We start from the raw sequence: 71,598 nt of genomic DNA, 5'->3' as shown, positions 1-71,598 counted from the left end.
CTGTCTGTCAAATAAATAAATAAAATCTTTAAAAAGAAAGAAAGAAAGAAAAGAAAAGTCCTACAGCCACTTCCAGTCACTAAGTATCATCTCAGATCAGTGCTGCCAGAGCACCACATCTCCACACTGGGCTGGAAGCAGGGCCTTCTCCCTGCAGTCCCCATGCCCAGCTTGGCTGTGTGGAAGGTCTGGTGAAGCCTGTAATCAAGAAGGAAGCATATTTGGCTTCTCACTTTATCTCCTGCTGAGTGCATCTCCTGTTCCTGCACAGTTTGGTGAGCTTGATTGCCAGGGCTAGAACCGTGGAGGGAAGGAGCGGCTACCTGGGGTGGTAGCCGCATGTGGGGGCGCTCTGGACCTGGTGGGCATCCGTAGTCTCCCGCAGGGGGCCGTTGGCCAGCTCACTCTGCCCTCCCTGATGCTCTTCACCTGCAGGTCCTTCGCCAGGTGTAGATAGCTCTGCACCTGGAGGTGGCTTTCTCCTTCCTCAGCCCCTCAGTGTCCAACAGGCCCTCCAGCTCCTCTGGGCATGCCCTCCGGGAACCCCCTTCAGACAGACCCCGAGATAAGCTTCCTGGCCCTCTCTCTAGCTGTCCCATGTGAGTGCACCAAACTGCACAGCCCTTGCTCCTGTCAGCTCTGAGGGAACGCTACCCGGTGAGCCTCGGCTCCTCTGATCCATTGTTGAAGCCACTGTCCCCCTCAGAGGTGGCCCAGGCAGTAGGACGGGCAGAGTGGTCCAGCCGCAGGTGTTGTGTCCCTGAAATGGAGGAGGCATATTTTAAGCTCTAGGAGTACCATCCTCCTAATGGGAGATGAAGAGAGAGAAACTCCCCATCACTTTTTTGGGAGCAGGAGGGACTCACGGAACACCAACATCTCTACAAAACCACCTCTCCCATCCTCAACTTCTTCCAGTCCTTTAACACCGCCCTCGGGGAGGGGTGGAGAACAGCCAGCTCTTGTCTACCATGATCTAGTACCTTCCTCTGGAATGTGGCATCTGTTACACATTGGCCTCTTGCTGCCACTTCCATTTTAATGTCACATTTCACTTATAATTGTAGCCACCATTAATCTGATGCTTTCTAAAGGCAGGCTCAGGGCTGACCATTTGTAGTGAATATCTGCTTCCCATCCCCCACCCCCAGCTTTGTGTATCCTGTTCTCCTTCTTCCGCACACAGCGCCCTGATCTCTTTTCAGGTAATGGCCTCTCCCTCACTTTGTGTGGGCTATTGGGACGTTCAGTAATGCTCTGGGTGCCCTGCCCAGACTCCTTTCCGGGAGGCACATGCTGGATGCTAACGGCTCTCAGCTGCCCCTTCTCTGGACCATCACCCCCAGGTAAATCACCTGGAGCTACCTGACAGGGTGTGCTTCTCCCCTGCGGGTGGCCTCTGGTCCCTGACTGACTCATGGGGGATAAATCTAGCCCCTGGGCCTCAGGTGTGGACGGACTGTGGTACAAACCGGGCTCCAGCCTGACCGTGGGATCAGACCGGGACCAGACGGCTCCTGAAGCCGCATCTCCAACCGGCTTCTTCCCTCCCCAGGCCTACGGCCTACCGGCTCTTCCGCCCGAACCCTCTCAGCAAACAAATCACACAGGAGTCCTCGTTCTGAGCTCTCCCTCCAGGGAGCCTGATGTAGCCCAGGTAGGAAGCTTTCTGTACCCGTGGCGGGTCCTTGGCAGGGCTGTCCTTTATTCCTGCTCTGCAGCTAGGTCGCCATCCAAACTCCGCCGCTTGCTAATGGCATTAATTGGGCAAATTACCTGAGCCTCGGTTTCTTCATCAGGTCACTGGCAGAGTCGACAATGTCTAGATGAGCTTGTTGCGTCAAAGGAGGTCCCGAGAGCTCGGTTCTCAGCACATAGTGAGCGCTCAATAAATAGTAGCTGTTACGGTCATGGTGCCGTGGCTTCCAGCATACAGGGCTGACCGGACGTATTTCAGCCAATGCAGGGCCGAAGGAGGCCCCTGACAAGGACTGTTTCTCAGGATCCCAGTGTCCTTCTGGGTGTTGTGTTCTTACCCCAGGCGCTCCTGTGAGGGCTCCCTCCACGGGCCTGTACTGTGTTCCAGGCTGGCAGAGACCAGGCAGGAAACACCCCTGAGCTGCGCAGACCAAGTGGAGTGGTGCTGGGGGGCAGTGCCCCATCCTCTGGGGCCGCAGGGCTCAGTGCCACGGGGCTGTGGCCATTTGGCAGCTTGGGCCCAGCGAGACCAGATCCTGGAACTTTCGAGAAAAGCAGGGATCTAGGCTATTACATGAAATTTCCCATCTTTTAAATGTTTTGACTTAAAACGCATCTTTTTTTTTTTTTAACATGTTGTATTAGAGAGAGAGAGCAGGTATGGAGAGAGGGGCAAAGAGAGAAGCAGGCTCCCCACTGAGCAGGGAGCCCGACACGGTGCTCGATGTGGGACCTGGGGATCATGACCTGAGCCCAACGCAGATGCCTCACCGACTGAGCCCCCCAGGCGCCCTTAAAACACGTTTTTAATGCTGATTGGGCCAAACTAAACCCATCTGCAGCTAGATGTGGCCTTAGTTTGCAACTCCGGGTTAAAGGTTTGGGTGGATGGTTTTGTGAAAGCAAGAGCTGCTCTCCTCGTAAACCAGCAGATTCCATTTCCAGAGCCTGAGGATCCAGCTGGGTCTGGGGCTCCTTCTGGCTTTGGCTGTTACTGGTTTTTAATGCTAATTTAGAAGGGGGTCTGGCTTCCCAGGGTGAGTCCAGCTCAAGACCCATTTCCTGCTATCAAAAGGGTGAGATTTCATGTTCACCAACATACCAGGAGAGGAAAGAAGGTGTGTGTGTGTGCACCCACGTGTGTATCCGTGTATGTGCACACACCTGTGTGTGCATACATGGGCAGCTCTGTGTGTTGAAGGGGGATGGGTATGCCATGGTCCAGCTCTAAGCTCAAAATTGGAACCCTGAAGTTTTAGATGTAGCTTTTATTTTCATTTATTTCTGTTTGTAGAGGCAGAAAGAAAATTAAATATTTATTGAACAAATCTAAAAAGAAATGAAATAGAGTTAGTTTTCTTTTCCAGGGATGCCTGTGATCTATCTCAAGAGAGAAAAATAAATAGCAAGGGGATATACAAGATGATCTCATTTCAGTAAAGGCAACAACAAATCCCTAATGGACCATACGTGAGGATGTCAGTCTCTCTGTGAGCGAGAGGAACAGTGTAGAAGGATCCCCAATGGGCTGTTAACACTGGTTACCTCAGGGGTAGGGGCAGGGAGGGTTTGGACCACAACCTGTCCTGTGTACACACTTGTGTCCTGTTGTTTTACTTGTTTTAGTAAGCCAACACTGCTGTGGTAACCTGAAAGTCACGCAGTTAAGAAAAAAATTAAAATACAATTACGTGCGCACCTACCAAAAAGACTAACCATCCAAACTGTAGAGTCATTTCATTTTCTCCCATAATTATTTTCATCAGTCACACAGTAAAAAATCAGTGAGGAAAAAAAGGGGGAAAGAGAAATCACGATTCATATATCATTCATGAGCCTTCTGGTGCAAACACTTTAGACTTTGAACTCTCAGGCAGAGCTCACACTGCCCGTGAGTCAGACCCTGTGCTGGCACTTGAGGACCACAGTGCCAGTTCTCACCCCATGCTGTAGGGCCTGTCAAGTTACACTCAGGATGTGGTAGACTCACAGGTCTCTTCCCCAGGAGACTTTGGGTCAGTGGAGCGGACAGAACAGGCAATCTAAATTAAATAGGTTCCCTGGGGAATCCTGATGTGGGTGCCTTTTGGACCAGCCATAGTCCAACCTCGCATTTCCCGATGACAAGACTGAGGCCGTGGTGACTCGCCCAGGGTCACCAGTCCTCATGGCAGAACTCCAACTTCAGCACTCGCCACCCCGCCCCACACGCACACACCTCTTTCGGAGCCCTCCTCACTGGGCTCCCGTAACTTTCCTCATGCAGACAGATGTTATTGTTTGCTTATGCCTCCAATTAAACAAAAAATCCTGTCAAGGGGCAACAGGCTTAATGCACAGAGGCATTAACCAGACTCGCAACCCGACCCGGGTCCTGTTCCTGTGGGTAAAGCACATCTCTCCACAGGTCTCCCCTGCAGGCTCTCTCCTGATAAAGGGCCCCACCCAGGCACCACGGGCCTGTATGGTGGCTCCTGCAACCCCTGCGGAGGCCTCTGGGAGCAGGAGCCTCCAGCCGTCCCTGCTGTAGCCTTTAGGCCCACAGAGATAGCTTGGGCACCAGGAAGGTCAGAGCTGGGGAAACTGAGGCCCAGAGTGGTGAAGGGCCTACCTGAAGTTACCCATGGGGTAGAGCCAAAATCTCCCACTGGCTTTGCTTCAGTTAAGGGCTACTAAGAAAAGGGGGAAAGGATTGACAACCCTGGCGAACTGCTCCCCAGGAGCAAGACCTGCAGGAAATGGGACCATTGCTGGAGCCCTTCCTGCCTCTCTGTCTCCCTTCCCAGGCACAGAGACACTGGGAGACTGGGGGGCAACTGCGGCCTCCCCAGTCCTCCTGTCACCCACCTTCCAGAATCCTGTGTGGATCCAGGACCCTGAGGGGGAGGGTGGACTTGGAGCTCAGGCCTGGGAAACTCTTAGCAAATTCCAACTCCTTTGGATTATAGATAGAGAAGCTGAGGCCCAGAGAGGGGGAGGTACCCATCCAAGTTCACACAGACTCAAACCTTGTCCTCTGAGTCCCTAACAAGTGTTCTTTCCACAAGGAAACCTGTTCCCAGCTAAACTCCAGCGTGGGGAGCCATTTCCCCAGCACTGCCCAGCAGGTCCTGCAGACCGAGTCCGAACCTGGGTGCCAGGCTCCACACCGGCCTCTACAGCCCCGGCTGTGCTGCTCAGAGGTGAGCAGATGCATTTTCAAGAGCTGCCTTCAGCTGCTTGGTAGATAGGCCCTTGAGGGAGGGGCAGGCTTGTCCTGGGAGGGCCCTCAGGTCTCAAGGTTGTGGCCTCACATGCAGAAGTAGATTCTGTCATTCTGGCCCAGGAAGCCCTTGTGACGCACCTCACTGCATACACCAGCCCTCCCCACCGCACTCCAGCTCTGCTCTCTGGGCTCCGCAAACACACCATGCTAATCCCCACTTCATGGCCTTTGCACTTGCTGTTCCCTCTGCCTGGAATGTTTTTCCCAGCTCCAATCTGGTTTTCTCTTGTCATTTGCATTTCAGCTAGAATAGAACCTCCTCAGTGAGGCCTTCCTAGCCCAATCCATCTAAAGGCACTACCCGGTCCTTCTGTCACATTGCTCTATTTTCATTCTGCCTAGAATTTACCACTGCCTTTAAAAAAATTGTTTATTTTTTTTAAAATATTTTATTTATTTATTTTACAGAGACAGAGATCACCAGTAGGCAGAGAGGCAGGCAGAGAGAGAAGAGGAAGCAGGCTCCCCACTGAGCAGAGAGCCCAATGTGGGCCTCGATCCCAGGACCCTGAGATCATGACCTGAGCTGAAGGCAGAGGCTTTACCCCACCGAGCCATCCAGGAGCCCCTAAAAAATTATTTAAATTTAAGTAATTAACATGTAGTATATCAGTTTCAGAGGTAGAGGTTCAGTGATTCAGTGATTATATAATACCCAGTGCTCAATTACATCACGTACCCTCCTTAATCCCCACCACCCTATTACGCCGTCCCCCCCCACAACAACCCTCAGTTTGTTCCCTATAATTAAGAGTCTCTTATGGTTTGTCTCCCTCTCTGATTTCATCTTGTTTTATTCCCCCCTTCCCCTGTGCTCCTCTCTTTTGTTTCTTAAATTCTGCATATGAGTGAGATAATATAATTGCTTTCTCTGATTGACTTATTTCACTCAGCATAATACCCTCTAGTTCCATCCACATGGTTGCAAATGACAAGATTTCATTTTTAATGGCTACATAGTATTCCATTATATATATGAACCACATCTTCTTTATACATTCATCTGTCGATGGATATCTGGGCTCTTGCCATAGTTTGGCTACTGTGGGCCATTACTGCTATAAACATTCAGGTGCAGGTGCTGCTTTGGATTTTTACTTTTTTTTTTTTTTTAAAGATTTTATTTATTTATTTGACAGACAGAGAACACAAGTAGACAGAGGCAGGCAGATAGAGAGGAAGGGAAGCAGGCCCCCTGCTGAGCAGAGAGCCCGATATGGGACTCGATCCCAGGACCCTGAGATCATGACCTGAGCTGAAGGCAGCGGCTTAACCCACTGAGCCACCCAGGTGCCCTGGATTTTTACTTTTTAGTGGCCTCTGTTTGTTCCTGCTTTCTAGAATGTAAGGTCCATGAAGACAGATATCTCTAAGCCCCAATGACACAGTATGAACACATAGCAGTGCTCAGTAAATATTCATTAACTTAATAAATAAATGAAAGAATGACCTGGTGTGTGGTGAGCTTCTTACAACAGCAGGAAGCAAGTGGAGGCTGGATATTTATCTCTGGGCGATGTTATAGAGGAGGCATGCCTTAGTCATGAAGAGAAATTAAGAATCTCTTCCTTGGTACTTGCTTGCTGTGTGACCCAGAGGAAGTTACTACACCTCTCTGAACTTCACTTACTCCATATATTAAATGACAGCAGCAGTAGACCCAATGCATAAGGCAATTGTGATGATTATGTGAGATGCTGTGGTAGAGAATTCAGTCGGAGCCTGGCAGACCATGCATGCTCCACAGTGAGTCATCAATAAAATTCCATCATTGGGGGGGTCAGGTGTGACAAAGGGCTCGAAGATCCATTCTAACTGTGAGTCCTTTTGACTTTTTGACACCTGGACTCTTGGGTGACACGTGCACTTGCTTGAGCATCCTCTGCTGTGTCTCCCAACCTCCACTGAGCACCTTCTCTGCCTCCTCCCTGAGCCCTGAGTCTCTGGGGCTAGGGACAGACACATCACTTCCCTCGTGCTGCTAGCAGTGAAGGAGGAGACAGAGCACGGCTAAGCCTGGTTCTCGGGGGTATGTCACCCGAGTGCCCAGGGAAGGCTTCTCTGAGGAGATGGGACAGAACTGCACCTGCTCAGTGGGCAGGACTGAAAAAGAGGGAAAGGAGGAAGGGGTAAAGGCCTGGAAGAAGGGGTGTATTGATTCATTCACCCCTTTGTTGCTTGGAATATTGAAGGATTGCCTAATGTGCAGCTGGCCCTGGCTGGACCCTGAGGAGGGCAAGACCCCCAGCCCACCCCCAGCCCCATCATAAGGAGACCTCAGCCTCATAGGAAGACAGACAAGCAGAGAAAGCAGTATAAAAAGAGAAACAAGAGTCACAGGACCTCCAGTCCCTTAGGGGTTAGGGGAAGTTTCCTGGAGGAAGCAACAACTGAAGTCAAACAGGGGCAAGATAAATGTTCCTGGCAGAGAACAGACGGTACAAGGACTAGCAGCAAGAGAAAGGGCTCTGAGACCTGAAAGGCGTTGTGCAGCTGGAGCCCCAGAGAGGAGGGTGAGCTTGTACGAGGAAAGGGTGGTGGGGGGTGGGAGTGGGAAGGGCTCTAGCCTTTATCCTACAGCAGTGGGGAGTCCCTGACGAGTTTAAAGCAGGGGCTGTGTGTGGATCAGACCTCGCTGCATTTGTCAAAAGGTCACCGTGCCGTGTGGAGAGGACCATGCTGGCTGTGGAGGAGGCAGGAGGGAGACAGGTTAGGTGGGATGCTGTCAGGATGAGTGACTCAGACAGCGGGAAGAAGGAAAGTGTCACCTTCCTTCCTGAGACTAGGCTCCACAGGGGTCTGGGGGCAGTGGGCAGGAAAGAGAGGGAGGGAGGCAGATGGATTACCAACAGGGAGTCACTCTAAAATTGTGGCTTGGATTAAAAGGCATCATTTCTCAGGATCCGCAGGTGGGATACACCTAGTGGGGAGCCATATAGATGCCTGGGCTGGGTAAGGAGTTCCAGAACCATTTCCGAGTGCCTACTGTGTATCAAGCATTGTTCTTGGGCGCTGTGGGTACGGTGGTGAGCAAGAAAGAGGAGGTCCCTGCTTACATCTTGATGGAAAAGAGGGACGATAAACAAAAGCACAGTTCACATGGCTCGTGGTGAAAAGTGTTTCAGACAACAGTAAAGCAGAGTAAGGCTCAGTGGGAGGCGCAGAGAGGGTTTTGCTGTTTCCTTGAGTCAGAGAAAGCCTCATTCATAAGGACACTTTTTTTTCCTATTTCACTTTAAAAAATAGCATTATAGGGATAGAATTTGCATATCATACAATTCACCCTTTTAAAGTATGCAATTCAGTGGCTTTCGGTATATTCACAGGGTAGTGTAACCATCACCACCATGTAATTGCAGCACATTTACGTCATTCCAAAAAGAAACCCCGCCCCCAGCCACATCCTGTTCCTCTTTACCCCCAGCACCTGGCAATCACTGATCTACTTTCTGTCTCTGTGGACTTGCCTATTCTGGTCGTTTCTTATAAGTGGAATCATGCAATATGTGGTCTTTTGCGACTGGCTTCCTTCACTTAGCATGATAACTTATTAAATAATGAATAAGGCAACTTTGGGGCACAAACCTTTAGGACGTGAACGAGTTGGTGCAGATGTCAAGGTGGCACTCGGGGCAGAGAAGACCAGGGTCAGGGAATCCCAAGTTGTCCAATGACCGGAGCACACAGGATTTTCTCCAGCCCAGAAGCCCTGGGCCCTTGTGGGAAAGGAGGTTTGCTGGGCTGGCGGTGAGGACCAGCAAGTCAGGCAGCTGAGCTTGGGGGCACCTAGAAAGCCTGTTACATACCTGGCCTATGCCTAGCCTAGCCCGGGTAGGTGGGCTGTAGAGATGGCCTCTGATACCCCAGGAGACTTGAAAGGCTCCCTCTGGCCTCAGTATCTTCATCTGTTTAACTGGGGGAATCATTTGGCTCCTCCAATCATATGGAACTGGAATGACATTCCAAAGGACAGATATGAGCCTGTGTGGATCAAAAGCCTGGAGGTGGGAGGAGCTGGTGTTACTGTGATGGTTTGAGGCACTGGGGGAATAGAGGGTGACCGGAAGCACAGCTGGGCCTGTCCTTAAGCACCAGCTCTCTGTCACTATCTTTTCCTGGGGGTGTCCTGGGTCTGTAACAGGCCCTTGGGGATCTGGATGGCCTTTTATGGGATTTTTGCATAGCCAGAGGATGAAGGCCGGAAGAGATTTCTTTGTACTCCCTGGTGATTCTGGATTTTTTGAGGCTGGGTCAGAGATGGGGCCCAGGAAGGCATACTGATGCCCAAACCAAAGCTGTAGCCTCCTGCTCACAGCAATATGGAGGGATGAAAAAAGGAGTCTTGGGGGGGATGTCTCGACATATAGGGACCTTTGGCAAGTTCCTTTTCTCCCATGATCCACAGACTCCCCAAATGAGGACATGGACAGCATAGTGCAGAGTATCCCTCAACCATGACACTCCAGGATGCCAAACCTCTAGGATCACTGGGGAGAAGTGCCTCAGGACCCTGAGACTCAAGATAGGACACATGGTTGACACATGGTCTGACCACAGAGTACAATTTTTCTCTTAAAATGAATTACTTCTTTTCATTGGTAAATATTTTAGTCTATACCTCTGAAATGTAGGGCTTTTCTTTTCTTTTTTAAAGCAAACTATAATAGCATTATAACATCTATCAGCCAACTCTCGCCACAATAGTGCTGAGTAACAAAACACCCAGACTTCGTGCTGTAAAAGACCAGTTTGTGGTTGTTTCTGGAAAGTCTCTGGAGCAGCTGGGTTTGGACAAGGTAGGTGGGGTTGGCCCCAGGCCGCCGCTGGGCTCAGATCTGTTCTACGTGTCTTTTGCTCACATGGGGCCAGAGGGTCAGGCTGGGACGTGTTCTTCCTCCCAGGGCAGGAACTCAGGAGCCAGCCCGTCCATGCAAGACATTTCAGCTTGCTGTTTGGTCACGTTCACCAGCGAAAGCAAATCCTGGGGCCTCTCCTGGATTCGAAGAGGGCAGGGGATACACTCTGCCTCCTAATGGGAGGAGCTGCAGAATTCCCCAGAGTTTCAGGGAAGGAAGGGTAAGGAATTGGTTCTATTTTGGTGATCAGCCAATCCCAGCATCCACCACAAGAAACGAATGAGGTATGGATGGATGGATGCTTCTTTATGAACTCTAGATTCATTGCAGGTATGTACGATACTAATATTCCTTTTTCTCCTCCCATCTGCAGCCAGTGAGAACCTCTGCATTCCACATGACCCCATAAGACTCTGAGAGCCCCCTTGCTCTTTAATATTGATTTTAAGATGTTCCCAGCTCATCTTGCACATTTCCTGCCCCAGGTCTGGAATCAGCCTATTATTTTTATTTATTTATTTATTTATTTATTTATTTATTCTAAAGATTTTATTTATTTATTTGACAGAGAGAAATTACAAGTACACTGAGAGGCAGGCAGAGAGAGAGAGAGAAGGAAGCAGGCTCCCTGCAGAGCAGAGAGCCCGACGCGGGACTCGATCCCAGGACCCCGAGATCATGACCTGAGCCGAAGGCAGCGGCTTAACCCACTGAGCCACCCAGGCGCCCTCAGCCTATTATTTTTAAAAGCTATCCATTTATAAGGTTTAAAAGTCAAGCCACTTTTTTCGAGCGCAGGATGTATGGCAAACTCCCTACCCCCAACCTCCCAGGCTTTTGACTCCCTTGCGGGCAGGCAGCCACAACTCCCAATGCCCGTTAACCTTTCTGGAGATATTCTATGCCTAAATAAGTACATGGGGTAGGTATCTTATTTTTTGAACACTAGAAATAAGTTCATGTTTTATTTCACGTTTTACAGTATGCAATAACTTCATTTCACAGCATATCATAATAGGTTGCCATTAGTATCGCATTTACCATGTACTAGGAGAGCCAACGTCAAGATGAAAATCTGCTCAAATCAGAAGGTTTTAATCACGCCCACCACCTCCATGTTCAGGGGCCCAGACGCACCTACTGTACAGTGATCGTGTTTGATAGCATTTCCAAGCATGGTAATGATTTTGCATCATAGTACAAAGTGATTTGTACTATGTACTATTATTTTAATTGTTATGAACCAATTCGAATATATAAGAGAAAACCCAGGATAACAAGGAACTCCACAGCACCCCCGATTCCTTAATGGAAGCCGTTCTTCCATTACTGAAACCATGTTCATTTGGGCCTAGCTCCTGGCTTTTTCTGAGTGGAGGAAACTCTCATTTCGAATCTGGCCCCCACTACTCCCTTTCCAGTTCCCACTATCCTTCTGCATCTCTGCCTTGACCTCCACTTCAAAGATCCAGTCTCTGGGCAGGGGGAAGAAGGGGCAGTTCTGAAACTCTGATTAGAGTCAACACATCCTGAGCATCATGGGCTCTCGGGTGCCATCTACGCCAAGCCCTCCCTTGTAGAGAGAGGGATGCTGAGCTCTGAGTCCAGGGGTTACACATGGTGAGTTACACAGCATAGCCATCTTTATTTCACATCAAACTGTGCCAGAAATGGAGGGTTCCCGAGGGGCAGAGAGCAGCCACTGTCCTCTGACCCCTTGGGAAAGAGGGAAGGTATTTTCCTTCTGAACTCAATCAGAATCAAGGGATTAGGGCAGCTTCATAGACAAAAAAATAAAAATGCATGCTCAAACAGTACAAAACAACGAAGTAAAAAGTCAGTCTCCCTCCTGCCCCTCCCTGCTGGTTTCTTGGTTTCTTGAGTATCTTTCCAGAGGTAGAAGAGTGTGCGTGTGTCCTTAAAAAAAAGATGTGCTGAGAGTTTCGGTTCAGGATGATGAGAAGCTTCCACAGGACAGTGTGATGGTTTCCCAGCAATGTGAATATCCTTCATACCACTGAACTGTATGCTTAAAAATTGTAAAATGGTAAGCTTTTTGTGTATTTTATCACAATTTAAAAAATAAAGATGTGTGTATTGCCTGCATTTTCCTCCATCTTTTTTTTTAAGATTTTAAAAAATTTTTTATTTGTTTGAGAGACAAAGAATGAGCAGGGGGAGGAGCAGGCAGAGGGAGAGGGAGCCCGACATGGGGCTCGATCCCAGGACCCCGGGATCATGACCTGAGCCAAAGGCAGACGATTAATCGACTGAGCCACCCAAGCACCCCATCCTCCATCTTTTTCAATTAACCATATATTTATTTAGGAAGATCATTCCATCATCACCCCATGAAGTGACTTGTTCTTGGACATCTTGGTTGAGCTGGGAGCTGTTTCCCTAAACACCCCTCCCTGTTAGGGTTTCTGGTTGGGGTTGCCCAAAGGAAGAATTCGTAGAGATATGGGAGGTGGAAATGAAGCAGCAGGCATTCCTCTCCCAAGGTCGAATGCCAAATGATGGCCCCACAGACCAGCAGGGGCTGGGACCCCCCACCTGGACAACGAAGGGAAGGTGCTCTGTAGAGACACAGTCCCCAAAGCACCTTCCAAAGCCTTCCAGGGGCTGTCCTCAGATCCACCAATGCCCCTCCTGCATTCTCATCCCCCAATCATGCCAGGTTGTGATTCCCGTAATAAAGCCTTTTTTTCCAGAAATCATAGTGGTTTTGTCTCCCTTAGGGAACACTGACTATTTCACTATGTTCTGCCCCACATATTTTTTTAATTGTGGTAAAATAAAAATGACATAAAATTTACCATCTTAATCTTTTTTTTTTTTAAAGAGGATTTAATTTATTTATTTGACAGAGAGAGATCACAAGTAGGCAGAGAGGCAGATGGCGGGGGTTGGGGGGGAGGCAGGCTCCCCACTGAGCAGAGAGCCTGACATGAGACTCGATCCCAGGACCCTGAGATCATGACCCGAGCCAAAGGCAGCGGCTCAACCCACCGAGCCACCCAGGCGCCCTAAGATTTACTTATTTTAGAGCGAGTGAGTGTGGGGCCAAAGGAGAGAGAGAAGCTGACTTTGCACTGAGCAGGGAGCCCAAATGCGGGGCTCGATCCCGGAACCCTGAGATCAAGACAACTGAAGCCAAGAGTCAGGTTCTCAACTAACTGGGCCACCAGGTGCCTCAACATTTATTTTTTTTTTTTAAGTAGGCTCCACACCCAGGATGGAGTCCAATATGGGGCTTGAACTCATGACCCTGAGATGGACACCTGAGCTGAGATCCAGAGTCAGATGCAAAACTGACTGAGCCAGCCGGGCACCGCACATCTTAACCATTTTTAAGGGAACAGTTCAGTAGCATTAAGTACACTAGTCGCTCTGGAACCAGTCTCCCAAACCCTTTTTGTCTTGCAAAACTGAAACTGTGCCGCTTCCCTCCTCCCCCAAGCCCCTGGCAACCACCACCCCTTCTGTGTCTGTGAATTGGACTCTCTAGAAATCTGCTATGAGTGGAATCAAACAGCATGTGTCCTTTTGTGACTGGTGGGTCAGGTGCTCCTTGCTTTTCAAGGCTGAGCCATTCTCCACTGTGGCATAGCCCTCACTTTGCCTCAGTGTGTCCTGGCAGGTGTGTGGGGGTGGGGGCTGGCTCTTGGTGGTCCTTGTGCTGGGGCTGCTTTGGCCTCTTCCTGCCTGCTGTACAGGGCTCCCCAGGAGTCAGGGGGGCACTGGCTTTGAATCCCATCTCCTCCCAGGGACCATTTGGGGGACATTGGGCACCTCATCAGTGTTCAGGTAAAGAGAACCGCCCCCTCACGGTGGCCAACGGTGGGAGAGCCACAGCTCCCCTCTTGGGTCATCCAACCCTCAGCAGCCCTAGGGCACCCCACTATCTCCGGGGCCTGGCACATGGGTTACTTCACTCTGTCTCAGGCAGCCTTCCCACGTGTGCTGCTGCCACACAGCTCGTGGAACAGGCCTTCCTACCTCCTCTGGCCCTTGCCACAGACTGCTGCTCGGATGCATGTGCGGGGCCTGCCGAGGGCCCTGGGGGCCAGGTCACCCGCAGAGCACTTGTTTCCAGCTGCAAAAGCAGGAACGTTTTTCTCAGCCCACAGTTCTCGCATTTGCTTGTCAACATCGTGGGGTTCAGGGCACTGGACTGGGGGCCAACACACACAGCCATTCCTCTCACACGGTGCCAGCCCATGCTGTGAATTTAGATAAGCCCCTTCCTTCTGTGGCCTCTCTTTCCCCTCTGTAAATCTCAACCTTTAACTAGAGGGTCTCCAGTGCTGCTCTGAACATACAGGCTCTGATTTCCTCCAGTTCCTTCAGCCAGTGTCCATTTATCTGTCCATCCATCTGTCCATCCTGCAACGCTTCTCTTTAGTTTTTCATTTTACTGGTGTTTCATGTCCTCTCACCGAGTCATGCTTGCACACGGCCACATTTGCAGTGTAGGACTTGACAAGCACAGGTCCCTCCTGCTCCTGTCCTCTGGATCAGTGGTTTTCAGTGGGAAAGGGACCTGTGGAAATGTTGTCACAGCTTGGGTTGGGGAGGTGGCCCCCATTCCTGGCATCTGCTGACTGGAGGCCAGGACGCTGCTCCGCCTCCTTTGTGCACGGAACTGTCAGTCCCCATGGCGAAGACTTACACGCCCATGTCCCTAGTGCCAAGGTCGAAAAACTCTGCTGTGGATATTAATGCTGTTGATGTATTTTTTTAATAGGGCTTTAAATAACATTTTTTAAATTTTAAATTTTATTTTAATTAACATATCATGTACTATTTGTTTCAGGGGTACAGGTCTGTGATTCATCCGTCCTACACACTTCACATAATGCTGTTGATATTTGCAGGGATAGTTTCCCCAAAATGCCTATGAATATACAAACATAAATGTGCATACTTTCCAATCAAAATCAGTTCGAATCGCACTTTGCTTTGTTCCTTTAATAATGCTGGCAGTGATATTTAGTTAGGAGCCCAGTTAGAATGGGATTGTCAGTTGGTCAGGGTTAGGCTAGACCCAGGGCTCTCCAGCTTAGGCAGCACTTCTGACAAAAGTAAAAAAAAAAAAAAAAGAAAGAAAAAGAAAAGAAATGTTTGTTTGTTTGCTTGCTTGCTTGCTTGATTTATTCTGTTTTGTTTTGGTGGAGGTGGGGCAGGTTGAGAACAGGGGAAGCCATTAGCCCCGTGTGAAAGGGCTGCAGAAAAGAGTTCTGTCCAGGCCTCAGGGCTGGGATCCGGCATATCTGCCCCAGCTCCCTGAGCTCCCCATCTCTCTACCCCACCTCCACTGAGTTGGCCTGGCTCTCTACAAGGCTTCGAGCAGGCCCTGCCTTATCTCCAGACGCCTGTTATCTACACACCCATCTGGGGACAAATGGCCGGCCGGGCTGGCTCCTGGTCACCCCTGCCTGGAGGAGGCCCTCCTCTCAGGTCTGTGTCTGGCAATTTGGGCTGGAGCCCAAGGTGGGGGGTCTCACCATGGAGGAGGCGCCCAGCCCAGCCCCACCCCTGGGGTTTTCAACTCCAGAATGCTGGTGCTTGGAAATTCCATTCACAGGCCCGGAATCGGGGCCAGGAAGCTCATCTCGTCCCCCTGCCCCTTCAGTCACTTGGTTTTACAGCAGGCCTTATAATGTGGATAGGGGCTGGAACTGTCACTGCCATTGGACAGCTGGGGAAACCAAGGCTTAGAGAGGGGATGGAACTTGTCACAGGTCACACAACAAGGCAGCAGCACTGCTGGGAGTAGTACAAGTCTCTCTACCTCCTCTCTGTGGCCTCTGAAAAGGAGAGCCCACACACACCACACTCCTAGGCCAACTTTGCCGCAGAAGCCAGGGGGCTGAGACCCAGTTACTCCCTTTCTTTGGGCCTTGGTGTCTGCACTTGCAAACAGACAAAAGTAAAGGTCTGCTCCCAGCTCCCAGGAGGCAAGTGAGCCTAGGGAGAGGGAAGCATGGGCTCTGTGACCCCCCTGCCTGGGTTCAAGTCCCACTTTCCCCGCTTATGCTCAGCAGGACTTTGGAAAGTCAACTGATCCCCCTCTCTTTGCCTTGGCTTCCCCATAAGAAAAATGGGGAAATAGGAACTCTTACCTTACAGGGTCATTTTGAGGCCCAAGTGAGCTGATCTACATAGAGCATGTAGCATAGTGCTGGGCCTGGGATGAGGGCTCACAAGGAAATGTGAGTTACCGTTATTTGCATTAGCCATGAAGGAGAGCAGGAGAACACAGTATGGTGCTAGTCATAGCTGGGTTGACCGTGGGAACTTGGGCAACTGCCTTGACGCCTCAGCCCCAGAGGCCAGGGCAGCGCGGGGCACTGCCTGCAGCCCACAGGGAGGGGTGTCTGCAGGAAGACAGAGACAGCCCGTGGGCCTTTGTTTACAGAGTCCATCTCTCCTCTGATGGATGCAGCCTGCAGAGTCTGTTTGCAAGTTCCTCCTGGAAACATGAATCATGGTCTGTTTGGAGAATGCGCGTGCTCTTCTGCCAAACATTCCACCCGCGCTGGGGCTGCCGAGCCTCCGGAGCCAAGAGCAGAGTGGGTCCCAGACTGTACCCGGGGACGGGGATGTAGTCTAGGCTGAGACAAGGAGCCAGCCCGGGAGCGGGAGAGCCTGGGCTCCGTGAGCGGCACGGACAGGCACCCTGCCTGGCCTCAAGAAGCTCTCTAGAAAGCAAGATAAGACCTGGACTCAACCCCAACACAGGGAGGGCGAGATAAGGACCCATCTGCTTCTACTCTGCTTCCCTGTGATCTTCCACAGCAGCAGCTGGTGCCGGTGACCACTTCAAAATGTAAATCTCATCGGCGCAACCCTGCTCACAAGCCGCTAGTGGCTTCCCTGGCCATCGAGTAAAGATCGGGTTCCTTACAAATGGCCTCGGAGGCCCTGTGGGACTTCGCCTGCCTGCGGCTAGGACCTCTGCTCCCAGCACCACCTCCTCCAAGTCCTGCTTTCCCTCCAGCTCCTGGCCCTCACATCCTGGTGCACCTTGTGTCCCTGATGGTACCCGCTCCCCCAGGCCTCCCGACCATGCTGCTGGCCCCCCTCAGATGTGGGATCAGACGTGTATTTGCTGGCACGGTTGTGTCCATTTCCACGGGGGTAGGGACAGCGTCTGTTTTCTTCCTCAGCATGCCCCCAGCCCCTGGCAAGAGGCTGTTTGCTGCGGGGAAGGCTCCAAACAAATATTTCTCCAGTGAATGGATGCTTGGCCATGGAAAGGCTTGATCTCTGAAAATGGACAGTTGTAACCAGTTGTGGGATCTGAGAGGCTTCGGGGGAGATGGCGGCACAGCCAGGGCTTGCTGAGTAAGAAGACTGATGCCGGGGGTGGAGGGGGGGCATAGGGGGCAGATCAGAAAGGAGGAGGGGCAGGGTTGAGGCTCCTGGGCAGCGCTAAGCTGGCCCGCTTCCAGGAGGCAACTCCGGAAGGTGGGAGGGGGATTGGGGTTGCCAGTTCAGCTACTTGAACCCTCTGAATCTCAGTTCCTCCTCCTGAAAAATAGGGGCGATGATACCTAATACCTATCCAGAGACTGAGCATGTGAGGAGCAAGGGGGCGACGCATGGAAGCCCCCAGTCAGAGCTCAGTAGGTAGAAAACATCCCCGTGAGAGATTTTCAGTTCACCGCCATGCCCATCTGAAGAAGCAGGTGTCCCTGTCTGCATCATTTCCCTGGAATATATTAATTTCACATATTTTAAGTGCTACATATATTTTAAATGTTGGAGCACTCTCAGATCTACAGAAAAGTCCCAAGTACCATACAGGGAAGATTTTCCCCTGAGCCGGTTGAAAAAGAGTCGCTGATGTGATGTCCCGCCTCACCTGAATACTTCTGTGTAGATTTCTTTTTTTTCTTTTTGTGTATGTTTCCAACAAACATGGACCGTCTCCTGCCAACCATAATAGAGCCATCACTGTTGGGACATTAACCCTTTCCTACTGTAGAATCCCCAGATCCCACCAGAGATTCTCTGCACTGGTCTGGACTCACATGTGGCATGGAGTTGTCATGGCTCCTTGGTCCCCTTGTTGTTCTCCCCAAGGGATGAAGGTGCTGGGCTCCTGGCTTCCTCTAGATGGCACACAACTCTCTGAGGAAAGGAGGGAACCCCAGGCGAATTAAAGCCAAGGGAAGGAGGGGTGATTTTAGGTGGATTAAGCCCTGTCTGCACAGGTAGGGTCCCCCAAGGAGTCAACATTGCACCCCCAGCTCCCACTAGAGGAGGAACCAGCATTCATTCGTTCGTGTGTTGACAAGTATTTCTTGTGCCTCCTGCTGCTGATAGCTAAGTCTTGTGCCTTCTAAGGTCACAGTGCAAAGAAGGCAAGGTCTCTGGACTCAGAGCCCAAGTTTTGGTCCTGACTTGCTGGGAGACTTTGAGCATCTTTCTGGGTTCCAGCTGTTTAAAAAAAAAAAAATGCGGTTCTGCTTAGCTAGACCCCATCCTCCTCCATCTTGAACCTATCTCTAATTCCAGCAGACCCTGTGCTCCAGACTCCTGTTTCTCATAAGAAAGCAAGCAAGGCATGGGGTTAAAGTCTCTCACAGGCAGGTGAGAATATAGTTTGAAATGACCGAGGGTGTTAGCATGGTCAAACAAAACCTTTCTCTTGGGGAGCTGTAGCCACACTGTTGATTAAAGTGTTTTCATACACCTTTGCTCCTAAGAACAGGACAGAGGTAAGGGAGGTATGAGGGGTCTTAGAACCCTGACTCAAAGGAAGATTCTGTGGGGAGAGAGGACCCAAAAGGTGCTCATCACAGATCAGGAGCCCTGTGGTGCTTTCTGCATCACCTATGCTAATAAACCTCTAGCCACAGACAGCAAACTCCCTGTAATATTCAAAGCTCTGACATATCCATGACCTCCTGTGACTTTCATCTTCTCCCTTGATGGGTGGGGAAACTGAGGCTTGGGAAGGGAGATGTGACATCCAGCTTTTCCCCATACTACCTCTCTTCTTGCTGATGTTTTCCCTGGCTTCCCCCTCTTTCTCCCCCATCATCAGTTTCCTGATGACTTCCTGGTTCCACAGTAAGCACGGTGAGGTCAGGGATCGGGCGTCCCTGTCATTATCAGTTGGGGCTGCCATAACAAAGCACCATAGCCTGGATGGTTTATAAGCGTCAGAAATTTCTCAAACAGTTCTGGCGGCCAGAAGGCCGAGATCAGGGGCTAGCATGTTCGGTTGGGATGAGGACCCTCTTCCCAGCCTCAGGGTGCAGCCTGCCAACTTCTTGTCTCCTTATGGGAGAGGGCTGTCTGGAGTCTCCTTCATGAGGACCCCATCCTCATGACCTACTCACCTCCCCAAGGCCCCACCTTCTGAGATGATCACCTTGGGGGTTAGGATCTCAGCCTACGGGTTTTTGAGGACACAGTCATTCAGTTCATGACATCGGCTGCTGTCAGTCTAGCACACAGCACCACACCTTGCCCTGAGCACCGGTGGCATTTTACGGGCTGACGGCGTGCCAGTCCAGGCTGAGCTCTTCCTCTGCCTCTTCTGACTCCTCCCAACCCTCCAAGACAGAGGCCCTGATTCTCACCCCGCTCCTACCAACGACAGGACCACGTTCAGAAAAGGGAAGGAACGGGCCCAGCAGGGACAGGTCTAGGGTGAGGCAAGAGATGCACCCAGGGCGTATAGATTTAGGAGTGCTTGATCTCGAGGTGACACCTCCTTCAGTTTCATATCCTAGGTTCTCACTCACTTCACTCTAACCCTGCTGCCCAGGGTTGCACAGCTAGGAGGTGGTGATGCTGGGATTCGAACTCAGGCCTGCATAATTCTGAGTGTCTTTCAGCACAATGGGCTCAGCAACCATTGGCTCTTTATGGAGCATATGGTACCTGGGAACCCGGGCCACACTACATGCAGATGGCTGTCACATGACTGTCATCATTGCCTTCTGATTCTCAGTTCCTCCCTCTAACATCCGGCTGTAGGTCGCCCCCCGCCTATGTCCTAGCAAAACCAGCTTCTTAGGACCCTCCCCTGAGCAGGGTGACCTGGTTTCCCCAGCTCAGTTACTCCACTTTTGTTGTCACTGTCAGTGACCGACGGCTGTGTGTCAGAGGGAATGGCCCCAGCAGCGTCTATTTTAACCCTCGTTTGTCTCCTTGTAGGAATTCTGCTGTCGATTATGCATTTCTGTTACTACGGCTGGCATCTTGGCCAGCGGCACGTAGAAGCAGCAGAAACCTTCCATCCTGCCCGGAAGGCCCGGGAAACATCTCTGTCCCCAGAGGTTTTTGAAAAAAGCAAACTGCTCCAAGGGGAATGATGAGGGTAAGCTTGCCCCCCTTCCCCACCCGTCACCCTGGGCCCTTCATCTGGACAATAACAGCTCCCGTCTCCAGAAACCATTCCTGCAGGTTTCAGCTGAGTAGCAGGGTTATACTACAGGGTGGCAATTAGCCTGATAAGGCGATGACCTCACCCTCCTGCCTCTGGTCAGAGCAGAGAGACCAGCCAGCTGGAGCCTGCCCCAGAGGGCCTCCCTCCCCCCAACACACATTGGGCCTCCCTGGCTGTACGCAGAGTCAGGGACCCTAGTTCAAAGCCTTGGGCAAGTCTCTTCCCCTCTCTGGGACTCAGATTGTCCAGCTGTGAAATGGAACGTGTTCTGACCTTCATGGGCTTGTGGAAAAGTACCTGTAGAATAATAAGTGAGAAATTGCTTTGGACTGGGACTGCTGACCACAAATGGCCATAGAACTAGGGCCTTTTCTGGAATACTACTGAAGGAACAAAGAAAAGGGCATTGGCCGGGGAATCAGACAGACCTGAGGCATTCATGTTCACTAGCTATAGGCTCCCAGGCAAGCTATCTTTGTTTCCTCCTCCAAGATGGGGCAATGTCTGTGCCTTTCCCCCCTTGCATGTGGTTATGAGATACAAGTGCATATGAGGCAGGAGAGCTAGCTGGTTAAAATAACAGGTTTCAGGTCAGATAGACCTGGGTTCAAGTGTTACCTCAGTCACTTACTAGCTGTGTGCCCTTGGGTAAGTGACTTAACCTCTATGAGCCCATTTCCCATCCATTAAGTGGGCAGAATAATTGTTCCTACTTGTAGGGTTGTCACAAGGATTAAATTAAACAAAGCAGGTGACGTATTTAGCACAGTGCCTGGCAAATGGTGAGGGGACATGGGGACAGCTTTGTTGTCTTGAGCATATGTGTAATTCTCTTTGAATTTGGTGGTCTCCTCTGAGAAGTGACACCAAGATAGCACAGGCAAAGTTAAGAACAGCACCTGAGGTTTCAAAAACATGCCATGGAATGACAGAAGGGCACCCGCTATTCGTAACTCCCAGGGTCAGATGAATAAAGGCATCTTTGATCCAAAGGCCTTTCTCCCTTCTCCCCTTCTCTGCTTAATGTGGAGGCAAGGAGAGTTGGCCATGAAGCCAACTTAGCAACTGTGTGACCCTGGTTAAGTTAGTGAACCTCTCTGTGCCTCACTTTCCACATCTGGAAAATGGGGTAATAGTAGTACATACATCATAGAAGTGTTTTGAGGACTAAACATGTTAATGTGTTTAAAGTAATTGAAACTGTGCCTGACACCCAGTGTGTGCTCAACACACATGAGTTTTCGTGTGTATTATTTTGAAGTCCTTGTTTTCCCCTCAAGTTGCATTTGTGGCAGATGGTACCTGACAGGTTTCCGAGAAGTGCATGGAGAAGAGGTTCAGAGAGAATCCTGAGGCCTGGTCCTGACACTTCCGTATTCAGGATCTCTGGCAAGTCCTCTCCCCACTTAGGGCCTGTTTCCCCAGTGGTATGATGAGAGGGTGAGACTAAGAACATTCCAGAATTCTAGGTCCCCAGAGAGGACTCCTGAGGGGCTCACTTTGTTTACTGGCCTCCAGGAGACTGGCAGAGCTGGGGTTCTTGCCTTGGTAGCCCCTTTGTCTCCCACACACCAGAGTTTCAGGCCTGAGAAAAAGCAGACCACACCTGGGCTGTTGCATGGGTACAAAATCCCATAAGCTCTCACCAGATGGACCCAAACTGACTTTGACACACGTATGGGCAAGCAAGCTGTGACACAGGCATGCAGTCAGCACACAGCTATGCCTCCCAGTACCTCCCTGAGACAGCCACAGCCCAGTGCCCCCTCCCACACCCTTTGATGTGGAACCACCTGACCTGGTCCTTGCATACGGTGGCACTAAGCAGATGCTTGTTGACTGACTAAACCAATGAAAGCTTCAAGGAAGGATGCCCATCCTCAAACAGCCCCAGATCAGGGCTTCCCAAAGCACAGAACTTTAACCGCTGGAGGGTCAGAGGCTTTTAGATAGCTCCTGGATGAGCCCATTCTAACTCTACTGGTACAAATTTACTGAAACATGTCTTAGTTAAAATGCAAGTTACAATGGAATGACAGAAGTAATAAAAATTTTCCTTATTTAAGGAAATTTAAAATTTCCTTATTTTTAAAAAGAAGTGTCTTTTTTGAAAATTTAAAAATACAAAAATCCTTGAAATAAAAAAATTTAAGTCAAAAATAATACAGATGGAACTCAGATATGGCTTCAGCTTGGGTGTCTGGGACTTGTAACACTGTTGTCACAGCCACTGTCCAGTCTAAACCTCTCTTCACCATTTCATATATAAACGGGGAAGCTCAGGGTATCTGGTTGGCTCCATCAGTTAAGCCTCTGTCTTCAGCTGAGGTCATGATCCCAAGGGCCTGGGATCGAGCCCTGCACTGGGCTCCTTGTTTAGCGGGGAATCTGCTTCTCCCTCTCCCTCTGCCTGCTGCTTCCCCTGTTTCTGCGTGCTCTCTCTCTGTCAAAAAAATAAAATCTTTAAAAAAATAAAATAAATGGGGAAGCTGAACTGAGGCTCAGCTCAGCAAAGAGTCTGTCCCAAGGTAACACATACTTAGAGACCCAAAGAGCAGGGCCCACGGCTTTGCCTCTGACTGATCATGTGAGAGTTCAGTTCATCCCCGCCTCTAGAACTCAGGTCTCCTGATGTCCCAGTCAGGTCCTGCCCAGGCCAGCACAGAGCATGGTGAAGGGAGCAGGGAGATGTGGGGGCCAGGCAGATAGGTGCCTAAGTTTGGTCTCTAACACACTAATTCACTCCTTCAACATTTTTCTGAGTACCGACTGTGGGTAAGACACAGTGCTAAATACAAGGAAGGCAATGGGAAGCTGAGGGAGGCAGACATGAGTCAAAAAAAATATACAAATAAATGTAATATTGTAAGTGCGGTAAGTGCAACACAGCAGAGGTTCACAGTGTGGGAAAGGTATTTGTCAGGTAAGCCAGCTTCCCCAGGAATGATGATCAAACTGAGGCTGAAGAAGAAGAGGACCTAACCTGACAAGGGGGAAGAAAAAGCATTCAAGGCAGAGGAGACCACCAGTGCAAAGGCCCTGGGGCAGAAGGGGCTGAATCACTGAAGTCACTTCAGCATGGTTGAAGTACAGAACACAAGTGTTGTGTCCTCAGCCAAGTGAAGCTGGAAAGCTGGTGGGGGCAATAGCACTGAAGCCGGTGAGGATTTGGGCCATAATTGTGACGCAGTGGGAATCCATTAAAGGCTTTTAAGCAGGGAGTGATATCCATTTTGATAAGCTCACTGGCTGCAAGTCAAGTGTGAAAGAAAAGAACATAAGGGGAGACTTCCTTTACAGAAACCAGAACATACATACAATAAAGTCGCTAAAATAAGATCACTGTACTAGTGGGAGAGGCATAGACAAATAGATCCATGGAACATGACAAATAATCCAGAATTAGATTCCAGGATACAGACGTTAATATTTGACAAAAGAGTTACCTCATCTCAGTGGAAAAAGGATCCTTTATTTCCCAAATGGTTCAGGCTCAATAATATAACCTTCTGGAATAAATAAAAATGAATCCCCATCTTACGCCATAAAATACTAGATCTCAGATAGATCAAAAATTTAAATGTAAGAGTTCAAATAATACAAACTATTGTAAGACATTCCAGGAGACCACAGAGAGGAAGAGTCCACAAACTCCTATCCATAGACCAAATCCGGCTGACCGCCTCTGTTTTTTGTTTTTGTTTTGTTTGTTTGTTTTTTCTTTTAAAGGATTTTATTGGGGCGCCTGGGTGGCTCAGGGGGTTAAGCCTCTGCCTTCAGCTCAGGTCATGATCTCAGGGTCCTGGGATCAAGCCCCGAATTGGGCTCTCTGCTCAGCGGGGAGCCTGCTTCCCCCTCTCTCTCTGCCTGCCTCTCTGCCTACTTGTGATCTCTCTCTCTCTCTGAGTCAAATAAATAAATAAAATCTTTTAAAAAAATAAAATAAAGGATTTTATTTACTTGAGAGAGCAAGAAGGGGAGTGGGGAAGAGCAGGAAGAGAGGGAGGGTGAAAATCCCAAGCAGACTCACCACTGGGCGTGGAGCCCAACGTAGAACTCAATCCCAGGACCCTGAGATCATGACCTGAACCAAAACCAGGAGTCAGCCACTGAATGGACTGAGGTGCCTAGATGCCTCATTTTTTGTTTTGTTTTGTTTTGTTTGTAACAGCCTTACTGATGTATAATTCACATACCATATAATCTACCCATTTAAGAGATACAATTACATGGTTTAAATAGGTGCAACCATCACCAAGTCAATTCTAGAACATTTTCATAACCTCAAAAAGAAACCCCATAGCCGTGACCTATCAAGCCCCTATCTCCTATCCTTCCCCAGTCCCTGGCAACCACTGATCTAGTTTCTGTTTCTATGGACTCGCCTCTTATGGACATTTCACAAAGATGGAATCAAATAGTATGTGAGCTTTGGTATCTGGCTTCTTTCATTCATAATGTTTTCAAGGTTTATCCATGTTGTAGCCTGGGTCAGTACTCCATTACTTTTTTTTTTTTTTAATAGATATATGGCTATGCCACATTTTATTTAGCCATTCATCAATTCTAGTGATGGCCACCGATCAATGGACATTTGGGTTGTTTCCACCTTTTGGCTATCACGATTAGTGCTGCTATGAACTCCACGCACAAGTTTGCATGAGGACTTAACGCTTTCCTTTCTCCCGGGTAAATGTCTAACAGTGGGATTATTCTCCCCTGTTTTTGTAAATAATGTTTCACTGGAACACATTTGTTAACATATCATCTATGGCTGCTTTCTTGCTACAATGGCAGTGCTAAATAGTTACAACAGCAAATTCTGAAATATATACTCTTTGGCCTTTTACAGAAGAAGTTGCCAATTCCTGATATAGAGGCAGAAAAGACTTTACACTTCAAGGCTGAAAATGAAGAGATTATTTTAAAAATTATATGTATTCAAACATATATAAATAGAAACTTAAAATATATATATAAAGGGGTGCCTGGGTGGCTCAATGGGTTAAAGCCTCTGCGTTCGGCTCGGGTCATGGTCTCAGGATCCTGGAATCGAGCCCCACATCAGGCTCTCTGCTCAGCAGGGAGTCTGCTTCCCCCTCCCTCTCTGTCTGCTGCTCTGCCTACTTGTGACCTCTCTCTTTGTCAAATCAAAATCTTTATATATGTATATATATACATATATATATATATGTATATATATATATAGTATTTAGCATGGCAAAAGATACTAAAAGTCATTAGGCAAAAAATAGAGCTTGAAAAAAATGACTCTAACACTAACAACAGAGAAAGTGTTGTGATCTTGTATCAGTCAGGGTCCTGGCAGGAGGTAGGTGGCACATACAAATTTGGTCGTTAAGGAGATGGAACGAAGGGGACAATGCAGAGGAGCTGCTATCAAAGATGTGGGCAGGGTTGAGGAAGCACACCCAGGGAGGTGCATGAGGAGTATCAGAAGGGAATTGTGTCTGCCTGGGACCTATGAGAGAAGGTGGGAGGGCCTGGAAAATTTCCCCAACTACTCTCCCACCCCCCATGGCCCCCAGGGGTGTCTGCCATTGGCCAAACCCAACCAGAACTTGAGGACTGGGTGTTCGGTACAGACCCCATGGGGCGTAAGGCACAGAATGCATGGAGAAAGGCACAGCATGGATCTGGAGGGGCAGACTGAAGATAGCCTGTGTATAGCTTGAAAGGAGAGGGCATCCCCGTTGAAAAATGGGCAAAATCTAGACTGGTCAGCTAATGACTAAGCCAATGGCATGGCCAACGATCTTACAAAAAAGATATTCAAATTTACGTTAGCAGTCAGGAAAATAAGTCTGGCCCTGTGGTGGAGTTTGACATCTGCCGGAGCTGCTGGTGGGGAGGTAAAGTAAATGGGATTCTCACATATTGCCGGTGGGAACGTGAAGCGTGATAGATGATTGGAAAGCAGCGACTCAACTCCTGGGAACCTGTCCCATAGGAATAAAGGCCCGGATGAGGAAGGACATATGTGCAAGAAAATTGCGGTAGATGCTGTCATACCCATGGGTGCCCATCTTTTGAATAGCCTTTCTCTTTATCTGGGGACATCTCTGTGTTGGAACCCCACTTCTCCAATTTAGGAATCTTGACTGAAATTCCAGCCTCCTTGGCCTCCAGGATGTGGCCGTCTCACCAGGCTCCGCCAGTTGGATTCGTCCTGTGGTATGTGGGGGCAAGTGGAGAGCTGGTGGGCACAGCACCAGGGATGGTTTCCCAGGGATTGCTGGGTGGAATTTTGCAGGCAGAAGAGGCAGGGGAGGGGGCGGGTAAGGTGTGGTGAGACTGCTTCTGTGAGCTCATCAGACTGCTCCGTGATGTCATTTGGAGCTTTGACCTAGAACCTAAGCCTCCAGCTCAGTCCAGCAGGTCAGTGTCTGTTGCTTCTTAGAATCCTAGCGAACACTTATTGCAGCATTGTTCCTGGTGGTGAAAACTGGGAGCGGAGAATGACCATGAACAAGGTGATTAACTGCATAAACTGATAAAACAACACGGCAGAATATTAGGCAGCTATTAAAAAGCGACAACTAGAGCTACATTAGCTGACTTGGGAAGATGTCTATGAGGAAGGCAAGGAGCAGAAAACCCTAATAGGGTCCCATTTTTAAAAGCAAACACTGATAAACTCACTCTGTATATATAATGTGAATACAAACACTTAGGTTTGAATAAGTACAGGTAAAAGCACAGTAGGACACATACAAGGTATTGGCCTGGAGTGCAGTGGGAGAGAAGGAGATGGACAAAGAGGAGCCAAACAGAAAGGAAAGAAAACCCTACTGACTTAATGAAGCATATTTCTGATGATTGTTTATGTAAATCATGTGTATATATGTATGTATGTATTATGGGTATATGCATTAAGAGACTTGTAAACGAAGAAGTCAGTAGTAGGACAGTTCCAAAGGGGTCACAGTGGTGGAAGGGAGACCAGTCGGGAGCCTATGGTATCTGTACAGGCAAGAGGGGACTGGAGCTCGGGCCAGCGTGGTGGCAGTGGGCATGGAGGAAAAAGGAGGGGTTGGAAAAGCAGCTAGCAGATCAGATGGTCTAAACGGGGAAGGGGTTGACTGGTGGGCTGGCAAGAGAAATGGAAGCCTCAAGGAAGAGTCCCAGGTGAGCTTAAATTCCCATGGCCTCACCTGTAAACTAGGTAAAATGATACCCTCTGTTTCTCAGTGATATGAGGATGAAATGAGTTCATATCTGAATGCCCAGCCAAGAGTATGCCCATCACTGCTTTCGATCACTAGTAGTCAGGAAAGCCCACCTGCCTGGGTCTCACAGTAACCCCAAAGTTGGGTAAACCCCATGCTCTGTGCGTTCACGGGGGGGTGGGGGAGGTGGGTGTGGGAAAGGAGGGGAGCCTGAGGTCTGGGACATTCTGATCATCAGGGTGAGGTGGGGCTGTTGGGGAAGGTCCAGAGCTGGATGGAAGAGGGGGCTCATGCATCTTGGTCGTTACTGTAGAAGCCAAGCAGCTCTCCGGAGGAGCCTAGGACGGAGGCAGGGAACTCAGATCCCACAGACTCACGGCATGTCCCGTTCAGGTCTTGCCCAGGGCAGCACACAGCATGGCGAAGGGAGCAGGGAGATGTGGGAGGCCATTAGAGTTGCACCTGTCAGTTCACATACCAAGTGTCCGCTGTGTGGAAGAGAGGCCCTCAGTGAGTTTTCTTGAAAAGAAAAAAGAAAAAAAAACCAAAAAACAAAAAACCCAGATGAAGAAAAGAGCCCCCAGAAAGACATAAATACCAAAGACATAAATGCCAAAGCCAAATGAACTGATCAGATAGTGGGTTATGGGGTTTCAGGAGAGGAGGGATGGGCCCTTTTAGTAAAGAGTGCTCCTGGAAGGCTTTTGGGAGGAAGCGACTTTTGAAGAAAAGGTGGAATTTGGACCCATAGAAAAGGGCAGATTTTTTTTTAATCTTCCCTTTTATTTTTAAAGGAAATTCTTCCCATTCTTAAAGGATCAACTCAAAGGCTGCCTTCCTGCTTACTGGATCCTACTGGTTGGAATTATTCATGTTTTCCTGGTGCCCCCATTAATGGAGCTTCATCGAAAATGCAAGCAGTGCTATTTGCCAGTTGTCTTCTTGTCCACCTGGGAGCTTGGAGCAGCTTGTGGGCAGGGACAGTGTCTTCGGTCTTCCTGCCTCAGAGCCAAGTAGTGTCCCTTCATTTAGTATTCAAAACACTGTGCTGAAAGATGGAAAGTGTTACCCGTCTCTCCACTAGTATTCTAACCCCACGGTTTTAGAGAAATCCACACTTTCCTCTATTTAAGAACCCACCAAGCATTTCCCAGTAGCTTTACTTCCTAAAACAAACTATGAAAACATGTTTCTCAGAAACAATAATAAGAGCCAGTATATTAAGCCTTTACCATACATTAGGCACCATATAAAGTACTTTACAGATTTCAACCATCTAAAGCTCAAAATGGTTCTTTAAGAAGAAGCTTTTGCCTGTGCCTGTTTCTCAACTAGGAAAACTGAGGTTTAGCAAGGCCAGCAATTTCAATGATAATGGCAGAGGTAAGACCAGAAGCCCCAACGCTTGGGGACTGCCCCTCACGTATATACAGGACTGTGAATGCACGTGCATGAAGAGTTCCCAAATTTGTAAAATTAGGGACTGGTCTTGGTGGCTTTGGACAGCACCTTGTGCCCTGACAAGCCAAAGACTCAATTTCATGAACACAAAAACATATCCCTTGAACTTGACACCCAGGTGTGATCCCCAGCGGGCAGTTGCGAGAACAGGCGTGGCAAAGGCCCTGTGGCTGCCACAAGCCCCCAGGGCTTATTGGTAGGGGAGCTGGGTGAAGGGCCTGACTTTTCAGCTCCATGGCCCTTGCTCTTTCTCCGAATGCTTTGTTCGGCCTCTCTGGGTCCAGCCAGCTGTGTGGTCCATGAGGTGCCTGCGAGGTCCTGGAGGAGATGTGGGCCAGTCTTTATTAGACTCATGTATGATCCCTTCTTTCTTTTTAAAATCCTACTGCGTGCCACGTCCCAGACACTGCTAAGCACTTTACACACAGTGTGCTTTACCCTTCATGAAAATCCCATGAAATAGGCATTTATGTTTTTCCCAGTAAAACATGGGGCACTGAGGCTTGAAGGGGTTGAGTGATTTGACTTAATCAGGGAGTAGAGGAACTGGGATTTGGTCTCGGGTCTGCCTGATCCAGAGCCCCACCTTCCCAAGCATAAGTGTGACACTTGGCCACAGCTTGACTAGGGCCTCTGCTGACAGTCTAAGTGCATAAGCATGCTTTTGCAAACTCATCCTGGGGCCATGGAATTTAAACATCTATCCCTGTGCCCAGAGGCTTGGGGATGAGACACTGTTCTCTGGGGCAACTCTGGCAACTCACGGTGAGGATTTTCGGGGATGAGGACAGTGAATAGGGGAACAGAGTAGGATACAGCTCTATACGTAAAGGTGGCTAGCACTTAATAAATATTCCGTTCCTTCCTTCCTCTCTCCCCTGCCTCTCTCCCTTGAATGATTAAGAGCCAGACTTTGAAGTCAGGCAGACCTGAGTTAAAATGCTCGTTGAGCAACTGACTAGTCATGTGGCCTTGGACAAGCCACTTAACCTCTCTGGGCTTCAGCTCCCACCTCTGCAAAATTGGGGCAGGGATGGACACTATCTCATTGTTATATGAATTGGGATATCTGCATAAAGGGTTTAGCCATGTGCTGAGTGCATAGTAAATACTCATTAAGTGGTAGCTGTGATTAATCCTTTTTGCTCCCTGTTCTGCCCCTAAATAACTGAGTGACCTTAGGGAAGACCCATGGCCCTCAAGTCCCCGGTTTGTACAATGAGTATGTTTGACTAGGTCAGTGTTTCCCAAATTGTGGTACACCGGTGGTAAGCTAGATGATTTTATATGACACAAAATGACCATTTGTTACTTTACGCTACAAATATATTTTAATGTATAAGAGGAAAAAATGAAGATACCAAACACATGATTTCATGGATATTGTCTGGATTGAAGCTAAGTGAAAAACTTGTGATTTAAAACAAAAGCCATTACATAAATAATAGATCAGGTGGTACCAGGATATGGCAGAAATCAAGTCAGTGGTCCTTGAACAGCTGGGCTTGGGGAAGTCAAAGCTAGACGATCTGGCTTTGATTATATGGCTGCCCAGAGAAACTCTGGCTCACGAGTGACTTGCCAGGGGGACCCCTCATTCCCCCCTATATTTTTAAGTGGCCATGTTCCTGTAAGCCCTATTGCCAGCTGTTTGGGCTAATGCCCTTTCAGTACACATTGCAAAAATAATATAAATAACTCATCCTAGGACTTCAAACATGCCACCTCAGATGTATGGTGGGAGATTACAGGTTCCAGGACGCAGCCCTTCCATCATTCCCGTGGCTTAGAAGCTTGCTGGAGAGCAGACATCAATGCTTTGGTTTTATGGGCAGCTGGGCCACGTGACCAGGCCCCAAATCCTTTGCTTTATGGGTTGTTTACACATTCCTGGTGAGAAACGGTTTACATTCTGGGCCCTGAGCGCACTCCTAAATCAGCTGCCCGGTTCTTGCTGTTGGAGGTGAAAGAGACCTGTGTGTCGGTGGGCACCGGGAGGCAAGGGAAGAAAAGAGAGACTTGGCGAGGGATGTAGAGGGGGGCTTGGTTTCCTGTCTGTAGCAGCTGGAACCTATTTCTGAGTCAGTGGGGGGCGCTGTGCAGGGCCTGAGGTGGGGAAGACCCCGAGGGGGTTACAGAGGCACAATTAGTCCAGGTGTGCCGGGCTCTCACTACCTTCCAGCACTTGGCCCACAGGAGCTCACTGGGTTCCCACACAGCCCTGAAGGGTTGGAATTCTTCTCATTTTCAGATGAAGAACCAGAGGCCCAGAAAAGTGAAGTGTCTTGTTCCCTCTTCCACAGCTGGGGAGTGTCAGGGAAGGATTCAAACCCACCCTGACAGAGGCAAAGGCTGAGGTCTCACCACTGTACTTCCTTGTCACTGGGGCTCCCTAGAAACCATTTGGGCTGGAATTTAGGAGGTGTCTCCTGGTCGGGGAGGGAGGATTAGGACATGACAATTTCCGTCTGGATTTGGCTGCTGACTTAGCTAAGTCACCGTCTGAGAATCCCATGTCACAGAGTTGACCTTATGACCAATGCACAAGATGCCCTGGGAATCATCTGGGCACCCAGTGGGCCCCTGCTTGCTCCTCCCACCCTGCCCGTCCCCCTCCTTCCGCTTCCTTCTCCTGGGCCCTTTCCATCTCCTTGCACCCTGAGAGGGCCCTCGCTGTCCACTGGGCTCTCTTGTAGCTACCTCCCTGTGGTTTGTACCCACCCGCCCCAGCTCTGGCCTTTGCAGCGGCATGGGCTTCTCCTAGGAAGAAGCTCTGATGTTGGGGGCGATCCTCAGCTCCAGGTCCCCTCCAAGCCACCCCAGTGCCTTCAGGAACTCTAGCCTCCTCTCATCTTGGCTGCCGCCTTCTGAGTTCAGGGCAGGAAGGTGACCCAAAGCTTGAGAGGGAAGTTAGCTAGCGGCCTGGCTTCAGGGATCTTCTCGCTCTGGATCGAGAGGTGGCTAGGTCTTGTGGCAATCACGCAGGCTCTCGGGTGAGGCTGACTTGGATTTCAATCCTGTCCCGCAGTGGCTCGCCTCGCTCAAAGCACTCACGTCTCAGCCTATGCTTTCTCCTCTGCAATCTCGTAGTAATGACCGTGGTCGACGCCCCCCGGGCTATCCCCAGGTTTCTAAGGGGCGCCGCCCCTCTTCCACCCTCATCCCAAGAGGTCCAGTGGTAATTTCACTCTTGACTCCCGGCCTCGGCAACTCAGAGCGCGTCCCTTACGCCTCCGTCCGGTGATTGGTTCAGGGATGCACGTGCGGCCCCCGTCCAGCCAATGAGAGTCCAGCTGTGAGAGACGCTCTCCCTTCGGGAGGTGTAAAGGTGTGAGCATGCGCGCCGTGAAGTCACTTCTGTTGTCCTGCTGTTGGGTAGGAGCAGCCTGTCTGGGAATGGAGCAACCCACGGAGCACAGCCAGGCCAGGAGGTAGCGATAGTATCTGAGTTAAGCCGTGCCTGAAGCTAGATTCTTTTCACGTTCCAGGTACCAATAAATTCCTTGCGGAAGTTTAGTTACAACAAGGAGGAGGGGGGAAGGAGAAACTGAATCGGTGAAGAGAATGGTCTTGCTTCCTTTGGGGAAGCGGTTGGCCTCCCTCATTATGGGGTGCCGGCCCCTCAAATCCTTTCCCGGAGATACGGGTGGGAAGCTCTCCCCCCATCCCCATGCTGGTGCCCAGCCTCTTTGCACCCCTCTGTGCTCACCTCCCAGCTCCCCCTACCCCGCTCTCTCGCCCTGGCCCGCTTAGGTGTTAAAATGGGGGGAATTTCAGCCTGGAGTGAATGTTTACAGCTTACTTGAAACCCTTAAAAATAAAAATTCATCATAAACTGACAGATCCTTAAATTTAACTACGCAAACAGTGCCACTATAATATTTAAAGCCCGCTTGAATGGCCGCTCTATCAAAACCACATGGGCTCCCACCTGGCTCTCCCCTTCCACTGTTGAATCTGAGGAAATGCTGGCAAGGACGTTAACATGGGCTGAAGGCCCAGAGCCTCCTTGCTTTGGATTAACCATTTTTACAGGACCATGCACGTGACTTGGTTGATGGCCCTAAGCCCTGGACTCAGCGTTCTGGGTTTCTTCCCCCGCGTTCCTACAGAGGAAGCATAGAAGCAGTTGATCATGTGGGCTTCAGGCTTGCTGGGCTGGAATCTTTGTTCCGCAGGTGACTGGCTTTGTGACATTCAGAGCATTACCTGATGGCTCAGTGCCTTAATTTCTCCATCTGTAAAATGGGGAGTGATGACAATTCCTCCCTGCTAGAAAGGCTTAATGAGTTAAATTATGTAACACACAACCATAACTGGAACATAGGATATCCTCAGTAAATGTGTACACGTGTGGGACCTCAGGTGCCAGTGGCTGAGTTAATACAACACCTCACCATCCAACTGATTCCAGGTTGGTGTCCGCTAAACCTCACAAGCGGTACAATCCTGAACATCATAGAACATGTTCTTAGTGGAATAGGAATAGGATGGTCAGATAACATATATGCCTATGTTCAATTTGACTGAGAACTGTCAACTACTAAACATAACCGTGGCCCATTTTCTTAAGGCTGTTTTCTGGTTAATTGTCAAGAGTTCCTTTTCATTCTCATTAGTTTCTGACAATGCAAATTATCTTTCATCTATCGTCTCTTTGATGTTATTCTCCAGTTTAAATCAATGTTATTCTCTAGTTTAAAAATCCCTAATTTAGGAGATGCCTGGGTGACTCAGTCGGTTAAGCGACTGTCTTTGGCTCAAGTCATGACCCCAGGGTCCTGGGATTGAGTCCCACTTTGGGCTCCTTGCTCAGCAGGGAGCCTGCTTCATCCATACCTTTTTCCTTTATGTTGGATGTTTTGTACCTTTACAGAATTTTCATTGAGTTATAACGTGTGCACAAAAATGCCTGGAGTTTAAGTTGGATGAGTTTGAACAAGCAGATTCCCTGATGTAATACTACCACAATAAGAGAATAAAACATCTCTGTCACTGAAGTCAGTCTCCCACAAAAGGCAAATACTGTCCTAATTTTCATCATCACAAGCTAGTTTCTCCTGTTCTAAAACTTCATATAATAAATGAGATCACACATATACTTTTTATGGCTGGCTTCCTTGCTTGGTGCATTTTTCAGACTCCTTTATGCCAGTGCACGTATCAGTAACTGTTTTATTGCTGAAAAGCATACCATTAGGAGAAGCTGTTTATCCATGCACCTAATTATGGACATGAGGGCTATTTCCATCTTTTGGTATTACATATAAAGTTGCTGCAAATATTCACAAAAATGTGTACATACATAAAAACATAGTATATATTTTCATTTTATTCCTAGGAATAGAATTGCTAGGTTACAAGGTTAACATAGTTAATTTAAAAAAAAAAAAAAAAACCTGCCAAAGAGTTTTCTGAAGTGGTTTTATCATTTTACAGTCCAGCCAGAAATGTAAGAGAGTTCCATTTGCTCCAGATCCTCACCAATACTTGGTATTGTCTGTATTTTTCATTTGAACCATTCTGGTATATAGTAGGTTTCTCATATTAGCTTTAATTTGCTTTTCCCTCTGTCTAATGATATTGAACACCTTTTCATGTGCCTATGGGCCATTTCAATATCCCTTGTAGTGTACCAGTGCAACTCTTTTGTCCTTTTGTTTTAAATTGGGTTGTCTTTCATTGTTGAATTGTCAGAGTTCCTACATATATTGGATACAATTCCTTTTTCATATATATATGACATCAAGCATATATATAGCAAACATTTTCTCCTATCTTATCTTTCCATTTTTTTAAAAGATTTTATTCATTTATTTGACAGACAGAGGTCACAAGTAGGCAGAGAGGCAGGCATACAGAGAGAGGGGAGAAGAAGCAGGCTCCCCGCTGAGCAGAGAGCCCAACTTGGGGCTCTATCCCAGGACCCTGAGATCATGACCTGAGCCGAAAGCAGAGGCTTAACCCACTGAGCCACCCAGGCGCCCCTAACAGAATATTCTTTTAAAAGCAGTTTTTGGTTCACAGCAAAGTTGGGTGGAAAGTACGAGAGTTTCCATATATCCTGTGCCCCCCACCCCACATTCTTAGCCTACTGACATCTCTCCAAGAAATATCTGTTTACCCCAAGGTTGAAAATTTTCTCCTCTTTGTTTCTAGAGACTTTGTAGCCAATCCTAGAGGTTTTAACTTTTGCATTTAGATCTTTGGTTCATCTGGAATTGGTTTGGGGGTGTAGAGTGAGGTAGAGATTGAGGGTCATTTTCTTTTCACACTTATATCTAGTTGCTCCAGCACAGATTGTTGAAAGTGTTTTCTTTCCCCATTAAATTGCTGTGGAACTTTTGGTGAAAGTCAGATGACCATATATATGTGTGAGTTTATTTCTAGATACTGTTTTGTTTTATTGATCTATGTATCTCTTCTCTGGCCACTACCACGTTTCCTGATTATTGTGGTTTTACAATGAGTCCTGAAATCAGGTGGGGTAAGTCCTTCAACTTTGCTCACTTTTTTGAAGATTCATTTGAATACTTGAGGTTGTTTACATTTCCATATAAATTTTAGAATTAAATTATGCTTCAAAGAAATCTTGTTGTAATTTTTTAAAACATGTTTCTTTTTTTTTAAAGATTTTATTTATTCATTTATTCATTTATTTATTCATTTGACAGAGAGAGATCCCAAGTAGGCAGAGAGGCAGGCAGAGAGAGAGGAGGAAGCAGGCCCTCTGCGGAGGAGGGTCTCAGGACCCTGGGATCATGACCCGAGCTAAAGGCAGAGGCTTCAACCCACTGAGCCACCCAGGTGTCCCTTAAACATTCTTCTAATTGAAGTAGAGTTGACATGCAATGTTACATTAGTTTCAGGTGTGCAACACAGGGATTTGACAGTTCTAGACATTGTGCTGTGCTCACCACAAGTCTAGCTCCTGTCTGTCACCACACAACACTATTGCAATACCACTGACCATATTCCCTGTGCTCTGTCTTTCATCGCTGTGACTTACTCATTCTGTAACTGGAAGCCTGTGCCTCCCACTCCCCTTCACCCATTTTGCCCATCCCCTTATTCCCACCCCTTTGGCAACCACCAGCTTGTTCTCTCTATATATGGGTTTGTCTTTGCTTGTTTGGATTCCACATTTTTTTTAAATAACATATAATGTGTTGGATTCCACATTTAAGTGAAATCATATGGTATTTGTCTTTTTCTGACTTCTTTCACTTAGCATTACAGCCTCTGGGTCCTTCTCTGTTGTCACAGATGGCAAGAGCTCATTCTTTTTTCTGGATGAGTAATATTCTATATATATATATATAGAGAGAGAGAGAGAGAGAGAGAGAATATATGTTCTATATATATGGAACATTTCTTTATTCACAGTTTCTTTATTCATCTGACAGTGGACATTTAGGTTGCTTCTGTATCTTGGCTATTGTAAGTAATGCTGCAGTAAACATAAGGGTGCACATATATTTTTGAATTAGTGTTCACTTTTTTTTTTAGGTAATCAGTAGTGGAATTACTGGATTGTATGGTATTTCCATATTTTATTTTTTGAAGAACGTCCATACTGTTTTTCCGCAGTGGCTGTACCAGTTTGTATTCCCAATAGTAGACAAGGCTTTCCTTTTCTCCATGTCCTTGCCAATACTCGTTATTTCTTGCCCTTTTGATACTAGCCATTCTGACAGGTGTAAGGTGAGATCTCACTGCGGTTTTGATTTGCATTTCCCTGAGATTAAAGATGCTGAACATCTTTTCATGTGTCTGTTGGCCATCTCTATGTCTTTTTTAGAAAAATATCTATTTAGGTCTTCTGCCCATATTTATTAGGGTTATTTTGAGCATTTTCAGTGTTGAGTTGTGTAACTTTTTAAATATTTTTAATACTAACCCCTCATCAGATGTATTATTTGCAAATGCCTTCTCTTATTCAGTGGGTTGCTTTTTCATTTTTCTCGTGGTCTCCTTCACTGTTCAAAAGTCTTTTATTTTGCTATAGTCCCAGTGGTTTATTTTTGCTTTTGTTTCCCTTGCCTGTGGAGACCTGTATAGGAAAATGTTGCTAAGGCCAATGTCAAAGAGATTACTGCCTATGTTTTCTTAGGAGTTTTATGGTTTCAGTTCTCACATTTAGATCTTCAATATTTTGTAATATTTTTGAATGAGATTATGTTGAATCTATATATGAATTTGGAGAATATTAATATCTCAACAATATGGAATCTTCCAATCTATGAACACAGTATAGCTCTCCATTCTTTTAGATCTGTTTAATTTATTTTATCAATATTTTGTAGCTTTGAGGATAGAAGTATTATATATCTTTTGACAAATTTATTTCTAGGAATTTTATGGGTTTGGGAGCTAATGTAATGGTATTATTTTTTATTTAATTTTTAAATTGTATGAGCTACCATAGAGATAAAATCGATTTTTTAAAAAAATACTGACCTAGTGTCCTCAGTTTAATAGTGTCTATCATAAATTTCTTAAGTTTTTCCACACAAAATCATATAAGCTATTTTTAAAAATCCAATTTTAATTCTTTTCCAAGTTGTATGCCTTTTAGTAACTTTTCTTTTATGATTGCAATGGCTAAAATAATCACTTTAATGTTGAATAGAAATAATGAAAGGGGACGTTTTGGCTTTGTTCCTAATTACTTCCCAGAGACGTTGTAGTTTTTGTTATGGATGGTATTGTATTTTTAAATTGTATTTTCTAGTTGGTTATTGCTGGAACAGAGAAATGTTATTAATTTTTATAGGTGGAATTGATTTTTCTAAGTCAATAAACATAATCACTGCAAATGGTGATAGTTCTATCTTTTCCCTTTCAATCCTTACACTCTTAATTATTTTTCTTCTCTTACAGTTTTGGTCAATTCCTCCAATACACATCTAAGAACAACTCTTGTGAAATAGGACAGACATGAAGCTGTTTTTATTTCTTTTTTCTTTTTTTTTTTTTTTTTGCTTGTTTGTTTCAAGTTTTTATTTAAATTCCAGTTAGTGAACATATAGTGTAATATTAGTTTCAGGAGTAGAATTTAGAGATTCATCACTTACGTACAACACCAGTGCTCATCACAACAGGTGCCCCCTTAATCCCTACTACCAGTCTAGCCCTCCCTTCACCGACCTCCCCAAAGCTGTTTTTATTTCTGTTTTTAAAAATGAAGGAACTGAGGCCCAGAGAAGTCAGGTTACTTGTCCAAGAGCTCGTAAATAACTACTGTTTTAAAAATACAAATGTAGTTTTATAAAAATAAATAATCCAGAGAGGCCTGGGTGGCTCAGTGGGTTAAGCATCTGCCTTTAGCTCAGGTCATGAACCCAGGGTCCTGGGATCCAGTCCCGCATCGGGCTTCCAGCTCAGTCAGGAATCTGCTTCTCCCTCTGCCTGCTGCTCTTCCTACTTGCGCTTTTTTTTTTTCTCTCTCTCTCTCTCTGATGAATAAATAACTAAAATCTTTTTTTAATTAAATAAATAAATAATCCAAATTCCTTGAAACAAATTTAGAAAATAGAGACAGAAAGAAATTAAACACACATAGAGTGTCATCCAAAGATTAGGTGTTATTAATATTTTGAGTTATAGCTTTTCAGACTGTTAAAAATGCATATATATTTTAATTAAACAAGATTATACCATAATGCTGTTTTATAATGTGCCTTTTCCACTGGGCAATTATCATACATAGTCAATGAATACATTTAATGTTTGCACAGTATTCCATCTTATGGTGGGAACGTACTTAAGCATGGAGTTAGGCATTCCACGATTCCTAGACACCTACGTTGTTTCCAGTTTTTCACTAATATAAACAACTGCAAAGAATTTCATTGTGATTAAATTTTTATCCAAATAACTTTGACATTTTCTTTAATACAAATTCTTGAAAGTGGAATTGCTAGGTCAAAGGTCATACAAAAGGTTCTGGCTGTTGATATCTGCTGATAAGCCACGACTTTTAACAGGTATGTAGTAGATAATGAATAATTCCATGTTGACTTTTTTCCCTTCCCCTCATATTGCATCCACTAATCTTCTTGCTGCTGTCTATCCTCTGCCGTTCTCTAACTGAAACAACCCAAGTCTGGTATTTCCTCAACCCCATTTTAGTCATTCAACATAATCCAGTAGTTATGTATTGAATACTTAACTATTTTCCAAGTTCTGGAGATATACTGATGAACAAAACAGAGTCTTATGCTCATGGAGCTTGCATTCTAGTGTGGAGAGATAGTAGTAAATATAACAAATAGGTAATTTATATGGCATGGTCAAAGATGCCAAGTGACGTGGGGAAAAGAAAACTAGAGGTGGACAATGGGGAGCAGTAGTGGCAAGAGACAGAGAGACAGTTTGCATCTTTACAAAGGAGGGTCAGAGTAGGTCTTGGAGCAGGAGACCCTTGATTAGATGGAGGTAGGGGGTGGGGAAGAACATTCCAGGAAGAGGGATCAACAAAGGCCCTAAAGCAGGAACTTTCCCTGTGTATCAAAGAAGAGCAAAGCCAGTGTGGCCTGAGCAGAGTGAGGACTGGAGAAAAATACAGCAATGAGGTCAGGAGGGTCTGGGGGGATGACCTTATCCAGGAACTTGTGAGGTCATGTAAAGACTTTGGCTTTTGCTCTAGGAAGTTTGAAGATTTGGAGAACAGGTGTGACGTGGTCTGACTTTCCATTTACAAGAATCACTCTGGTTGTTAAGAACAGACAGAACAGAGGGTAGAAGCTAGAGATCACCTAGGAATCTCCTGCAGTGTTCCAGCCAAGGGATGAGTGGCTCAGACCCGCGGCTGGCTGTGAAGGTGGGAAGAAATGGTCAGACTGTGCATGTCTGAAGGAAAGCCAGTATTTACTGTGGAATGTGTAAATACATTGGCCCCGCTGGATTCAGTCTCTGGCTCTCCGCATCATGCTCTGTGCCCTGGGAGGCCGACCTGCATAAATGGCTTCGAGTCTCCTGGCCTCTGTTTCCCACTAGATTTGGCTGAAAGGAGTACTTGCAGGGCATCTGAGGGAAGGAGGAGCATGACACTGGGACACATTTCCTTGACCCCTCCTTGCTGGCTTGGCTGCACCTTCTACCAGTGGCCGCAGCTCTGAGTGGACAGCCCACAGCAGAAAGTTGCTCGTCTCAATTAGAGAACGTTCCTCATTTTATCCCCCAGACCTAGGTGATAACAGCTCACTGCTCTTGCCAGCCTCAGTCCCTTGCACTGGGACTCATTGCTTTTCCAACACCGCCCCCCTATAAATTTGTGGATAGTCCCTTTCTTACATTCTTCTCAAATTACGCTATTTGAGCATACCACCTGTTTCCTGCAGGGCCCCTGACTGATAGTTTGGGTCATGAATGAAAGGAGAGCTAGCTGCAACACCCAAGGTTCACCAGGTTCTTCCTTTCTATACAACTCTGTTCCCCAGCCTGGCTAAGGTGACTTTGGGGTCTTGATTCCCCTTGGAAGTAACCAAACTGCACAGGAAGCGGGAATCTGCTTCTCCTTCTGCCACCCCCACCTCTACCCCGTGCTCTCTGTGTTCTCTCGTGCTCTCTTACATGAGAGAGCTGTAAGTAAAATCTTAATATCTTAAAAGAAAAAAAAGTGGAAGGTATCAGTAAACACGATTACATTCTCCCACGCCCAGATCTCCAGAGGGCTGGTATGGAAAGAGCACTAGACAAGGAGTCAAGAGGCTCACTGGTCTGCTTTCTGTGGATTTACCTTCCTGAGCCACCGCTAACAGGTCGCTCCGACTACTCAGAGGCTCAGGCTGGCAATGATGAAACCAAACCCAGAGAATGGGGGGTCAGCACCAAATAACAATGCCTGTCTCCACAGCATGGGACCTGGGGTGCGTGCTGGGAGGCAGAAGGCCGCAGTTTGTATTCTGACCCCATGGTTTACAAGCGGCATGACCTGGAGGAAACTTCCGAGCCTCAGCTGCCTCACCCCTGACATGGAGATCTCATTGACGTGGACCCCAGAGCAGCAGTGTGGGACTGAGATGACATGTGCCTGGCCAGTAAAATAGTAAGTGTTCCATAGCTAACAAACTCGCAATTAGTTCCTTCCCCCCCTTCCATGAAATGAGCGGCTTGGACTTTCTAATATACAAGCTAACTTTCTTTTACTGATGCTAAGTATAAACTTTAATCTTAATTTGATTAGGTGGTTTTTCAAGATTATACAAACATGTATCCGTGATGTAGCCAACATTCACGTACCCATGACCAGCTTAAAAAATAAACCTTATCAGAGTAGTTTATATGTCTAAAAAATGATTTGGCATTTTAAAAGATTTTATTGATTTATTTATTGAGAGAGAAAGTGGGGGGAGGGGCAGAGAGAAAAAGAGAGAGAAAATCTGCAGCAGGCTCCCTGCTGAGTGCAGAGTCAGACCCAGGGCTCGATCCCACAACCCTGAGATCATGACCTGAGCCAAAATCAAGAGTCAGGTGCTCCACTGACTGCACCACTCAGATGCCCCAATTTTCAAGGTTTGAAAATTTTGTGTAACTGGTATCATGGTTATGACTTCATCTGCAACTTGTTTTGGTGTTTTCTCCCAATCATGTGTTTGTGAGACTTGTCCGTTTCAACATGTATAGACCTTGTTTATTGGGTTCCACTGCTGTGTGGTATCACATGATGTAAATCTGCCACAATTTATTATTCATCCATTCTCTCATGGGTGGACAATTTCAGTGTTTTCCAACTTGGAGGGCCACAAAAAAGTGTTGCTCTGGACATCCTAGTAATGGTCTCCTTGTAGCCACAGCCAGGTTTCCAAGTCTGAGGGAGTGTCTTTCCAGGCCCACCAGATGCTGGTGTGAGCCCAGTGGAGAAGGGGGCTGGGGAGGGAGGCTGGATTGGGGGTGGGGGTGGGAAGGAGGCATGGGGGAGCTGAATCTTATTTAACAGGTTTTGAAGGCTTTGTAAGTAACAGCTCTTAAAACACAATATTTTGAAGATTTAAGTGTAAATGAATCAGAGCCATATGGATTCCATTTGCCTTAAATTACACAGGACTTAAAGCGGGGCTCAGTGCTCCGGGGCAAAGGTGCAGGCCTTTCATGGGTTGTCTCCCTTGCTTGCCAAGGGCCTGGACTTATCCGGAGGCTCTGGCTGCAGAGGACGGCAAACGCTAACTACCCAGGGCCCTGGGATGCCCTGGTCCTACTTCTTCCTCTGCTCCTGCTTTGCATGTGGCCTTGGGCCAGATGCCCTGCTTTTCTGGGTGTTAGTTTCCTTATTTGTAAAATGAAATGTCTAAGAGGTGGCACAGCATAGTAATTAAGAGCCTGGCTTTGAAACCATCCTTTAACAGCTTTCTGGCTCTGAGACCTCAGGCAAATTACAACTAAGGCTTTTTGGGGCCTCAGCTCCCTCATCTGTAAAATGGGAAGTAAGAGTAGCCACTTCATAGGTGGTTATGAAAAATAAATTGGCTAGTAGTACACCCAGAGGGCGCCTGTCTCCTAGTAAGTACTTAGTTGGTACCACTTTTGTTTTGTCTTTATGTTCCTTATGAAAGACAGGTCCAACTCTGCTTTTCCGTGGTGCTCCCAGGCAGAGATGATGGAAGTGAGTTTGAGAGATGAGACATGGTTACATGGTGTTCAACCACTTCCTATTCTTTTAGCAATGACAGTTCCATTATGTGGCTATTAATTCATATAATTTTTTAAGGGGGGGGGCACAGGGAGAGGGAGAGAGAAAATCCTGAGCAGGCTCCATGCTCAGTGTGGAGTCCCACGTGGGGCCCCATGAGATCATGACCTTGGCTAAAATCAAGTCAGACACTTAACCAACTGAGCCACCCAGACACCCCGAATTCATATCATTTTAAATGTGAATACATACACATAGGCTTATAAAATGGATCATGCTGAATTATAATCTGCTCTTTTTTGGGGAGATTTTCTTTATTTATTTGAGAGAGAGAGAACATGAGCTGGGGGGAGGGGCAGAGAAAGAAGGAGAAGCAGACCCCCGCCGAGCAGGGAGCCTGATATGGGGCTTGATCCCAGGACCCTGAGGTCATGACATGGGCTGAACGCAGATACTGAACCAATTGAACCACCCAGGCGCCCTACGATCCACTTTTTTAGCTTTCACTATACTACATCTATATTTCCACGGCATGAATGTCCATGTACGACATTTTTCTCCATGTGAATTGGAGCACAGTAAACCAACACATACCAAGCACTTACCATGTGCCAGCTTCTGTGTTAGATATTTTCCACACATGTCCTCATTTAATCCTGAAAACAAGAAAATGAATTTGGTATCAGGATTACCTCCATTCTCCAGCCAAGGAAGCTGAGGCTCGGAGAGGCTAAATGACTCGCTGAAAACATCACGCAGGTCCAGACCTGCTGACTCCTGAGCATGAGAGCTGACCTGCTCCCGGGCACTGCCTGCGGACTCAAAATACATCACAAAGTGACTTCTGGCCCCCTCCTCTTGGATGCTCAGATTTTTTCCCCTGGCTTTTCACTCTTATCAGTAGTACATGATGTATATTCTTGTATAAAGATCTTTGCCAACGTTGTGCTCACTTTTGGGGAATCAGTTCCTTGAAGTGGATGGTCCAGTGTCTGGGGCTTTTGTTATGGAGCAAGAGAAACAGGACTCAGCCCCGTTGGAGGCTGGGCTGCAGGGAGAGGCAGGAAGCCCTCTAGCAGACAGGCCCTGCTGGAAAGCCAGGGTGGCTGACTAATCCACAGACTATGTGCGCTGCTTGAGTTTATCTGAGCACTGGTTTCCCGTGCTCCTCGTGCTTACCCTAGAGCTCTCAGGAATTCAGTTTATTTCCATCCTGGTTTTGCTGACTTTGCTGAAGTCCCTGCCCACTGGATCAGCTGCAAGATACCGTCACACACACACACACACACACACAGCCCTCCAGGAATCAGGCGTGAGCAAGACACTTGTTGGGAAGAGACCAAAGATCCAATGGCAAGTGGCAACCATGACTTACACAGAAAGATCAATTCCCTGGAGAAAAAGCTGTTTGCCAGATTTACATAAATCATTTCTTCCCTGAACCGTGCTGGATTCCTTTAACATTTTTGCAACAGCTATACTGGTTTTGAAAAAAAAAAAAAAAATGACATCTTCATAGTTTTTTAACAATTCCTCAAATATATACAAACAAAATCCTTTTCCAAATTCTCGTTTCGGACTGATCGTATATAAAACAGCTTTTCAAGGGCTGGGCATCTTGTTAAAATACAGATTCTGATTCGGGTGCCCTGCATGGGGCCTGAGAGTCTGCATTTCTGTCCTGCTCCTGGGTAAGGCCCGTGCTGCTGGTCCCCAGCCAGAGCAGCAAGCAGGATGGAGCACAGGGTATATTTGGAAAAGCAGAGTCTTCTGCCGTGGACCTGCCCCTCTCTGGTTCCTGCTCAAGACCTTCTAATGTCAGAGCTGCCAGGGAACTTAGAAACCATTTGGTCAGAGCTTCTGCAGACACAGGGGAAAACTGAGTCCCTCCCAGGGCCAGGGAGCTGGAGCCAGAGCATGGCTAAGGGCTCTAGGTTCCTTTGGTTGCCACAGAAGCCAGAACTTCGTCAGTCTGAACTGTGGGACCAGGAAAGGCTCTGAGAATGGCTGAGGGGAGCTGTGGCTCCTGTAAGGGAAAGGCCACCAGGCAGAGTGCAGAGCCCATGCCAGGCACCATGTGGATGCTCTACATACTTACACTCTCAGAAACCCCCCCTCGGCCCTGCACGGTAGCACTAGCCATCCCATTTCACACAAGGAAACTGAGGCCCAGAAAGCACAGCTGAAGAGAGAATACTTTTGCATCAAGCGAGTCCACCTTTTGTGGTGCCCTGGGTGATTTCCCTCTTTCTTCCATCTCCAAGGCCCACTGTGTCCTCCCAGCACTCTGCTACCTTTCAGCTCTGGGCCAAGTGGTGTCAGTCAGGATGGGCTTCCAGGAAGAGGCACCTGGACAAGATTTGACATTGTGGGAGACCTATGCCTATGACCTCTCTACTTAAGTTCTTTGCGTCCCAGGGAGTCCGGTCCATAGTCCTCCCAGGAGCCTGGGAGTCCGTCAGCAGGCAGCCTGGAGCCAGGGCCTGCTCCTTCCCAAAAAGATGACCCACCACCCTGTTTGTCTAATGTGACCACTTTGGAAAAATTGTTTGTTCTCATCCTGCTAAAAACAGCTTCAAAGTGACTCCTGTCTAGACTGTGCCAGGGTTGATTATCAGATCCTCAACCTGATCCAAACCACAGGGGGCATAGTCATTTGCTTTAATGCAATTAAAGCAAAATATAATAATGTATCCAGGCCAGGGACAAGAACAAGCCTCCCTGGAACGTGGGAGGAGAAACCAGCTCTGGATAATTTCTTCTCAGCTCCAAAGTAGCGAGTTTAGACTTTCCTGCCTCCCTCTCCAAGGCAGCCTAGGGCTTTGGACAAGGGAGCTTTTCCTGCTGAGCGCCACCAAGTGAGGGTGCCCTGGGAAGAGTGGGGCTTGGAGGAAGCAGTCTGGGGGTGGGATGTGGAGAGGATACCACAGAGCACAGTCCCGGAGGAGGACGCCGGAGAAGAAGCAAGGGAAAGATGAGAAAAAGGATCACAGAGAGAAGAGGAAAGAGATTCAGCCAGCTCAGTAATTCCCAGACTCTGACAAACCCCCCCGTCCCAGGGAGGCCAGGGCGCGCCTGCCAGGTCTTCCCAGAGGACAGACGTGAGTGAGGTTAATTGAGCTTCCCCAGGAAGGCACCCAGAAAATGAATTTTTGGTGCTCAGAGAGCCACAGGAAACAAAGAGCAATCCTATGGCCTTGACCTGGTGGCCAGACACGGCCTTGCTGGCCGCCGGGTTCTGTCCAACATCCCGGGTTCTAGGGAGGAATAGGATGATTGCTCACATCACTCCCCCGGCCTGCCCAGGACGTCGTCAGGGAATCCTGGGCACTTAGCCCATACACGGGGTCTGTGAGGAGCTCCGCACTCTGCCCAAGGGCTGCCCTGACTAAGTCCCCACAGACTACAGGCCTGAAATGGGAATTTATTTCCTCACAGTCCTGGGGCTGGAAAGTCCAGAACGAGGGTGTTGGCAGCGTTGGTTCCTTTGGAGGGCTGTGAGGGAAGGTTGTGGTCCAGGCATCTCTTGTACATGACCGTTTTTTCCTGGTCTCTTCATATCGCATTCCCTCCATGCGTGTCTCTGGTCTCTTCATATCGCATTCCCTCCATGCGTGTCTCTGTCCAAATTTCCCCCTGAAGCAAGGACACCAGTTTTACGAGATGCTTTCATTTTCACATGATTACCTCTGTAAGGACACTGTCTCCAGATGTGGCTACCTTCTGAGATCCTGGGGGTTAGGATTTCAATGTATGCATTTGGGGGAGCGGGCGCACAGTTCTCCCACAACCGTGTCCTTGGGGAGCTCCCCCTGCAGCACTGGCAGGGGTATGGGTGGGGGACAAGCTCTGCTGAAGCCCAGCTCACCCAAGCTCCACGACACTGGGAAACCTATCAAGCTTCCCGGGGCCACCTTCCCTTGGTCATCTGCAGTTATACTGCCCCCATGGTGGGGAGCAGAAGTGTGCCAGCTCCCCGTGTCTTTCCTCTTCTGCTGATGTGAATTTTGCAGCAACAATGCATCCTTGGAAACCCTGTGTGCCCTGCCTGGCCAAACTGAGGTTCCCTGAGAACAGAGAAGGGCTTTCTCCCTAGAAAGTTTAGGTCTTAATGTTTCTTACTCCTTCCTCCTGCTGCTGTTGTTGCCTGTTCTGATTCCGAGGACTATCACTATTTTGTTTGTTACTGGCTACCACTTATTGAAGACTGAACTGTGCAGACCTATGCCAAGTGTTTTAGAATCTTTTTCTCATTTTATCCTCATGATAACCCAAGATAGGATAGGATAAGTCAGGACAGGAACTGTTGATATCCCCATTTTGTTCATGAATACACTGAGGTTTTAAGAGTCTGCGTAAGGCCCACAGGACAGAGCTAGGAACCTACTGGCGAGCATCTCAGAAAAGCAGATCTCAGCTCTGCAGATGTGGGCCCCTAGAGTCTGGGAGAGAAAGGGATATGAGAAGTGGTCGAGTCCAGTGGCTCTCCAGGGCCCTGTGCAGAGACCCCCATTTGCATACCTTGAGTCCTCAGCTTGAGGAGAAGCGGGTGGGGGGGGTGGTTCTTGCAAACCCCACCCCCAGGCCTGCATGCTGTGTCCCCTGCCAGCAACTGCCCAGCACACAGCATCTCAACACATGCATCACAGATGAGCGATTGTATCTATCAACTGCAGTCATAAAAACAGCCACTTGTGTTGCCTATAACCATCTGCCAGGCTTGGGGCTAAGCTTTGGACCTACAAACCACAAAATCTCCGGGCCTGAGCCCAGTGCCTGGCACGTAGTAGGTGCTCAATGACTATTTGTGGGATGAATGGCCCTTTGACCCCTAATGGGAGCAAGTCTGCACATAAATTTCAGCTCCAGGCACTTTGAAGCTCCCCCAGGGGACAGCTGCCTTTCTTGTTATCGAGGACCCCCCAGGCCCCACCCCTCCCCTACCCCTCCTGCCCCCCGGGCCCATCCAGGCCAGGGACCTGGGGCCGCCAGAGCCAGGAGATAAGGGTGATGGATGGCCAGTCGCCTGGCTCCACTGAAGCCTGGGGTTTCCTGGGAGCGGGAGACAGTCTAGTGATTCCAAAGCCCCGTGGAATTTGAATGGAGAGAGCTTGAGGAGGGGGTGGGGGCAGTGTCCCAAGTGTCCCTATCTCTTCGGGAGATGTGGACCCGACAGTAGGTTTCGGCACCCCCCGGCTGCCTTGATCTCCTTCCATGTCGACAAGGCTCCCTTTCAGCAAGTGCTGGACACCGGGACTCAGGAAATCGTCATTGGAGCTTCCAGGGGGAGGCTGGGGGATGGCGTCCCCGGCTCTCCCACTCTGTCCCCTCCCCTGGGACATTGGACCCAGAATCTGGAGGTAAGGCAGGCTTGCTTTCCCCTTCGTGATGGGCTCTACCATTAACTGAGTCCTTGGCAAAACAAGAAATCACTTAACATTTCGTATACCTAAAGCTTACACAGTGTTATATGTCAAATATATCCAGTTAATTTAAAAGAAAAAGAGATCACAGTGCCTGGCCCTATGTTCCCTCATTGGTGAAAGAAGTCTCAGGGGAGGTGCTCCCTTCCAGCCAGGCTGAGATGCAGATTCTAAGTAACTGAGAAGGGGTGAGCTGGGGCTGAACAACCTGAATTCCGGCTGAGACGAGCTTGTGCTTGGATCCAGACAGTAACATTCATTGGTTTGTGTAATTTAAAATCTCTGATCCCCAAACCAAGATGCTTCATCACTTTAGGTAGATTCTAGAGTCTGAGCATGTTAGATTTTGAAGGACTCTGAGAAACTGAAACTTGTACATTTCTTTTTGTCTTTTCTTTCTCTTTGGACTTAAGTTTATTTTATTTTTTTTTTTTAAAGATTTTATTTATTTATTTGACAGAGATCACAAGTAGATGGAGAGGCAGGCAGAGAGAGAGAGAGAGAGAGGAGGAAGCAGGCTCCCTGCTGAGCAGAGAGCCCGATGTGGGACTCGATCCCAGGACCCTGAGACCATGACCTGAGCCGAAGGCAGCGGCTTTAACCCACTGAGCCACCCAGGCGCCCCTTAAGTTTATTTTAAACTTAAAAATATATCTATATCTATATCTATATGTATTGTTTAACCACAAATAATACTTGAATATATCTTCCTTGGTCAAAAAAAAAAAATACAGGGACACCTGGTGGCTCAGTGGGTTAAAGCCTCTGCCTTCGGCTCAGGTCATGATCTCAGGGTCCTGGGATTGAGCCCCGCATCGGGCTCTCTGCTCAGTGGGGAGCCTGCTTCCCCCCCTCTCTCTGCCTGCCTCTCTGCCTACTTGTAATCTCTGTCTGTCAAAAAAAATCTTCTTAAAAAATATAGATAAAGTTAAAGTACCCTCAGTGCAGGCTACCCTCATTTCTCTTTCCAGAAACAACACCATCATTTGGGGATGTACCCCCCCAACTCTTCCTCAGCACCTTTCCATTTACAGGCTCATCCACAGACAGACCGATGTAAGGGAGGGGCTTGTATGAAAGGAATCAGCCCTCTCTGGTCTTGATCCCTTCTTCCACCACTCAGCCCTATGGCCTGGAGAGACCCATCCACACTGGGATGCAGGGAATCCATCTCATGTCCCCTAACTGGGATGCAGGTCATGGCCAGGTGGCTCTGCCTTCCAGGTAAGCTCCGAGAAGGTGAAGACTTGGTCAGTTTTGTTCACAGATGATTCCCCATGTCTCAAGCAGTGCCCTGAAGTCATAATAACTATTCCATGAATGAGTAAAGAGATGACAAATGAGTGATCCCTGACAGGTAACCCATCACATACGGGTGGACATGTCCAATTGCTTCCAACTTTTCACCAGCACAAACTACTGCAGTGACACCCCTGAAGGTGCTCCCTGTGTCCACTTTTTTGAAAAGATTTTATTTATTTATTTATTTGAGAGAGAAGGAGAGACAGAGAGCACGAGGAGGGAGGAGAGGGAGACGCAGATTCCCAGCTGAGCAGGGAGCCCGATATGGGACTCGATCCCAGGACCCCGAGATCATGACCTGAGCTGAAGGCAGAGGCCAAACCAACTGAGCCACCCAGGTGCCCCATTGAGGAACGGTAACTAGCAAGGGCTCCCTAAAGCCCCAAAGAGCACAGTTTGAAATACTCTGGTAAGGCCAAACACTTCATAGATGAGAACCCAGGGAACCCAGAGAGGGCAAACAAGTCACCCCAAGTTCACCTAACACATTAGGGATTGATTTGAATTTCTCTTCCTTCATTTGACTCGCTCAGTACTTAGACTTTCTCAGACCCCCAACTCCAGCTTGTGTACCTTGGGAGGGTGACTTTAAGGGCAGAAGGTCTGATTCACTCAGCATAGAAAAGGAACCCCCTCCAAAATCAGGAGGTTCTTGTCCTGGGGCTTTTGTCCCACTCTTGAGCCCTGGAACGATCTGGGCAAATTGCATGTCCTCCCTGAGACTCAGTTTCTCTAATCTGTAAAGTGACCAGAGATTCTTGCTTAACTCTTAAAGTCAAGATAACAGGAAAGAATTTGCAAAACAGAAAAGAGGCATAGGAATCTGAGAATCAGTTTGAAATGTAGAATTTTTTTAAAACAGATCTTAGGTTAAAAGATAAAGAATGTTTCTACTTTTATGAGAAGGAAAAAGAAAAAATAAATACATATAAATATATATATAGAAAGAGAGAAAGAGAGAGAATAAATTTGCACTAATACCGAAGAAGTGATAGCAGTTACCCAGCAAATGTAAATTGTTAGTGCTTTCCTGGGAGTTCAGAATTGCAGAGGAGAAAGTGGAAGCTATTAACATTTTCTTTCTACACCCAATTTTGTTTGATTTTGTAAGAGCTTACCAAAACAAAAGATGTATTTACCTATTAAATATGCAACTTCAAAAAAATCAAAAGTGAAAAGATAAATATTACTATAGGGAAAAATCAAGGCAAAGGCCATAAATAAGTCATTAGCAAAGAAAAAAAATCATTTACAAAGAAAAAATACAAATAGCTAAACAAGAAAAAGGTTCACTCTTAGAGTGATCAAATAGATACAAATTAAAAGAACAATGAAATTCCTTTGTGTGTGTGTGCCTATCAAATTGTAAAAAGTGGTAAGAAATAAAGACCAAAAGGTTTGCTTTCTTGCCCTAGAGAGAGGGTAATCATAATGAGGATTAGCAGGAAAGAGAGGGGGACACCCGCACCCCTAATGGTGATGACAAGTCCGTCCTGTCCTGCTCCCCAGTGCTCTGATAGAGTCATCTTGAGGACAAGCAGAGATGACAGGCCAGAGTCCCTGCTTCCTTTGGCTTCCACCTCCTCCCCGTCATGGAGACCCACTGTGGCGTCCACTGGCCCTCCGCTGCCCACCAGGGACACTCTATCCTCATCAGACCTAAATCCCCCTTCTTCTGATAAGAGTCCTGGATCCTGTGACAAAACCAGAAAAGATTGGAAAGGTGCCTGGTGCACGCAGACTGTTCCTTACTCCGGAAGGAATTGCTGGGTTCAGAAGAGAATGCCCGTTTGTGGGATCAAAGGTCATCTCTGTTAAGCCTCTGCCTCTAAGCACCTCTGCACCAAAGGCTTTATTTGGGTGGGCTTTTGTGGGAATACAATGCCATACTAGGAAAAACCATTAGAAATCATCTGGTGCAATGGCCCCATTTTATATAAGGGGAAGTGGAGGCACAGGAAGGCTTATGAGAAATTCAAATCATCGAGCTGATTAGACAGAGCAATGCCTAGAACCAAGGTCTCTTGACTCCCGTCCAGCTTCACCCAAAGACACTTGCCGTGTCTTTTTTTCTGGACTGGATCTGTTCTTTGATCTCTGTATATTAAAATCTATTATCTGCCTGGCTATGGCTAAAAATCTCACTTGTTCAGTCGCAGAAGACATTATACATTCAAACATAGATTATATATTTAAAAGGAGAAAAAACACAGTTCTGATACAGGTATAATAAATAGCATTAATAATAAACTGTAAATATCAGCAAGTAGTGAAATAAAATCATTCTGAAGAATAAAATGTTAAATAAAACAATTTTAAAAATTCTCTAATTATATAACAATATACAGATGCAAAGCACAAGGAGTTGTTCATGTGCTCAGCACAATGCCCTTGTCTTTGTTTTATTCAACACCCCCAACCAAAGATCTGCTCCCGGAGAGAAGGAAGAGGGGTAGAAGTAGCCTTGGGCAGTAGTAATTCAATCTCTATCCAGAATTCATGTTGAGTACTAACTTACTGGCCTAAAAATGAGTCCTGGTGTTAAGGAGGTTCTCTTTTTAAATTCTCAGGTAAAGACTTAAAAAAATGGTGATTAAGAGCAAACTTCTGTGGTAAATAGCCATATAGTAATGGCTCCGGTTTTCAAAGACATATCGTTGTTTTGCAACGGCTTTGCACTTATAACCTCAAAAGCAGCCACAGGTAACACATACGTAAGTGAGTGTGACTGTGTTCTAATAAAACTTTATTTATAAAAACAGGCAGGGTGAGGGGCATTTGGCCCATGGGCTGCATTTTGCCAACCCCTAGTTAAGAGCATGGACTTGGGAGTTGGACTTGAATTGGAATCCTGACTCTGCCGCATCTTTATTTGTGAGAGTTTGAACAAATGGCATAATTATTTGAGCCTCATTTGTAACATGAGGCTAATAATTGCCCCAGGTCATAGAACACCTGGTCAGTAGAACCCCACTTAAGGCATGTTGTGGATGCTCAGTAAGGGGCTCAGTAAGCGGGCTTCAGCCCATTGTGCTGGAAGAAGCCAGTCTTCCCATTCTGAAGCCACAGCCCCAACCAGCCATTTAACTTTAGATTGTGGCTGTCACTTAACAACAGCTCCAAAACTCTGTTTCCTCCCCTGTAAAGTGGGAAATGAAACTCATTGATCACCAGGACTTTTATCTACGTCGTCTTACCTCACTCTCAGAACAGCCCTTGTCATTGTCACTGTCCTGTCCCCATTTTACAGAAGAAGAAACTGAGTCGCAGAGAGTAAAGGGCCACTTTTAGGTAGTAAGTGGTAGAAATCAGATATTTAAGGTCATGATATTTCCTTCCATGAAACCACGTTGCCTCCTCAGAAAATGAGAAGAGGGCTTCAGAAAGCATTCCAGTCCACACAACTCTGAACCCCTGTGTCACCCACCTGGCACCTGAAACTCCTCCCAATGTCCCCAGCCGGCCGCTGTTTCCACACCCTCAGAACAGGGGAACTCAGCTCCCCCCGAACCACCAATTTCCTCCTTGGTCAGCACTGACTGTGGTGAGGTCTCGGATTGAATGCACCTCAACTCCTGTCACTTCAGCCAAGAGTTGGGATATTCTCATTGAGGAGCCCCAAGCCTTTATCCCCCTTTCTCTCCTGGATACTCAGCCAGGCCCTTCCTGACAGCTTCTACATCCCCTTACTTCCCAGCCCTGTTCCTATAGTCCAGGGGGCACGGCATGGAGGCCCCTGGCCCTCCTGCTGTCCCACCGTGGGACTGCTTGCTATGTCTATACCCTTGGAAGACTGTGGCGCCCAGAGTAGCGTTCCTGCCCGGCGGGCTGAGATGTCACGAAGGTGAGTCAGCTCATTCCCGTGATAGCATCTGCACAGCCAGCCCGGGAGGCCAGTGCTTCATGCACGGGAGGGATGGGTTTGGGACACAGAGGAGCCTCTTCTGTCCTTGCTGAGCCTTCCCCTGGGGCAGGGAATAGGGGTAGGAGAAGAAAGATCCCCCTTTCCGGTAACAACTTTTGAGAAAGGGGGTATCAGTCTGACTCTTACAGAAACTGGGCCTTTAGGAACCCTCACGAACAGCCTGGGCCAGAAGAACTGGCTCAGAAGGGGGCAAGGCCATAGTGGAAACGAGCTTTGTGATTTCTGGGGCTGAGAGGATGAGGAAGCCCTCGGGTGCCAGTGTGATCATTCAGAAGATGTCCATCCTTCTGACTGCCGGACAGGGCTGCTGAGGTGGATGGAGACAGAATGCCTGGATTCGATTCTCAACCCTGTTGAAAAACTCCTGTGACATAAGACTAATCATGTTTCCTCTCTGGTCCCTGGTTTCCCATGTGTGGTTGACTGATGGGGCTCCTTCAGCCTCTCCAAGAGTCGGCATGGAGAGTGGTGGGAGGTGAGAGCCCTCTGTGGAAATCCAGCTCTGTGTCTTCTGGCTGTTTGACTGGAGACAAGTTACTTCACCCCTGCACCTTGGTTTTCTCATCTATAAAATGGGATAATGACAAAGTGCTCCATGTGCCTGGCCCTACTCAGTGCCCCATAAATGGTGGTGGTTCTGGTGGTCACCTAGGCCTCATCCCTCTCCATATCCTGAGATTCTACTAGGGGATATGGGAGAAATGGGGTGCCTGAAGGGGGTAGGGCTGTTAGTAAGACACTGTATGACCTCCGAATCCCATGTCAAGGGACACTGGGACTTTGGTCACCCCCATACCTACCCATGTCCTGCATGTTCTTCCTTCCAGGCCTCTGGCTTCCCTGCTCCCTCCCAGGTCCAGAAAGTCTTTTCTACTCTACTTCTCACCCTCCAGAGCTCTGCTTGACTGCCGTCTTCTTCCAGCATCTTCCACGGCCTCTTCCTCCTCTGACACCTTCTAGCTTCTCTGTAAAACCCGTGCTTGGCAACCTTCCATTTGGTGTTATCTGATGGGTGAGACAGAGCTTCAGGAAGGGCTAACTATCCATGAGACACTGTACGTGCCGCCCATGATACATTCAGGGGCCCACAGAAATGTCACTTTCCTTTAAAATCAAGATGAAAAAACAAACCAAAAAATGAATATATAACAATGAATCCAAACCGAGTTATATTCATCTTGATACCTATGCAGTGGTCTTTGATGGAGCTTCTGCCATGAAAGGTGCATGGAGGCCAAAGTGCCCAAGGCCCACGAAAGCTGGAATGTGGCCCTGGGTGCAAGTTGTCTGGGCCTCGATGTGCACCCAGGTCCGGTACAAGTCTCTGCTTGGCCTGGCTATACCGTGAGTCCCGGGAGTGGGGGATGGGGTCATCGCTGCTCACTACCCTGTCCTTGCAGCCTAGCACATGGTAGGTGCTTGAGAAAAGAGGTGCGGCACAGGGCTGGCCATCAGAAGGGTGTGTGTGTGTGTGTGTGTGTGTGTGTGTGTGTGTGTATGCACATGCCTCTAACTCTCAAGCAAGGATCTTCCCTCTCTACCTTTGTTTCTGTCTGCAAAAGGCACCTGAGTGGAATCAACCCGGGTGCTTAGAATCCCAGATTTATAGGAAGTCGGAGTTTAAAGGGAGAACTGATTCATTCCACAAACATTTCTTAAGCACCCATGGTATACAAGCACGGTGCCCAGGGCGTTGGAGGATCCCTACAGTGGGTCTTACAGAGGGTCCTTAGGGACTTTCAGGGTCTAAGAACATCCAAATATGTAAGTAAATAAATGCACATGTAAAATATCCTTCCCGTAGAGACCTCTGACATCAGATTCCCCAAAAGCCAAAGTCTCTAAAATCTGAAGAACCACTACCAGTTCAAGCCCATGATCCAAGAAGCTTTTCATAGTTGGGTCCATTGAGGCAAGGATGTGACTTCTTCAAGGTCACACAACTAGTTAAGGGCAAAGGTAGGCCCCTTTAAACCCTGACATGTCTAGGAGAAGACCTCTTCGTTCATTGGCAAGGGGTGGCTGGAGGAGGGCCAGCAACGGAGCTGATTCTGGGTCTCCGGGTTCCACGGATCCCCTCCTCTGAATCCCCAACCCCCAGCACGCGTGCGCGCGCTCACACTCTCCCAGCCGTCTTTCACAACATCTCCCAGGCTCACCCATCGGAGGCCTGGGGTTGGGCCCGCCTCAAGTCAAACGCAGATAACCTCTCCCAGGGATGTATAAACATCCAGTGGGTGTCTGGGGCAAAAGAATGTGGAAATGGGTTCTTTTCTCCGTGAGCACTGGACATCTTCTGCCAGACTGTGTGGAAGTTACAGTGACCTCTCAGACCTAGGCCTGAGGCCCTTTGAGTCCCCATTTCTGTGGCCCAGATGTTCTCTCACTGTACGATGACATTTGCACCCTCAACAAAGAAGGTTTCTTAAGCGCTGGGATCCCACACTTACTGCACACGCCTTTGTCTGAGCCCCACACTTTTCGTGGCTTGCAGCCCACAAGCTAGGGGCTGCCAGCTGTGGGCTGGCCCTTCCTTCTGAAGGGTGTTAATGGTGGTACCTACGGGAGATTTTATGTGGAGACAAGTGGTTTGAATTTAGGGGAGGACACAGGGGAGCTAATTAGAAAGCCTAGTTGTGGTAAATAGTTATTTGTTTTATCCTACTTTTTAGGGAACTAAATCTTGGAAAAACACAACGGACCTTGAAATTAAGCAACTCCTCTTTTCCCTCAGCTACAGTTTGTTTCCAGGTTAAAAAAAAAAAAAAAAAAAGAGAGAGAGAAAGAAAAAGAAAGAAAGAAAAAAAGACCCCACCTCTCCAAAAATTTGATCAGAAGAATCAGGGGCACCTGGGTGGTTCAGTGGGTTAAGCCTCTGCCTTCGGCTCAGGTCATGATCTCAGGGTCCTGGGATCTAGCTCTGCATCGGACTCTCTGCTCAGCAGGGAGCCTGCTTCCCCCTCTCTCTCTGCCTGCCTCTCTGCCTACTTGTGATCTCTGCCTGTCAAATAAATAAATAAAATCTTAAAAAAAAAAAAAAAAAAGAAGCAGAAATGTGCTGAAGTTCTATCCAAACCTGGGGACCAGAAAATGTGGCAGGTGACCATCCCTGCAAGTCCAGGGGCTGTGGGCTTAGTCTCAGCTCCCAGGAGATGCAAGGGAAGCAGGTACAGAGATGGTGCGGAGAGCTTCCTAGAACCTCGCCTGCTATCTGTCCAGCATTCTGAGCCAAGTGTTGCAAGCTGTTGCCAGTGTTTGGAAAGAGGAAAAAAAAAATGAGTCCTACCCCGTCTTTGTTCAATTTTTCTGATTGCTATTTGTCAATTCTACTTCATCTGGAAGTACAGAGATGATTTCTGGATGTGTTTGGAGTGACCTGGAATCCATTTTTTGGAAATAGAAACTGTGTCATTGAATTACATGATACCCCTTGCATGGCCAGCATGCATGCGCCCGCGCGCGCACACACACACACACATACACACGCAGGCGCGTGCATTCACACTCAGCTCTCCTCAAATAACACCCTGCCCATCAGCCTTCTCCTTGGCCCTCCACCCAGACTCTCCTGTTTCCTCATGACAAGCAGAGAACTTGGAAGGTCCTGCTCTTCCAGAACTTCCTGTGCTCAACCTCAAACTGGATTTGGGCAAATGAAAATCTCCTCCAGCTGTCAAGAGAGAATTCAAAGGATCCCTCACACTGATGACAAAGAGTAACAGAATCAAGTTTCTTAGAGTCAGAGACATCAATAGAACCTCTTTCCAGAACAGCTGTGAGAGGGGAGTGTCTGTCGGGTGGCCCAGCGCAGAACACTCAGTCAGTACTCAACGGGACCCATGGTGGTGGGAAAGGAAGTGCTTGAGGCTGCCAGCCAATGCCCCTGCCCCAGAACAAATCTAAGACTGTAACATAGTGAGTGCTGTCATGCCTGGGTGACTAATGACATGCCTTTTGGTGGCCAACCAAGCGACTCCGTAGAAAATGGGACCATAGAGAATGAGAATGAAGGGATCATTTATTCAGTTATGGATTCAACTACTCCTTGGTAGTTATATTATTAATCTTATAGTTGGATCCTAAATCCTAAACCTGTACAGTCATTGAGCCCAAGTTGGATAATATCTCAGAAGTTCATCCTCCCGTCCCAAGCATCTCCTTAATGGATGGCCGTTTGGCCTCTTGAATACTTCTGGCGATGGACCTCCACGGTGGACACGGTGAGAAGTCAGAAAGCGCATTCTGGGGTTGGGCTGAAATCTGCCTTCCTGAGATATTCATCCATTGGTGACCCACTTCTGCCCTTCAGGACTTGTCAAGCCTGCTAGTCCTCTTTCCCCATGGGCCGTTGAGTCAAGTGAAAACAGATCTCTTGGCCATCTCTACCCCACTGTCAAACCACAAGTCTCTTCAGGGCCAAAGTAGAAATTTCGGGAAAAGACAAACTCCATGGCATTGTGGTTCATGGGAACTCCCAGGATGTGTGTGCATCTTGTGTTTTTATCTGGCACACAGAGCCCAAGCTGACCCCAAATCCTCAGTCCATGAGCTCCAGTGGCATGTCTGGGTCCCTGTGTCATGTCCCCCAATGGATGTGAGAAGCCAGAGTCCTTTGAGGCCACATCCAGATGAGAAAATGAGCATTTCAAAGAAGGAAAGAATCTAAATGGGATAAGGAGAACTGGGTTCCCACATGGACAAACTGTAACCTTAGGAAAGCCCGTCTCTTGGTCTCAGTTTCCTCATTTGTGTAACGGACTGAAGGATCCCTGAAGGCTTTTCTGGAAGCAAAATTCGGACCAAGGAAAGAGCAGTGCTGTCTCTGGGCAGAGACACCTGCAGCTGCCATCTTGCAGCTCCGTGTGTCCGGATCTCCGCCTGCAGGGGGGACCTACAGCTGAGCCTTCTGCCTGGCAGGGTCTTCCCCCTCCCTGCTTTTCACAGGTCTGACGGCTCTCATCCTTCAGGCCTTTTCTTGAACTCCACCTTCCCTGAAGGCCTTTCCCAGTTACCTCCAAACAAGCCGGTCTCCCCCGCACCCTTTCTCTCGTCCCAGCACTGGTCACAATCAAAGATGTTATTCATTTTATTTGCCTGTTCCTTCAGTCTCCTGGTCCTGTGGGCTCCATAAGAACAGGAGCCCCATCTGTGGTGTTTGCTGCTGGATCCCTGGCCCCCAGCCCAGGGTCTGGCATGCAGGAGGGATTCAGTACATGCTGAAGCAATGAATAGGGGAACAAATCAGTGAATGAGTAAATGGGCCTGATGAGTGGTGGGTGCCCTGTGGACCATGCCCCTGCTGTGAGCCACCGCCTCCTCTTCCCTCTTCCTCAGCCTCCCTTTTCCCCTTCCTTCCTTCCTTCTTCCTGCTCTTGCCCTTCCTTTGCCCACATCTGTCATTTTTATTCCAGCTTCAAAGTGTTTATTCTTGTTCTTCCTTCCCCTTCTCTCCACCTGTCCACCTCCCATCTGCCCTTGTGGCCAAGATGAGCCCTACTACCACTGCCTCCATGAAGCCCACCGAGATATATGTAGCTCACAGGTGTCTGCCCTCTCAGATGCCTAAACCCCTTATTGATCTGGTGCACTGCCATTCACCGCAGCTTCTAGACTTTTCTAGAAGTCTAGAAGAAAAGCATCTAGACTTTTCTAGAAGCCTTCCTGACCACAGCCCCTGGAAGAGACAGAGAAGGTGTTGTGTAAAAACAAATCCACTACACCCGATACTCAGTGTTCCTAGACTCATCTTCCTTAACAGATAACTGGACCAAAGTCTTCAGTGCTCTGTCTAAACACACTGAGCAAGCAAGCAGGTCCACGTCACCCTCCAGCCCAGATCATCTGGCTTCCTGCACTCTATGAATGCCAGCCCTAGAGGTTTACTGTTTATGATGAAAATTTCAAACCAAGACCACTTTGTCATCTGGTGTTTTAGCCCCTCATGACCCACCGTTCTGTCCTCTGAGATGAGCTGGCATAGTTGTTTCTTAGACCTCAAGTTCAAAGCATTGAGTTAACCACTCTCGCTCCTGTGTTCATGACATATAACCGCCATTGATCCTTGTTTAAACTTTTATTTATTTATTCGAGAAGCACAGAGAGAGAGAGAGCAAGAGAGTGAGAGTACACACACGAAGGAGGGCAGAGGGAAAGGGAGAAGCAGACTCTCCACTAAGCAGGGAACCCGACACAGGGCTCCATCCCAGGATCATGACCTGAGCCGAAGGCAGATGCCCAACCTACTGAGTCACCCAGGCACCCCTAATGTTTAACATCTTTAAGTGTATGATGCAGTGACATTAAATATATTCACGTCGATGTGCAACCATCACTTCCACCCATCTCCAGAACGTTTCCCTCACCCCAACAGAAACTCTGCTCATTGACTGCTAACTCCCCACATGCCCCTCCTCCTGCCCCTGGTAACCACCACTCCGCTCTCTGTCTCTAGGAGTCTGCCTATTCAAGATACCTCATCCAAGTGACATCATACAGCATCTATCCATTTGTGTCAGTTTATCTCACTTAGGATAATGTTTTCAAGGTCCACAGCTATCGTAGCGTGCATCAGAACTTCATCCCTCCCTATGAGTGACCCACACCCCATGTACTACACGTCATTTATCCACTCACCTACTGGTGGACACTTGCATTGTTGGCCGTTGTATAATGTGGCTAGAACATTGGTATCTGTTTTTCAGCCCCTGTTTGTGATTATTTTAGGTCTACATCTAGGACTGGGGTTGCTGCTCATGGGGTGATTCTATGTTTAGCTTTCTGAAGAACGGCCAGTGTTCCACAGCGGCTGCGCCATTTTACGTTCCCACCAGCATGCACAAAAGTTACAATTTCTCCATCTCCTCACCAACACTTGTTATTTTGGGGGGTTATTTTATTGTGTTCTTTAATAATAGTGGGTGGAATCTCACTGTGGTTTTGATTTGCATTTGCCTAGTGATTAATGATGTTCAGCATCTTTTCAGAGGTCTTGTTGGCCATTCGTCATCTTCATCAGAAAGGAGAAGTACCTGCATACGTACTTGCCCATTTCTTTCTATTTTTTGCTCATTTCTTAATTGAGTTGTTTGTGTATGTGTGTGTTCTTAATTTGTAGGAGTCCTTATATATTCTGGATATTAATTCCTTATCTGATATGTGATTTACAACTATTTTCTCCTATCCTATGTGTTTTCTTTCCATTCCCTTGATAGTGTCCTTTGATACACGAAAGGTTTTCATTTTGATGAAGTCCAATCTGTCGTTCTTGTGTGTGGCCTGTACTTTTGGTGTAGTACTTAAGAAATCACTGCCATATCCAAGGTCATAAAGATTTTCCCTTATATTTTCTTCTAAGAGTTTTGAGGGTTTGACTGTTATGTTTGGGTGTTTGATTCATTTTGAGCTAATTTTTATATGTGGTATAAAGTCAGGTTCCAACTTCATTCTATTGCACGGGACTATCCAGTTTGCCCAGCAACATTTGCTGAAAAGACTGCCCAAGGGATGGTCTTGGTCCCCCTTGTCAAAAATCAGTTAACCATATATATGAGGATTTATTTCTGGAATCTGTATTCTATTCTTTTGGTTTTTATGTCTATCTTTATGCCACAATTGTTTTGATTCCTATGGCTTTGTCGTATGTTCAAAATTAGGAACTATGAGAACTCCAACTTTGTTTTTCTTTTTCAGATTGTTTTTGGCTATTTGGGGTCCTTTGAATTAGATATGGATTTTAGGATGAACTTTTCTATTTCAACAAAAAATACTATGGAGATTTTGTTGGAGATTGTCCTGCATCTGTATGTGTGTGGGGGGGGTGTATTTTTAACCCACTGAGCCACCCAGGCGCCCCTGGGGATGTGTATTTTTAAGTTATATGATTGTTACTGTTTCTTTGCTTTTTCTCTTTCCACTCTATTTTCAAGATCCATCCACGCAGCTGTGTGAATATTTAGTCCTTCCTATCTCCTTTCTGCCAAACCCTCATGATTACCCATCTGCAGCCCATGGAAGAACTCAGGTTCCTTCTAGTTCTGCTTGACCAAAGCCGCAACACACCCTTGGGCAGGCCCCCTCCGGGCGAGAATCTCTGTGATATATCCCAGCGCCATTATCTGTGAAATAATTGTGATCTGTCAGTACTTATGGGCCCCTCACTGGGTGCTGGGTGCTCGGTGAGCACTTTATATGCCTTCTCCTTTTTTTTTTTTTTTTTTAAGATTTTATTTCTTTATTTGACAGAGAGAGAGATCACAAGCAGGCGGAGAGGCAGGCAGAGAGAGAGGAGGAAGCAGGCTCCCTGCTAAGCAGAGCCCGATGTGGGGCTCGATCCCAGGACCCTGGGATCATGACCTGAGCCAAAGGCAGAGGTTTTAACCCACTGAGCCACCCAGGTGTCCCTATGCCTTCTCTTACACTATCATTATAATAACAACTTCACGAAAATGTGCTAATATTGTCACTTTACATGGAGAGGGGGAACCATGGCTCAGAGAATCACACAGTTAGGAAGTATTAGATGGAGCCGGGATTTTCCCCCACAAGCTGACTGTACGCCAGCTGCTCTGTGAACACCTGGGCTTGCGGGGCCTGGAACCCAACTAGGAAAAGGGACCAACCCAACATTACCATCAGCAGCTGGGGGAGCAGAGTGAGGCCTGGAACTCCGTGACTTGACCCCTGCCCATTAGGGTACTCCAGACCAGCGGTCAGGAGAAGGGTCACAGTGCACACATCTCCCACAGTGAAGGCCCTTCTGGCAGCCCATAAATCCGGCTGGGCCCTGCTTATCCTGTTTACTGGATTAGCGGACTGGGCGTCTCTGTATAAATCATCCAGGGTGATTTACAGGGAGGCCCTGGAAGGTCCGAGGGCCTGACTGACGCGGCCCCTGGGGAGGAGCAGATAAGTGCTGCCTGAGCCCGCGGGCCTGTCTGCCAGTCCCCATGAGAGCTGATGATGGGGACCCACTGCTCTACGCAACCCCCCCCCCGGGTGAGGCCCTCTATGTCCATGCTTCAGTCTGCCCTTCTTGCAGGCCCTTGGCAGCGTTTAAAGGTTCCTAAGGCAAAAATACTGGTACTTTTCTTGGGCAATCTCAGTCACAAGTGTAAAGTAAGAATGAGGAAGTACAAAAGGCCAATTGTGAAAGAACCAAGAGCCAAACTGTGAGGGAACTGAGGTCGCCATCTTCTTTACATAAGACAAGTGACTAACTTCTATAGATTACATACCCTGTGTTGGGCACCAATTCACCTTCTTTTACTCCTTTTACTCTACAATAAGCCTATGAGTCCCCCTAAAACACAGACAGATTAATTGACTTGACCAGGGCCAAGGTCACAAAACTTGAGTGCCAGTAATGAAAATGTGATTCAAAATAGGTAGTCTGTGCTAGGGCCATGAACTTTAATTCACCAGTGCCCTGTTTATTCAGTGCCCCCGCCGGGACAGGGGTATAGGTTAGCAGTAAGGGGAACAGCAGTAAGGGGAGCAGCATTCAGGATATGGGCTTCGCAGTTGGAGAGGCCAGGATTTAGGTCTCAGCTCTGCCATTTATTAGCTTGTGACATGGACAAATCACTTAACTCTCTGTGCCTCAGTTTTCTTATCTATGAAATGGGAATAATGATAGCACCTCTCTCTCAGCACGGGCAGGTCCCCTTCATGTGTATTTTGAGTAATAAGGCAATGTTTTTAAAATATGCTTGGCAAAAAATAAATAAATAAAATAAAATATGCTTGGCACAGTGCTAAGCACATCATTAACCATTCAATAAATGGTAGGCTATGGGGCGCCTGGGCGACTCAGTTGGTTAAAGCCTCTGCCTTCAGCTCGGGTCATGATCCCAGGGTCCTGGGATGGAGCCCCGCATCGGGCTCTCTGTTCGGTGGGGAGCCTGCTTCCTCCTCTCTCTCTGCCTGCTTCTCATCTCTGTCAAATAAATAAATAAATAAATAAATCTTAAAAAAAAAAATGGTAGGCTAGTACTGTTGTTGTCTATGTTCACCCTGATCTTAAGGAGTTCATGAGCCAGTAGGAGACTTATTTTTACACAAGAAGTCCAAAGAGGTTGGAGCACCATAGTGCAGGGTGAAGGTCCCAACCAGAAGGGGTAGTGAATTTAAAGAGGAAGGACCAGAAACCTCATGAAGAAGGTAGCGAGAACCTGAGCTGTGAAACCCGAGCAGATTTCCTAAAACCATAAAGGTGAGGAAACACAGAGATCTTCATTAGCAAAAGTACACGGTGAGTGATGGAAAACATGCCATCAGTTGCTATCCCATGCACTAAATGTTTGCACCTGTCTCTCCTTTGGCTGTGATCTCCGTATCAGTTGAGATGGTGCCTAATTCTTATCAAGTCTTCTCCATGCCTCCCAATGATGAATCACTGGAGGTTCCCAGTATATGATGGATGGTTGGGTCGATGGATGGATGGATGGATGGATGGATGGATGGATGGATGGATGGGCGGAGAGATGGAGATATGGACAGATAAATAAAATAGATAGGGAATAGGAAGGTGGATGGATGGATGAATGCATAGATGAGACTGTAGTTGAAGATCAGGTGCAGGAATGCTGGCTGCCGTATGAGTTCCCACCTCAGGGCCTTGGTCCTTGGGATTCTATCTGCCTGTTTTAGTCTCCAAGATATTTCCTTAGCTTAGCTCTCATTTCGTTTAAGGTTCTGCTGGGTGTGGTGCATAAACAATGAATCTTGGAACACTGAAAAAAATAAAATTAAATTTAAAAAAATAAAAATTTAAAAATCATTTAAGGCTCTGGTCAAAGGCCACTTTCTCAGGAAAGCCTTTCCTGACCACGCCATCTAAAATAAAACCCTCTTTGACTTTTGCCCTCCTATATATATTTTTTAAATAAATAAATATATGTACACACACACACACACACACACACACACACACACACACACACACGTGTGTATTTATTTATTTATTTTAAACTAGGATCCATGCCCAGAATGGAGCCCAACCCCAGGCCCAAACTCACGACCTTGACCTTGAGATCCAGACCTGAGCCAGACTCAAGAGGCAGACACTTAACTGATTGAGCCAGGCTCCCCTCTCCTCTACATATATATTTTAAAGATTTTATTTATTTATTTATTTGACAGAGAGAGGAAACACAAGCAGGGGGAGTGGGAGGAGGGAAGCAGGCTTCCTGCTTAGCAGGGAGCCCCATGCAGGGATCCATCCCAGGACCTAGGATCATGAGTTGAGCCAAAGGCAACCGCTTAATGACAGCCACCCAGGCGCCACCCCCCACCCCACTCCTACATTTTTAATAGTGTTTCTCACTCTCGAGCATAGTAGACATTGGTGTCTTGTTTGTTCTCTCCCATCAAGTGTAAGTTCCATGGTGGTAGATGTTCGCTTTGCTCACTCCTCTGTCAACAGCCTCTACTACATGGCCTGGCACAGTTAGCCTCTCGGAAACATTTGTTGACTGAGTTGGAGGATCTAAACAGCAGCGAGGAAGGAAGGGGGAGGTCCCATCTTGGAACAATCTGAACCTCTTTGCAAAAGTTAAAAAGTGCTCTGTAAATGATAATGCTGATATTTTCTCTCATTGGTTCCACCATGGGAGTGAAGTTCTCCCCACAAGTGTCTGACTCTCCTCTCTACTCTGAGATATCTGAGACATTGAGGGTTTGGGGCTAGGGTTGTAAACCCCACTTGGGTGGATGAGGAAACAGAGGCTCAGGAAAGCTAAGAGACTTGCTCAGGGTCATACAGCTGCAGAGCAGCAGAGCCAAGTGTTTTATCCTTTCCACCTCACGTGTCTACTAGGTACCAGTCGTGTGGCCCATGGGACGTTCTTTCTTGAGGCTGCAATTCCCCTTACCCCAGGTCCACCTTGGGCAGAGCCAAGTGGTGTGGTCTCAGGGGGACTGAGTCACAAGCACAACAAGAAGAAATACTTTTCTGGCCTCCCTCCATCCTGGTTGAGTCTGCTCAGCCCCGCATGGCTCCAAGACAGGGAAGGATGCACTCTGGGCTGACTGGAATGTTCTCAGCACCTCAGCTGGGCTCTCTCGGCTGCCCACTCATCCTGTTCCTCCTCTCCTGTTGACCCAGGCACCCACTGTGGATAGGCACGTCCCATTCATATCTTAACTAATACTCAAAATAACCCGTGACCTATTGCCATCCCCATTGAATGAGGGAAGGCACTGAGGTCTGGGCTGCTTACGTTGTTTGCTGAAGGCAACAAGGCTAACAGGCAAGGGATGTGACTTGAACTCTGAGCCTATATCTCTCTGATTCAAGAGCTCATGCCCCTACCTTGCTCCTCCTGCACCCCATCCCTGGGCTCCCTCTCCTCAACTCTGCCCCTGCTGTTGCCCTTCCCCTCTTCTTCAAGAGTCTCTTCTTCTTCTATGTGCCACCATCTTGCTTTCAGCCACTCACCCCGACCTTTCTCCCCATCCCTCAGTGGTTCACCCCCCACATCCACAAACATTCTCAAGTCTTCCCCATCTTCCAAAAGGAGGCCCACCCCAGTTCTTTTTCTCCTTCTACCACTCCCTCTTTCTCCCTTATTTCACCCCCAAACTTTTGGGGACAAAAATTATTTTATGTGTTCTTTCCATCCAGTACTCCCCACAGATAACTTGATCATTGGACAGACTTGGATCGCAGCTCTCACTCTGCCACTGGGTTATGGCCTGACCTTGATCAAATCGTAAGCCTCTCAGCCTCCTCATCTGTAAAATGGGGATATTGCTACACTTCCCTCCTGGGCTCTTTGCAACCATGAGATAAAGAATCTGAGTTACAATGTCATTGCCTGCTGTCTCCCCAGGACCTTACATGGTCCTGGCATGTGTAGACAACACACAGTATCTGGTAAGCAATTGAAAGAGTTAATATTCTTCGTGTGGGGCCTTTCCTCCCCATCCCCCTCTCCAGCCTGGACCTTAAGTGTCTGTGACAGCCATTTTTGTGTGTGTGTGTGTGGTAAATACACATAACATAAAATTGACCATTCTAACCACTTTTAAGTATACAGTGAAGTAACATTACATACGTTCACATTTCGGGGCAAACCACTATTCATCTCCAGAACTTTTTCATATCATCCCAAACTGAACCTCTGGACCCATTAAATGCTAACTCCTCATTCCTCTCTCCCCTCTGCCCCTGGTAACCACTATTCCACTTTCTATCTCTGTGAATGTGATTCTTCTAAGTCCCTCCTATAGAAGGAGCCATGCAAATATTTGCCCTCCGTGGTGGATAATTTTATGTGTCAACTTGGCTAGTCTGTGGCGACCACTTGCTTGGTCAAACGCCAGCCTAGATGTTGCCAGGAAGGTATTTTTTCAGATGTGATTAACATTCAAGTCAGTAGACTTTGCGTAAAGCAGATCGCTATCCATAATGTGGGTGGGCCTCGTCCATCATTTGAAGACCTTAGGAGGAATGATTGTGTTTTCCGGGATAGAAGGGAATTCTGCCTCCAGAGTGCAACAGAGAAATTCTGCTTATGTTTCTAGCCTTCATACTCAAGACTGCAACATCGACCCTTCCCCGAGTTTCCAGGCTGCTGGCCTCCGTTACAGATTTCAGGCTTGCCAATCCCCACAATCACGTGAGCCAATTCCTAAAAACTCAATTTTGATCTTCCTCTCTCTCATTCTCAGACATATGTATCATATATATTTATGTATGTGTATATACATCCTATTAGTTCTGTTTCTCTGGAGAATCTTGGCTGATACATTGACCTGTTCCCTCTACGTAAGCCTTATTTCTATCTTCTCACCAGCCCAAATATCACCTCCTCCTGGAAGCCTTCTGGAGCGTTCTCACATGGGACAGTCTCCACGTTTAGGAGGCCACCCGCATGAAAGAGCCCTGGGCAGGAAGCTGGATGGAGGCAATGTTCTCAGCTCCTCCATTTCTCCACCTTGCCCCAAGAGGCCTTGAGTTCACCAGCTGGAAGTTTCCAGGACACGCCAAGGATTTCTGTCAGGCTTGGGATCTGACAGCGGGACACCCAGGGCTGCTCTCTGGCTTCCCAGTGCCCCAGGGAGCCAGTGACAAGGATGAAGAGAGGATGGGGCTGCCCCTGGGGACCCCAAGCCCCAGAGGCTCCACTACAAGGTGGTTAGGAACCCATTTTGGAGCAGAAGGTCTGCTTGCTTTTGACTCACCAGTCATTGTCACCTTGGGAAAGCCACTAATATCTGTCATGCCTTCTTTTCTTCCAGATGAGAATAATCTATCTCGGAGAGCACCTGGAGGATTAAATGAGGCAACATGAAGCACCCACACAGAGTAATCACTCCATACAGGAGGATAGGACTACTGTGGTTGACACTATTTTTATTATGAACCAGGTGGCTTTGGGCAAATGGCATAATGTCTCTCCACCCCATTTCCCCGATCTCCAAAAATAACAATAAAAGCTTCACAGAGGGGCTCTGGGCATTCAATGAGATAAAACATGTAGCATGAGGGTGCCTGGCTGGCTCAGTCTGGAGAGCATGTGACTCCTGTCCTCCCGGTCGGGAGTTCGAGCCCCACGTTGAGCGTAGAGATTACCTCAACAAATTAATTAATTAATTAAAATCAAAATAAAACATGGAGCCTGACCCTACAGAGGCAACAGCTATTACAAGTCAACAGCATTTCTACGATCATCATCATGATTTGCCCCGGCCAGCAGAGGTAAGCCCCTTGATTCCTCGGGCTCTGAGGGATCTGAGCATCTGGGTGGAGAAGCCCGGCCCGGAGCCCCCTCCCCGCCCCCCCAACCCCGCCCGGTCCCCCTGCCCCTCAGGCCTCTTTGAAGTCCCCAGGGGCCTCCCCGGCCGTGATAAATGTCCCAGCCCTATAGGTTATGACTTGCTGCCAGATTTGACGTTAACCATCATGCCCTGGCTGGGTGTTTGAAGAAAGTGGCTAAATGCTGCTGGGGCTGATGGGGGAGATAGCCGCCGAGGCCCGTCTTTGAAAGCCGGCCGCCGGCGAGAGCAGGCGAGGAGGCCGGCTCCGCTGCCGCTGTTTAGTCTACCAATCACGGTGGTGACAAGGAGTCTGTGGGCCGCGGGGAGGGGCCGCCGGCGGCCCGGGGGCGGTTCCTCGGCGGGCTCGCTTTCCTCCGGGGGTGGGGGCGGCGCGCGTGTGCTCTTTTCACACCTTTGCGGGAAGCAGAGACAAGGCTGCGGAGGAGAAAGCTGGAGCGGAAGCGCAGGGCCTTGCTCGCTGCTGCCTTGCCTGCCCTGGTTTCCCCTGAAGGGAAGCCCCTTTCATGAAGAGGTTCCTATCCCCGGCTTCAGAGGCAGCCGCCCCGCTCCCCTGGAGCTGCCTCTTCTAGCGGGGAGTCCTTGGGCAAGATCCTTGACTGCCCCCAGGCTCAGTTTCCGCATCTGTAAAATGGGGGCGAATTAACAGCCTCTCTCTCATCAGGTCAAGGGGATGTGTGTGAAGCGTCTTGCCCTGAACCAGGCCAAGCCAGGGCTCAACAGAGGGAAGCTGACTTCCAGGTTGGTTGGGAAGCATTAAAAAAAAAAAAGCCACATTTGCGTTTTGGCTCCCAGGGTGTCCCCAGACACCTCATCCAATTTCCAGTTCACCGCACCCTTCTGCATTCATTCGTTCTTTCAAACAGCTTGTCTCCAAGCCAGAGGAGCATCATCATGGAAAACAACAGCTACCACTAGTGAGCACTTACGACCTGCCAGGCGCTGTGCAGAGCACCGAACATGTCACCGCCGACCTGGGAGAAGAGCATTACTGTGACTGCGGACACTGAGGCTCAGTGAGAAGCCAATGGCGTAGGGAGCGGCCAGAAAAGCCACCGGCCTGCTTGTGTCTTGGGTCATATATGGCGCTGCAGATAGGATGCTGGAAGTCAGAGACATGGGTTCCTAGGCCACTCGATACCCAGAAACGCCCCTCATCTGTAAACTGGGAATAAGGACATCTATCTGACTTCTAGGGTTGGTGGGACTTTGAGGTGAGATTCCAGTGACCAGGGCCTGACGCTTAGCGAGGTCTTCATAAGTGGTAGCCGGTGTGATGTCTGAGGGCCTCCTCTGCACCAGCTTGGGTAGGAGCTGGAGACCCATAGCTCATGGCTTCACAGCGCCTGCTCCACCAGGACAAGCCAGGTTACGCTGCAGCAACAAACAACCCAGTAGTTAGTCAACAAAGGCCGAGCTCATACTCGTGCTGTGTGTCCAACGCAGGTGGGCGGGAGTCTCTATTCACCCAGATGCTCGGGTACAGGAGCTCGTGGCTCCTCCACTACATGCACATTTCCAAGATCCCAGGCAAGGTGAAGAGTCCAGTGAGCCACATAGTGGCTCATAAAGCTTGGATCACCAACATTTTAGCAGCTACCGTAAATCACATGGTTAGGGCTAACCTCAAAGGGAAATCTAACCTTATCGTGCTACAAAGGGCGGGGCGGGGGACAACCGCTTGAAAGTCCCATAATCTAGGAGGGGAGGCAAATATGGACACAGCTACCCTGATGGAGTTATGTCCTCACTAAGCATCGTGAACGCAGAGGAGCAATTCTGTCAAGAGGTCCAGGGAGCCTACATGGCAGGGGTGAGCAGCGGCCTGGTGCTTTGACCAGGGGATGGTTCTGTCGCTGGGGCAAGGATCCAGGGCCAGCTTTCCACGATCCAGGAGCTGCCTGAAACAGTGCAAGATCTTGTGTGTAGGTGGGTTTGTACATTTTTCTGGGAAAAACTTCTTAACTTCCATCATTGAAGACCAAAGAGCAGCAGACGACATCTGTGCCCTTCTCTTGACATCAGTCTTTCTATTACAGCGCAACTTCAAATGCAATGTTCAAACCAGCAGCTGCCCACAGCCTGGGAAGCTGTAAAGAATGTAGAGTCCCAGGACCAGCCCTGACCAACTAAGCTAGACTGTCTGGGGGCTGGACCAGGCAATCTGGGTTGTAACAAGTTCTCCGGAACTGGGGGATGAAGCTGTGAGTGAAGCATGGGGAGCGCTGCACAGTGAACTCCACCACCTGTGGCCGGATAACAGTGTCCGGAGGGCAGCATGCACCCTACCTCCTGCCCCCGGTTCCGCCAAAGGGCCAAGGAGAGTGCGCCAGGCTCCCCGACGGGCACAGAGGAGGTGTTCAGTGAATGTCACTGAGAGAGAGAGACAGGACAGGAAAAGCGAGCAGAGAAGGAAAGAATGGACTAAAAATAGGCACTCTGGAATCAGAATCAGACAGCCCTGGGTTCAAATCTCAGCCCGGCCAGTTAGCAGTGGTGTGTAGGGGGAGGGTATCTCAGACAGGATCCCTCCCCTCTCTGGACCCACCTTCTCCATCTGACCCCCCGGGGATGACGGTCTCAGCTCCCTCACAGGACTGTGCACACAGCCCACTGCCCGGGCTCTCTAAAGGAACAGAAGAGAATAACAATTGTTTTACTAATTCCCATGCTCACTCTCAATAACTCCCTTCCAGAGGTGAGCAGAGGGAAAACCCAAGGTGGTTCCACTTTAAGTGCCAGAGGCAAGAATCAAGCCCAAGCACAGCACATAGGCCTCGTACCCTCAGTGCACATGGGTTCACACGTGCACACACGCGCCCTCTTTGTCCTTGATAACGGCTGCTGAAGCCCCATCTGACACAGGTAGGCAGAGCCCCAGGACTCAGGGTCAGTGGTCAAATCAGTGTTTCCCAGCCTCATCTGTGCTGAAGGAGAACCTAGCAAGTATGTTCAATAGAGAAATTCCTGGCCCCACCCTTGGCGGTTCTGATTCTGCAGGTCTGTTTCAGGGCCCCAGAAACTGCATGTTAACATGTTCTTGGGGATTCTGATCCTCAGCCAGGTCCTTGAGACTTGCTCTCAATTCCAGCTGTTTCAGAACATGTAGATCTGGAACATCTGATAAGGAGATGGAGGTCTGACTCACACAGGACCCTGTACCCAGTCCTGATACTTCCCCCCCCTACCATGAACCCTTTTCTCCCCAGGAAGCTACCTGCCCACCCATCTCCATGATACCCTGTGCTACCCCTCCCCTTGTGGCTTGAAGCAGGGAGAAGGGGCAGCTGTATTTTTAGGTGACTTGGATGGGGGAAAGAGCACTGGACTGGGAGTCAGGAAATGCTTGCCCCCACCACCTTCAGGCACTCAAAGCCTCCAGTCCTGCATCCGTATGTGGGGCTGACTCCCCTGACAGGAGGTCAGAGGTGGACGCTCACCAGGGCCCCACACTGCACAGCAACCCTCCCGCAGCCTGCACCAAACTTGGTTTTCTCCTCTTGAAGTAAGGGCCCCATAAAATCCACCCTGGACCCTGGCTGAGATAGTGGCTCCGAAAGTGCCAAATGAGGGACAGACCCGGCAGTGGCTCTCGCCCAGGAAACTCAGCACCTTAGGAAGGGGAGAGATAAGGCCTCCTCCGTTGCTGCTGG

At 48.1% G+C, this 71,598-nt stretch overlaps 2 long non-coding RNA genes and 1 pseudogene across 2 annotated transcripts; all 3 read left to right on the top strand.

The window, feature by feature from the left end:
- Positions 1 to 40,590: 40,590 nt before the first annotated feature.
- LOC116586801 lies at positions 40,591 to 55,833 on the top strand (annotated as a pseudogene).
- A 10,214-nt stretch (positions 55,834 to 66,047) lies between these two features.
- On the top strand, positions 66,048 to 67,718 carry LOC116586803. Its single transcript, XR_004284155.1, has 3 exons — positions 66,048 to 66,786; positions 66,964 to 67,301; positions 67,409 to 67,718. It is a non-coding gene; the product is annotated as an uncharacterized LOC116586803 (long non-coding RNA).
- An 8-nt stretch (positions 67,719 to 67,726) lies between these two features.
- On the top strand, positions 67,727 to 68,842 carry LOC116586802. The gene is made up of 2 exons (XR_004284154.1): positions 67,727 to 67,868; positions 68,812 to 68,842. It is a non-coding gene; the product is annotated as an uncharacterized LOC116586802 (long non-coding RNA).
- Positions 68,843 to 71,598: the final 2,756 nt, after the last annotated feature.

The sequence above is a fragment of the Mustela erminea genome, chromosome 3, assembly GCF_009829155.1.
Source record: "Mustela erminea isolate mMusErm1 chromosome 3, mMusErm1.Pri, whole genome shotgun sequence".
NCBI classification, from domain to species: domain Eukaryota; kingdom Metazoa; phylum Chordata; class Mammalia; order Carnivora; family Mustelidae; genus Mustela; species Mustela erminea.
Note: the sequence above shows the minus strand (reverse complement) of the source record. Positions and strands in the feature narration are given on the sequence as shown.